The sequence below is a fragment of the Gobio gobio genome (genome assembly GCF_949357685.1).
Source record: "Gobio gobio genome assembly, chromosome: 14".
NCBI lineage: Eukaryota > Metazoa > Chordata > Actinopteri > Cypriniformes > Gobionidae > Gobio > Gobio gobio.
Window position 1 is genome coordinate 54465427 of NC_137107.1, and position 57275 is coordinate 54522701.

General features: G+C 41.8%; 1 protein-coding gene and 1 long non-coding RNA gene across 2 annotated transcripts in view; both read right to left on the minus strand.

The window, feature by feature from the left end:
- The window catches only part of klhl8 (kelch-like family member 8), a 22877-nt gene extending 8009 nt beyond the window's left edge, over positions 1–14868 (minus strand). The window contains exons 1-6 of the mRNA XM_079834848.1: positions 14783–14868; positions 6647–7398; positions 5431–5617; positions 5214–5357; positions 342–453; positions 18–186 (exon numbers count right to left, since the gene is read on the minus strand). Coding sequence (XP_079690974.1) covers positions 18–186; positions 342–453; positions 5214–5357; positions 5431–5617; positions 6647–7381 — 1347 coding nt within the window. The 5' untranslated portion in view covers positions 7382–7398; positions 14783–14868. The remainder of the gene's footprint in view (positions 1–17; positions 187–341; positions 454–5213; positions 5358–5430; positions 5618–6646; positions 7399–14782) is intronic.
- An 18998-nt stretch (positions 14869–33866) lies between these two features.
- On the minus strand, positions 33867–51924 carry LOC307137661. Its single transcript, XR_013817941.1, has 3 exons — positions 51781–51924; positions 35927–36208; positions 33867–35391 (listed from the first exon to the last, which is right to left on the minus strand). It is a non-coding gene; the product is annotated as an uncharacterized lncRNA (long non-coding RNA).
- Positions 51925–57275: the final 5351 nt, after the last annotated feature.

Genomic DNA, 57275 nt, shown 5'->3' on the forward strand with positions numbered 1-57275 from the left:
GGTGTGTGTGGACCTACCCCGAGCGCCACAGAGCCCACTCCTCCTCTGGGCGTGTTCATAGGGGCGACTGCGCTCCAGCGGTCCGACTCGATGTCATAGCGCTCCACATCACTGAAGCAGGAGTTATCATCCAGACCCCCGATGGCGTAGATCGGCCCGCCCAGAGCGGCCAGCGCAATCCCCCTCCTGATCAAACACAACACAACACAATCCCCCTCCTGATCAAACACAAAACCAGTCAGCCCTGACGCCATCTTAACTGGACGGGACCGGTCCCAGATTAACCAGAGCTATATGATGATGATGATGATTGGAGCACAGCATTGTGCGGCTCGTCCTACCGTTTAGTGTTCATGGACGCTTTCATCATCCACTTGTTGGTGTGCGGATCAAACATCTCCATGTTCCCGAGGTGCTCATTCCCATCATGGCCGCCCACAGCATACACTTTCCCTGTATGATGAAGAGGTCATGAGATTAGCAGGACCAACACTAGACATCTGAGTCTGGCCCATGGATCCGCTAACCCTCTTTAGTAGGGATGCACCGGTTGACCGGCCAAAAACCGGAACCGGCCGGTTTTAGCTTCTAGCGCGCGATCGGCAACCGGACGATTTTCTTTGTATTTTTCTGCCGATTTTTCCGGAAGTGCGCCCGCGTGCACATACGCCTATATTGCAATCATTCGCGTACATGTCACTTGTGTGTTACAAAAGGAAACTGGAGAATTGAGGGAAGAGACGAGATGCTGAAGGGAATGAAGAGCCGCTGAAGTTGAGCGAGCTGAAGTTGCGCGAGCTGAAGTTGCGCGAGCTTAAGTTGAGCGAGCTGAAGTTGAGCGAGCTGAAGTTGAGCGAGCTGAAGTTGAGCGAGCTGAAGTTGAGCGAGCTGAAGTTGGGCGAGCTGAAGTTGGGCGAGCTGAAGTTGCGCGAGCTGAAGCTGGGCGAGCTGAAGTTGGGCGAGCTGAAGTTGGGCGAGCTGAAGTTGAGCGAGCTGAAGTTGAGCGAGCTGAAGTTGGGCGAGCTGAAGTTGGGCGAGCTGAAGTTGGGCGAGCTGAAGTTGGGCGAGCTGAAGTTGGGCGAGCTGAAGTTGAGCGAGCTGAAGTTGAGCGAGCTGAAGTTGCGCGACCTGAAGTTGCGCGACCTGAAGTTGCGCGACCTGAAGTTGCGCGACATGAAGTTGCGCGACCTGAAGTTGAGCGAGCTGAAGTTGAGCGAGCTGAAGTTGGGCGAGCTGAAGTTGCGCGAGCTGAAGTTGCGCGAGCTGAAGTTGAGCGAGCTGAAGTTGAGCGAGCTGAAGTTGAGCGAGCTGAAGTTGAGCGAGCTGAAGTTGCGCGACCTGAAGTTGAGCGAGCTGAAGTTGGGCGAGCTGAAGTTGGGCGAGCTGAAGTTGAGCGAGCTGAAGTTGCGCGACCTGAAGTTGAGCGAGCTGAAGTTGAGCGAGCTGAAGTTGAGCGAGCTGAAGTTGCGCGAGCTGAAGTTGCGCGAGCTGAAGTTGCGCGAGCTGAAGTTGAGCGAGCTGAAGTTGAGCGAGCTGAAGTTGCGCGAGCTGAAGTTGGGCGAGCTGAAGTTGGGCGAGCTGAAGTTGGGCGAGCTGAAGTTGGGCGAGCTGAAGTTGCGCGAGCTGAAGTTGCGTGAGCTGAAGTTGAGCGAGCTGAAGTTGGGCGAGCTGAAGTTGCGCGAGCTGAAGTTGAGCGAGCTGAAGTTGCGTGAGCTGAAGTTGAGCGAGCTGAAGTTGAGCGAGCTGAAGTTGCGTGAGCTTAAGTTGGGCGAGCTGAAGTTGGGCGAGCTGAAGTTGCGCGAGCTGAAGTTGCGCGAGCTGAAGTTGCGTGAGCTGAAGTTGCGCGAGCTGAAGTTGCGTGAGCTGAAGTTGGGCGAGCTGAAGTTGGGCGAGCTGAAGTTGAGCGAGCTGAAGTTGAGCGAGCTGAAGTTGCGCGAGCTGAAGTTGGGCGAGCTGAAGTTGGGCGAGCTGAAGTTGGGCGAGCTGAAGTTGGGCGAGCTGAAGTTGCGCGAGCTGAAGTTGCGTGAGCTGAAGTTGCGCGAGCTGAAGTTGAGCGAGCTGAAGTTGGGCGAGCTGAAGTTGCGCGAGCTGAAGTTGCGCAAGCTGAAGTTGAGCGAGCTGAAGTTGCGCGAGCTGAAGTTGAGCGAGCTGAAGTTGCGTGAGCTGAAGTTGAGCGAGCTGAAGTTGAGCGAGCTGAAGTTGCGTGAGCTTAAGTTGGGCGAGCTGAAGTTGGGCGAGCTGAAGTTGCGCAAGCTGAAGTTGCGCGAGCTGAAGTTGCGTGAGCTGAAGTTGCGCGAGCTCACCTCTTCGCCTCCTGATGGTGAGTGTTTGTTCAGCTCAGCTTCTCACTTGTTGGATCGGATGAGAACGAAACAGACTAACTTGTGACAAAGCCGAAATACTTCTTTTTGTAGCCTAAAGAAGAACATGCTGCACTTTAGAAATGAAATACTGTCAGTTCTGTAGCCTATAGGATGATCATTTTTATTTTACCTTAAAATTTACTTAATTTGATTTAAAAAGCACCTGCTGTAGCATCTTAGTTTTTTTCATTGCACCAATCATTATTTGATTTAATATTTTGGAACAATTATATACTTTTGTTTTATTTAATTTCACTGGTAAAGACTTTTGTCTTTACACTGAATTTAAAAATAAATGCTGATTTAAGTAACATCTTTGTTTGGATTGCAGAATATGCAGTTGTTGCCTTTAATTTCACCTTTCAGTCTTTTAATTTCCAATTCAATTTCCCGTTAATTTTAAGGCCTGTACACACCGGGACGAATATCGCACGCGCTTATCGCCAGCGTTTTTCGTGACGTTTTTCGGCGCGTCTTGAGTGTTCACACCCAAGCGATTTCCACTGGCGATGCGCCGAGTGAACGTGCACATTCAGTAGATGCGCTCCCGGTACACAAGATGGTGCTGCGGCACTTTAAGCTTCTGACACTCGCTTGTCACACAGAAGAAAAGGAGAGACAGTATTTACGTGCTTGCCAAAACCACAGATATATTATGTCTATGGCAAAACCATTCACACACTTGTTGCTAACTGGCAAGCAGCATTAGCAGCCCATCTTCTTCTTTGTCTACTTACTACTTCTTCTTCGTATCAATGTGTGCTCGGCAAGACCGATTTTGTGCTTGAGCGCAACCAAGTCGTGTTTTACTGTCACTTCAGCAGCTCCAGGCACGTGAACAAAAGCGCTGATCTCATTGGTCGGCCAGTTTTTAACGCACCGCGTCAAAATAAAAAAACGAACCCGAGGCGTTTTTTTTTTAAATGACGCTTTTACGCCTGGCGTTTTACGTGTCGGTGTGCACACCCACATTGGCACCCATTGTTTAGTCACGAGGCGTTAAACGTCGGCGATAAACGCGCGCGAAAATCGTCCCGGTGTGAACAGGCCTTTAGATTGCGGACTTGTTTTCATTAGCCAAAAGCCAATTTAGCCTGTTAAATACCAAATAAACATCTTGTTCATGTATACTTTCATTCTTTTATTGTGTACATTTAAAAAAAAAAAATCAGAAATCGGTATCGGAATCGGCCATGTAAAATCATGATCGGTGCATCACTACTCTTTAGCGACCCGAGACGTCATTCACTCTCCTCCTCCTCCTCCATTTTTTACAGTTCGACATCAACCTTCTTAGTATTCCTCAATCAATCCATTTTAAACGATATAACAAGAAAAAAATTATAAAATTATAATTGAATGCCTGTTTTTCCACTAGTTTTTTTGTCAAAATTGTATAGGGTCAGTAACGACCCGAGGTGTGTAAGATTGTACGCATTTTTATCTGCACAATAATAAATGAATCTATAATGACGAAATGAGTGCAATTCACTTTTATTCCACAAGGTGGCAATGTATACACAATGATGAAGTGACGTTTCACTCATATTTACCTCAGACAGAAAACGAAACAATAATATATATATAATCTGCAAAACTTGAAATGGCTTGAATCAAATCAAATATTAGTGTCACTGTGACTGATGATGGATCTGGTGAAGGAAGCTGTCCGTGATCAAAATAATTATTTTGAAGATGTTGAAAATGAGTTTTGAGGATATGCGTGAGATGGCGAATATGAGGGAAATGAGTTCTGATGAGGACAGTGATGATGATGATATAAAACATCTGCTCAAACTGAACCCTTCCAAGCTCCAAAAGGGAACGAAATATGTTTTATCGTTATCGGCCGATAAATTATTATTTTTGATGTTATCGGTCCGATAAGAAAATTTGACCGATATAGTCAAGCCGATAGATAATGTATTATTTGCTTCAGCTGAGACTGACATTTGAATTGCTCTAAACTAGAGCTGTCAAAAGATTAATCGCGATTAATCGCATCCAAAATAAAAGTTTGTTTTTACATAATATATGTGTGTGTACTCTGTTAATTATTATTTATATATAAATACACACACAAGCATGCATATATTTAAGAAAAAAAAATGTTATTTTTATATATAAAACATTAATATTTATATGTATGTGTATTTATAATAATTCACAGAGTACACACACATATATTTTGTAAACACAAACTTTTATTTTGAATGCGATTAATCGTGATTAATCTTTTGACAGCTCTAATCTAAATATGATTGGAATCACTTCCAAAAGGAAAATACCGTTATGTGCAGCACAAGTCTAACATATAATATGCATAAAATGATAATGAGAATACGGCTGTAAAAGAACGTTGTGTTTCCGCATCGGAATCTTATATTAAGATAATATGAGTGACACACACCGGTCTATATCCTGAGGCCACACCTGTCCCTCCAGCCGCTGTTTAGGCTCCTCCCCCTCCCTCCAGCCGCTGTTTAGGCTCCTCCCCCTCCCCCCAGTCGCTGTTTAGGCTCCTCCCTCTCCCTCCAGCTGTTGAGGCTCCTCCCCCTCCCTCCAGCCACTGTTTAGGCCCCTCCCCCTCCCTCCAGCGGTTGAGGCTCCTCCCTCTCCCTCCAGCTGTTGAGGCTCCTCCCCCTCCCTCCAGCCACTGTTTAGGCCCCTCCCCCTCCCTCCAGCTGTTGAGGCTCCTCCCCCTCCCTCCAGCTGTTTAGGCTCCTCCCCCTCCCTCCAGATTTTTAGGCTCCTCCCCCTCCCTCCAGATTTTTAGGCTCCTCCCCCTCCCTCCAGCTGTTTAGGCTCCTCCCCCTCCCTCCAGCTGTGTAGGCTCCTCCCCCTCCTCACCTGCCACTGAGATCACGCCCACATGTCTCCGCCTGCTGTTCATCTCCGGGCCGAAGAACCAGCTGTTCTTGCTGATGGAGTAACACTCGATGCTCCGGAAGGGGTCGCCGGAGCCGCCCCGCCCCCCCACACAGAACAGCACACCTGTTACAGAGCAGCAGGGTCAGACAGGGTCAGGGGTCAAAGGTTAGCGCGAGCAGCGGGGGGGGGTCCTGACCTGCGGTGTGTTTGCGGGGGGTCGTGCGGAGCGAGTACTGGAAGTCAGGAACGCTCTGGTTGCTGAGGTGCAGATGATAGTTGAGCGCCTCGTCCAATAGATCTCTGCAGTTCAGATTGGCCTTGATCATGTCCTCCTTAGCAACGGTTGCCGTGAGGAACTCCACCGGGAGCAGAGGAAGACGCACCTGAGAGAGAAACACAACATCTTCATTAGATTGGGAACAGTCTGGCTGTGTCTGAACTCAATTTATTGTTTAAATTAACATTTTCTATTTTAATTTAAGAAATTGACAAGTTTAGAAAAAAACGTGTAAATGGTAAAAATGCCCCTGGACATTAATTTAAAGGGAAAAAGCTCGTCCTGTAATGGGAAAGTTATAATTGGAATGCGTGTTATTGATCAGAAAGTGCTCTTCAAGATGTCTCAGGATTGATTTAACCCTCTGGTGCTCTTCAGTCATTTCTGGCCGGAAAATGTTCTGTTTTGAAATGTTAAAAATCACAGCTTCATCAGAATGATATGAAACTTGGAGACTTTTCTAGCATTAGGGATGTAAACACACAAAAAAAATTGGGGTCATGATTTGAGCATGCTAATTGGTCGTAAAAAAATACTCCCACTTGTGCTTTTCGGTCAAAAATGACCACCATAGGAAATTAATGGGAAATCTGCAAAAACACAAATTCACAGAAAAAAAATCTATATTTCTAACAAACAAAAAAAATCTAAAACTTTATAATAAATAGTCTGAGATTTTGTTATATATATATTCAATACCATCCAAAAAAAAATCATTAAATGTGTTGAAAAGAGAACTAGTGAATTCTCAAGCCTCTCGACAGAGACCTCTAGTGGTTACACACATGGTTGCAGGATTTATTAAATAATTCCAAAAGAGGGCGCTAATCTGCCTTCAAAAAAATTTATTTGGAAGGCCTAGTCTCTATTTCAACCTGAAATACTACAATAATTATTTATTTTTATTTTTATTTAAATTACAAAAAAAACTAAGTGTATAATTTTCAATGGCAAAAATACACCCTAATTATTGCATAAATATTCAAAAATACCATCAAATCATCTAAAAATACAAAATTAAAAAGAAAAAATATTATTGAAGAAAATTGCATTGGTTTTACTGGGGTGGAGGAAGTTTGATTTTTAGGTGTCCGGGGAAGACAACCCTAAAGCAGTGAATCTGCTCCTCACTGACCTGAGCCATGAGCTGGTCCAGCCACAGCTCATGGTGTGTGGGGTTGGCCCTCAGCCACAGGACGGCGGCCCCATACACCTGCGCCTCGCTCTGGATGTGGAGGTCGCTGGAGGCCAGCAGGGTCTTCAGGTGCTGGGGAGAGACGCTGGTGAAGTCCTCGCACTCCACCACCTCCGCGAAGTGCTGGCAGGCGTAGCGGTCCGCCATGGCCATCAGGTCCAGCCGGTGGTGGCTCTCCGCGAAGCTGCGCACCGCCAGGCAGTTGGAGGGGTGGAAGTGGGCCTTCATGTACTCGCAGCAGGCCCGGGCCACCAGCTCCACCTGCAGGATGCATGCGGCGTAGAGCAGCGGCTGCACGTTCTCCACCGTCAGACGCAGCCGCGACGAGTAGGCGAAGCCCACCAGATCCTGCATGGCGTCCGCGTCGAAGTCCCGGATCTCAATCAGGTCCTGTGAGGCCTCCGCCATGTCTGAGAGGAACATGGCCCTGAAGTAGGGCACCACGCAGGCCAGAACCAGCCTGTGGCAGCGGATGAGGCGCTCGCCCACCCTCAGGGTGACGTCGCACAGCTCTCCGGCCTCATAGAAGCGGCTCAGGGAGATGTGGAAGTCCCTCCAGGCCTCCTGCGCCTCGAACACAAACACCCCATCCTCACCTCCACCCTCACACACACCCTCACCTCCACCTCCACCGCTCGACGGACGCTTCTGCTGCTTCCCCTGCTCAGGGGCCATGGCTCGCTCACACACACCTGCACACACACACACGTTTACTGTCTCTGGATAGACACACGTCAACAAAATCTGATCACATGAATAAAATACATCACACAAGTCGACTGTGAAATCCCATGATTGACATTCTGTTCGTATAAATGGCTCTTCACACACACACACACACACACACACACACACACACACACACACACACACACACACACACACACACACTAGGGCTGTAACGATTTGACCAAAAATAAAAACCTTGATTAATTGAACATCTGACCTCGATTACGATTAATGAACGATTATTTTGCTTTTTTTTTTTTGCCCTCATAAGGTTGAGTAAGTTCCTGATAAGGTTTGTACTGTAAATATTTTCTACTATAAGGTGGAATACTTGAAGGAAACGGTTGACTTTCAGCAGTTATTGTCTATGGGGCAGATTTCTGCTTGTTGTACATCAGATAAAGATACATTAGCACATAGGCCTGCATTAATGCATCAATGAGAGAGTGATTGTGTGTGTGAATTACTCTTACCGTCTCTATTCATTATGAAGCTGTGGTTTGTACTTCAAAGGTATTAAAATCTATGACTATAACGGTTGAGTTTCTAAGCTACTTTAGTGACTTAACTTTAGTCACAGGACAGCGTTTACACTGCGTTTCTGCGGTGCTCTGCGCGCGATCTTCACGTGATGCAGGTGAGAGATCTGCCTTCAGGGCGCGCGCGTGTTGTCAGAGACGCGGCTCTCTGTGTCACAGAAAGAAGCTGAGCCCTGAACGGATACGTATTGTTGTTTTTGAATAGTGAACAGTCGCTTTAAATGTTGAAACTAGGAAGCCTTAAACGCATACTTGACAAACTTTATGAGCACGAAAGTGAAAGCGGCTTCGGGGCTTGCGCGCGCCGTGTGTGTGTGTGTGTGTGTGTTGGTGGTAGCGCGTATAGGCTATAAGAACGGTGATTAACTGATCTGTATAAACTGTGTAAAACATGCAGCTACTATAGTGATTGTGGGCATCTATAAACACAGATTACCGCTCCTGCATCTGTGTGTGTGTGTGTGTGTGTGTGTGCTCCTGCATCTGTGTGTCTGCAAACTGCACTTGATGTGACTGACGGGGCGGAGTCACGTGAAAACCCAAATAACCCACATGGGAAAAATACGTCGGTTAGAGGTTCTGAATGTCGGTTTCGGTTATTTTTCGATTAATCGTACAGCCCTAACCAGGGTTTTTCCTACATTGAAATTTTTTTTGCGGCCGCCAAAACAAATTTGTGTCCCGCCAAAGCTTTATTTGATGAGTTATTGTGATTTATGAGTGATGTAGAATAGATGCTGCGCTTGCGTTAACTGAGTGACAGAGAGAACGATCTGAGCTCCTCCCCCGCTCGCACGCTCTCTGTCTTCAAAATAAGCACTGTCTTAGCTTTCTAATATTTCACATATTACGTTAATCAAAATAAAAAGGTCGGAAGACCGAATCCATGTTGCACGTGGCGCTATCAGACGATGTTTTCCTTTAATTACCGCTGGGTGTGAAATGCGCTCAAAAAACATTGACTGATTCTCTGACCAGCTGACATAAAGCATACTTTCAATAAACGGGAAACAAATCCTATCCGGTTATGAAGTGTTTTCTGTGTGTTGACAAATCTTTCGCGATGTTCTAACAGACGGGATTGGCACACAACGCATCTGCTAATGTCCGATTCGCAACCTAATGACTCCTTTGAACCGAATCATTTCAACGACTGGTTAGAACAACTGATCTGTCCAACACTGAACTCACGAATCAGTTTAATCATTTACTCAGAACATCTGAAATGAGAACAAAAGTGTGCTTACACAATTTAGCAAGAGTGGGTGTAAGAGTTAGTTTTAATTATCCACATTCTTTCAGCTTATTTATGTTCATAATGTGTAGTAACTCCGGCGCCGACACGACCCTGGGTGTTTCCACAGCGGAAGACGCGAGCCAGGACCAGAGCGAGGACCTCTCCGCCCCTCCCGGTCTTCGAGATCTCCACCCGGAACCGCTTCTCCCCTCTTCGCGAGACGGAACGCGACGCTGTGGTCATCGGTACTTCCATCGTCCGGCATGTCCACGCTACCTCAGGTAAAGGCAAGGTTATCACTCACTGCTTTCCTGGTGCTCGAGTTCTCGATGTCGCTGCGCAGGTTCCCGAGATCCTGAACGGTGACGAGCGCATCGGAGCTGTCGTGCTGCACGCGGGGACGAACGACACCAGGCTGCGGCAGACGGAGGTTCTGAAGAAGGACTACAGGAGCCTGATCGAGACGGTGCGCAGAACATCGCCTGAAGCAGCGATCATCGTGTCCGGACCGCTTCCCACGTACCGACTAGGACATGAAAAGTTCAGTAGATTATTTGCTCTAAATGAATGGTTAATGTCATGGTGTAATGAACAGAAGCTGCTCTTTGTAAATAATTGGAATCTGTTTTGGGAGCGACCTAGGCTCTTCCGTCCTGATGGCCTTCACCCCAGCAGAATCGGAGCGGCTCTTCTGTCGGACAACATCTCCAGAGCGCTGCACACCATCATATGACTAGTAAGTCAAAGTCCAAATCACAGTCTTTGCTGTCCTAACTTATTTGACATAAGTACCAATGTAGAACATTATATAGAAACTGTGTCTATTCCTCGTTTAGTGAGGTCAAACATTAAATCTACTGTAAGATCTAGGAAAAATCTAATTGTGATTAAACCAGAAAATCACAATATTAGTGAACAAAAACAATTTCTAAAACTAGGTCTTCTAAACATTAGATCGCTCACACCTAAGGCGGTTATTGTAAATGAAATGGTCACAGATAATAGTTTCGATGTACTTTGCCTTACTGAAACCTGGCTTAAGCCAAATGATTATTTCGGTCTAAATGAGTCTACTCCGCCAGGATACTGTTATAAGCATGAGCCCCGTCTGATTGGTCGTGGCGGCGGTGTTACAACAATATATAGAGATATTCTTAATGTTACCCAGAAAACAGGTCACAGGTTTAATTCGTTTGAAGTACTAGTGCTAAATGTTACGCTCTTAAATGTAAGAAAGAAATCCGTATTATCTCTAGCCTTGGCTACTGTATATAGACCTCCAGGGCCCTATGCTGATTTCCTAAAAGAGTTTGCAGACTTTCTCTCAGATCTATTGGTCAACGTCGATAAAGCATTAATTGTTGGAGATTTTAACATACACGTAGATAACACAAATGATGCGTTAGGGGCTGCGTTTACAGATCTATTAAATTCCTTTGGGGTCAAGCAAAACGTCACTGGTCCCACTCATCGTCTTAATCACACACTAGATTTAATTATATCACATGGAACCAACCCAACCGATATAGATATTATACCACAAAGTGATGATGTCACTGACCATTACATGGTAACTTGCATACTGCGTACTGCTGAAATCTGTCATGTTGCGCCACGTTATCGACCAGGCAGAACAATCCTTCCAACCACTATAGATAGATTCTCAAATAGCTTACCTGATCTGGCTCAGCTGCTAAGTGAACCCAAACAAACAGATGAACTAGAGCAAATGACTAGCAGTATGAGCACCATTTTCTCTAGTACATTAGAAATTGTAGCACCAATTAGATTAAAAAAGGTTAGAGAGAAAACTAAAGCACTATGGTACAACAGTGCTACACATGTTATCAAGAGAGAAACTCGTAACTTAGAGCGTAAATGGAAACAAACTAATTTAGAGGTCTTTAGAATCGCATGGAAAGAAAGTATGTCACGTTATAAAAAGGCCCTAAAAGCAGCCAGAGCTGAGCATCTCCGCAAAATAATAGAAAATAATCAAAATAACCCAAGGTTTTTATTTAACACTGTGGCTAGACTAACAAATAAACAAGCATCGCCTGAGCAAAATATTCCGTTACAGTTTAGTAGTAATGATTTTATGAACTTCTTCGCTGACAAAATAGAAAGCATCAGAAACAAAATTGTAAATGTACAATCTTTAATGATGTCTTATGATTCAACCGCAATTATCGCCCCTCAAGAACTACTACACCGCTTTACAACTATAGGACAGGAAGAGCTAAATAAACTTATCATTGCATCTAAACCAACAACATGTTTATTAGATCCAATACCCACTAAACTACTGAAAGAGTTGTTACCTGTAGTGGAAGAGCATCTTCTCAATATTATTAACTCGTCTTTATCTTTAGGTCATGTTCCAAGAATATTCAAGTTGGCAGTCATAAAACCTCTCATTAAGAAGCCACAATTAGATCATAATAACCTAGCAAATTACAGACCAATTTCAAATCTTCCATTCATGTCTAAAATACTAGAAAAAGTTGTGTCCGCTCAATTGTGCGCTTTCTTGCAAGAAAATGATATCTATGAAAAATTTCAATCAGGATTCAGGCCGCATCACAGCACAGAAACTGCACTCGTTAAAATCACAAATGATTTACTTCTAGCTTCTGACCAAGGCTGTATCTCAATACTAGTTCTACTCGATCTTAGTGCTGCGTTCGATACTATAGATCATAAACTACTCTTAGATCGACTTCAAAATTACACTGGTGTTCAGGGACAGGCATTAAACTGGTTTAGATCGTATTTATCAGACCGCTACCATTTTGTCTGTCTAAATGGGGAAAAATCAAAGATAACATCAGTAGACTATGGGGTGCCGCAAGGATCCGTGCTAGGCCCTCTGCTATTCTCAATATATATGCTGCCACTTGGTAATATTATAAGAAAACATGGAATTAATTTCCACTGTTATGCTGATGACACTCAATTATATATTTCATCACGACCAGATGAAAACGCTAAATTATCTAAACTGACAGCGTGTGTTGATGATATTAAACACTGGATGACGTGTAATTTTCTGCTATTAAATTCAGATAAAACAGAGGTATTACTTATTGGTCCAAAAAACTGCCCACAAAACCTCTCGCAATACAATTTTACCTTGGAAGGATGTCCTGTCGCTTTATCCAATACAGTAAAAGACCTGGGTGTTATATTAGACCGCAACCTGACATTCGAAAATCATATTTCATATGTTACAAGAACAGCATTTTTCCATCTTAGAAACATTGCTAAGCTACGTAACATGCTATCTATTTCAGATGCAGAAAAGTTAGTTCATGCATTCATGACCTCGAGATTAGATTACTCTAATGCTTTATTAGCTGGTTGTCCTGTATCATCAATAAACAAGCTACAGTTAGTCCAAAACGCAGCTGCTAGAGTTCTTACTAGGTCAAGAAAATATGATCATATAACACCAATTTTATCATCTCTACACTGGTTACCTGTGAAGTTCCGTATCAATTACAAATTATTGCTACTGACCTATAAAGCCCTAAATGGTTTAGCTCCAGTGTATCTAACGGATCTTTTATCGCCCTACAATCCATCGCGCTCTTTAAGATCACTAAACTCGAGGCTTCTGGTCATTCCTAGGATATCTAAGTCCACTAAAGGAGGGAGGGCATTTTCACATTTAGCTCCTAAACTCTGGAATAGTCTTCCTGATATTGTTCGAGGTTCAGACACGCTGTCCCAGTTTAAAACTACTTTAAAGACGCATCTCTTTAGCCAAGCATTCACATTATAATTAAGTTTTATACTACAGTTAAATCAGATCAAAAGCATTAATATAATATTCTGAACAGCAGCTACGCTAATCATTTCCCATCTGCTTTTCTGTTGTTATCTCGGGACACTAGTCCTGAGGTAAATAGTTCATCAGCTCCAGTTTGTATCCAGCCTCTGATGGAGACTTCAGATGCCCCTGTGATGAGACGACTCGACGCCTGTGAAGAGACGACTCAACGCCAGCGTTGTTATGGCCTAGATTAATACACGATTGATTAACTTTTTCGAACATTATTCTTTAACATTGTCTTTCTAACATTTTTACTGTACATCTATGAAATGCACTTTCTGTAAAGCTGCTTTAAAACAATGTGTATTGTGAAAAGCGCTATACAAATAAATTTGAATTGAATTGAATAGTAAAATAAATAGCCTATAAATCACTTAGTTTAGACTGGAGTGAGGTGAACCCAGAACAAAGTTGTTGTTAGCTAGCTGATCATTTTATGAAATTGTATATGGCAGAAAATTAGGCTATTTGTTCATTTTTTTAATACTACTTTTTAATATTGATATGATTATATACCAAAACAATTATCAGTAAATAGTGTAAAAATGAGGAACAAAAACAAACATCAAGATATCCCACATGAAAAAATACTATAGTATTTTTGAACCATACTATAGTAAATATACTACAGTAAATTGTAGTATATTTAGTATATTATAGTATTTACTACACTTTGTTAATTTACTGTAGTATATTTACTATAGTACGGTTCAAAAACACTATAGTATTTACTAGAGTAATTTTACTATAATATACTACAGTATTTTTTCATGTGGGATCAAAATAAGATAAGCAAAAGTTACAAACTTTCTTTGAATTTATTTAAAATGTATTGTCAGTATTGCGCTTGCAGATCACGTGGGTAGGGTACTTTTTTACTGTGCGTGCGTGCGTGTGTGTGTATGGATGACCATGTCTGTCAGCAACCACCGAAGACCATTTTTGACCCAGGAAAAACCCTGTTAACACACACACACACACACACACACGCACGCGCACGCACGCACGCACACTCACACAGCCCCTGCCCCTAACCCTACCCATCACACACACACACACACACACACACACACACACACACACACACAATCTTTGTGGACACTTTCCATAGGCGTAATGTTTTTTATACCGCGCATACTGTACATTCTGTCCCCCTACACTGCCCCTCACACACACACACACACACACACACACACACACACTCACAAACTCAATCACACGCACACACACACACACACACACACTCACTCACTCACTCACTCACTCACTCACTCACTCACTCACTCAATCACTCACTCAATCACACACACACACACACACACACACACACACACACACACACACTTTCCATAGGCGTAATGGTTTTTATACCGTACATACTGTCCCCTTACACTGCCCCTGCCCATCACACACACACACACACACACACACACACACACACACACACACACACACACACACACACACACACACACACACACACACACACACACACACATTATTGAATGCCGTCTTTTCATCAGTTGTGACATTAATGAAGCAACACTACACACTAACTCGAGCGTCAAACACGGCGAATGTTATCAATAATACACACTTTAATGAATTCTCCGGAATATTCTGTGTTCATTTGAGCAAGTTTGTTTTCTGTAGTCACAACAAACGAGACGAGATTTCCGACGCTCGACATTACAGAGCATTAGATGTGAATTATAATGTTTTAATCGATGTTTTACCACATTCTCCTCAGCAGCAGCAGCTCACGACGACGCGGCGCAGCTTCCGTGTTCCGGCGCGCGAGGAACTCTGGGAAATGAAGTCCAAGAGGACACGTCAATCAAATCAGTCCATTTGAGAAACCACCTGACCGCTCGCTGGATGACCAGCAGGGGTCGCTATAACACATGATTCAGTGATTCAGAGCGACCCCTGCTGGTCAAAACAGTGGCAACAGCTTTTACTAACACACTGCAAAGGTTTTATTGAAAGTAAAATCTATCAAATGCAATAAACCAATCATCTAAAAGATTAAACCTCAAATGTCTGTGTAACATCTGTTCTTTATCACAGTCAGGGCTTGTTTTATCTCATGGATGGCTCAGATAAACAAGCCAATAAGAGACTATTAACTATTATTCCTTCATATTACACTAATGCCTCATTAAAACATGTACAAATGTATAAACTGACCAGAGATCAGTCAAACCTCATGCTGTCCCCAGACATAGCACACAAGAATGACATTTCTCATCAATTTATACGATTTTATAAGAATGAAATACCTTTTTTGTAGAATAGAAACATGAAGTTTTTCAACAAATCAACAAAAACTTTTCTCAAAGTTAACTTTGCTTAATTGAACCCTTATTGGGTCAACTCCCCCTGAAGTGTTGTTCATGTTCATGTTCAAACATCATGTTCATATTTTTGTTTGGATGAAATATCAGTAGTTTCCAACACCTGCAGTGTAAACCCTCAGTTTTTATGTCCGTTATTTAACAATAAATCATGCCATACATGACCATAAAAAGGTAAACATCCCCAGCTAAGTTTTCAGAACGTTTTGTTAACATTCCCTTTAAGTTATGAAAACGTTATTTGGGAATGTTTTATACGTGTTGAAAACGTCCAGTTTTTTAATGTATTAAACGTTTTTTCTTGGTTTATGTGAACGTTATAGAAACATTCCATTCCATCATCTTGAAAACGTTATTTCTGAATGTTTTTTAAAGATTCAAAACGTCCAGATTTGTCATGTATTAATGTGTTTTTCTAGGGTTATGTAAATGTTAAACTTCTGTCATCTTGAGAATGAAAAACATTCAAACATCATACAAATATTGCCTTGGGAACATTTTTTATAAACAAATATCAATTCAAACAGTAACATTTGATAAAACATTACTACTTATATTTGTCAACACCAAAAACATTTTTCATATTTTAATATATTTTAAATGTTATTTGTCATCCTTTTGCCAAGGATAAGTGCATTACTGTAACATACAGCACATCTAAATGAAAACTGATGTCTTATTTACTTACACACTCCTCAAACTCAAACATTCCCAATGGTAAAGCGAGATCCTCTGTGTGTGTAAGAACTAATGAAGTGTGTGTCCTCTCCTCCAGAAGTCTCTTTATCTCTGTGTGGAGCAAACTTCACACACACACACACACGCACACGCACACACACACGCACACACACACACACACACACACACACACACACACACACACACACACAAACACACACACACACACACACACACACACACACACACACACACACACACACACACACACACACACACACACACACACACACACACACACACACACTCACTTAATCAATCACACATACACACAGACAGACAGACAGACACACACACACACACACTCACTTAATCAATCACACAGATAGACAGACACACACACACACACACACACACAAAAGCCTACAAAAGCGTTCCCTTATCTCTGTGTGGAGCAAACTTCAGTGTTTCTGATATGAAGTCCTCAATCACTTGTTCCAGCTCCTCGGTGTGTGTTCGACGACAGGCATCTTAAATCCAGCAAAGATACAATAAATTATTATTAACAATAAATGAAGCCCAAGCATACAGTAAGTACAGTACACTGCATCTTCTCAATAGCTCATATGCAGTCTTTGGACTAGAACGATTCTGCATCTGTTGACTCTTGATCGTTTTGCTCTTTTCCAGCTTTTGTTATAGGCCTGATTTTTTCTTTGCATAATTGTATTTGTACATATATTTGAGTTGCTTTATTAAAAGAGAAACTGGGGTCCAAAAATATACGCTATGAGAAAGAGTACTGACATACAGCTGATTCATTTTCTAATTAAACTTGCAACTAACAGTTACAGAAGCATAAAGCAATTAATAACTTTAATAATAATTATTGTTAAATAAATTAAATACCTGATTTTATTCAAATGAGTGATGAAATGTACATACAAATATGCCATCATGTGATCATGCGATTGTGGGTTCGCTGATAAAGATTATATGCACTATAGATCACTCAGGGTAGGTTATGAGGAAAGTGTAGTCGTTAATAAAATAAAATAAAATAAAACATTCTTAATGTTCACGTAAAGTCCACACATTGCGTGAGTCGTTTTGCACATTGCAAAAATGCTCCGTGCATTCGGTAAAGTTATTAGTTGACTTGAAACATAACATGAATAAATAATATATTATTTATGATTTAGTGTTAATATTGTTACTGAGTTTTATATCTCACTAGCAAAGCAGAGAAAAGCTATATGGTCACGTCTCACTTACTATTAGCTTGCATATATAGCCTATATATATCTATATATTTTACATGATGTCAAATACCAAAATACCTTTTCTCTGCTTTGCTAGTGAGAAATGTGTTGTATAAGTTTAGCATAATTCAAACGTATGTCATTTGTTAAAAAGAAATTGCAAAATGTACACATTTCATTCATGTTTTATTTAAGCTAAATGTTTTTTGTTTAAACTATTTTACATATATACACTTTCTAATAAAATTACAAAACAAATTATAAATATAATTACAATGAACAACAATCAAAATAGTATTATAAACAAAACGATAAATATATGGTAAAAAAAATCTTTAAAACAAACTATATATGCTCCTTATCTTCATCCAGACAGCGTAGGCAAACCCGGCATTGCGATGTTCATTTTCAAGATTTTTCAAGATTTCAAGAGTTTTATTTGTCACATACACAGTTATATACACAATATACAACTGGCAGTGAAATGTAAACAGGTCCGCTCCATGGACAGTGCAAATAACAGTTACAAGAAATTAAATAGAAATAGAATAAATTTAGAATAAAAAGTATTAACATAAGTAGAATTATAAATAAATCAAGTAAAAGATAAAAATAGGAAATAAGATAAAAATAAAAATATAAAAAATATGTGGATATGATAAGTGAGATAAACTGTAGACTTAAAAATAAGTGGTTAACATAAAATATATAATATGTATATATAAAGAAGTATAATGTGCAAGGTTTATTACAGGTTGTTACGCAGTAACAATAGGGACGTAAAGTGCAGTGCAATTGCAGTATGTGGATGTTAATGTTAAAAGACTGTATGTTTATGTGTGTGCGGTGGTGAAGTGAGTCACGTGACTGAGTTCAGGAGTCTGATGGCCTGGGGGAAGAAACTCCTCCTGAGTCTTTCAGTCTTTGCCATCAGGCTACGGAAGCGCTTACCAGATGGCAGCAGGGTGAAGTGAGAGTTTGCAGGGTGATTAATGTCTCTGATGATTTTAGTAGCTCTACCTCTGCAGCGTTTGGTGTAGATGTCCTGCAGAGACGGGAGAGCTGAGCCTGAGATGCGCTCGGATAAGCGCACCACTCTTTGCAGGGCTTTGCAGTCGTGACTGGTGCTGTTCCCGTACCACGCTGTGATGCACTGAGTCAGGACACTTTCTATCGCCCCTCGATAGAAAGTTTTCAGGATGGCTGGTGAAACCCTGAATTTCCTCAGCTGGCGCAGGTGGTACAGTCTTTGCCTGGCTTTTTTCACCTGTGTCTGGATGTGTGTAGTCCAGGTCAGATCCTCGGAGATGTTCACACCCAGGTATTTGAAGCTGCTCACTCTCTCTACCGGTGTCCCGCTGATCATGAGAGGGGAGTATGACCGATGCTGTCTCTTCCTGAAGTCCACAATCAGTTCTTTGGTCTTGTTAACATTCAGAGAGAGACAGTTGTCCTGGCACCATGATGTCAGTTGCTCCACTTCGTCCAAGTATGCCGTCTCATTGTTGTTGGAGATGAGACCCAGGACAACAGTATCATCAGCAAACTTGATGATCGAGGTGGAGCTGTGTGTGGACAAACAGTCATGGGTGTAGAGAGAGTAGAGCAGGGGACTCAGCACACAGCCCTGTGGAGCTCCAACACTCAGGGTGATGGAGGTGGAGGTGAACTGGCCTACTCTCACCGCCTGGGGTCTGCCAGTGAGGAAATCTTCAATCCAGAGGCAGAGAGAAGAATTCAGGCCTAGATCCAGGAGTTTGTGTGTTAGCTTAATGGGAACTATGGTGTTAAAGGCTGAGCTATAGTCAATAAATAGCAGCCTGACATAGTTCCCACTTTTGCTGTCGATGTGAGTGAGGCAGGAGTGAAGGACGTGAGAAATGGCATCTTCAGTCGATCTATTGGGACGATAGGCAAACTGAAGAGGGTCCAAAGTGTCAGGAATGGAGGAGCAAATGTTGTTTTTAATGAGTCTCTCAAAGACCTTCATGACTAAAGATGTGAGAGCCACTGGACGATAGTCATTTAGGCAAGAGGGTTTACTGATCTTAGGTACAGGGATGATGGAGGATCGTTTGAAGGAGGTGGGGACAACAGATGTAGCAAGGGACTCGTTGAATATGGATGTAAAGAGCCCTGCGAGCTGATCAGCACAGGACCGCAGAACACGACCTGAAATACCATCCGGCCCAGCAGCTTTCCTGACATCCACACGTTTGAGTGCCCTCCGAACCTCGTCCTCCGAGACAGAGATCACGTGACCGTTGCTGCTCTGAGGGACTCTCTCTGACGCGTCACTCGCCGGAGTCGCGCTGCAGCGATTACCATCAAAGCGAGCGTAGAAAGAGTTTAACTCGTTCACCAGCAACGGATCAGCTCTCACCTCTGCAGAGGATTTAGTTCCAAAAGCACAGATGGTTCTCAGTCCCTGCCACATCCGCCGGGAGTCGTTGAGTTGGAAATGAGATTCCACTCGGTCTTTATAGCGGAGTTTTGCGGCTTTAACGGCGCGCCGGAGGGCGTAACAAGAAGCTTTGTACTCCCTCATATCCCCCGTTTGGAGACCGGCATTGTAAGCGGTGGTGCGCGAGTTTACTGCAGTGCGAATTGAACTGTCCACCCACGGTTTCTGATTAGGGAAGGACGTTATAGTTATTGTTTGTGTGGCTTGCTCTGTCAGTGTGTTAATAAAGCAGAGCGCCACTTCTGTGAACTCGCTGACGTCTTCAGAACTCGCGCGGAACATGTCCCAGTCGACGTCATCAAGAGCTGCCTGTAGCGTGATCTCTGAATGGGATGACCAGCGTTTGACTTCCCTCCTCACCGGGGGCTCTTGAACGAGCCTTTGTTTATATTCCGGTGTGAGGAAAATGGCGGCATGGTCCGATTTGCCAAAAGCTGGCTGTGAACGAGCTTTGTAGGCGTTCTTAAACGGAGAGTAGCAATGATCCAGTGTGTTTGCTCCTCGTGTGGGACAGGAGACATGCTGGTGAAAGTTTGGCAATACTTTCTTTAGGTTTGCTTTGTTAAAATCACCCGCGACGATGAAAGCAGCGTCGGGGTGTTTGTTTATGAAGCCGCTGGTCACATCATGGAGGGCAGATAAAGCCAGCCCCGTGTCTGCTTGTGGTGGAATATAAACGGCAGTAGCGATGACCGAGGAAAACTCCCTCGGCAGGTAGAAAGGCCGGCACATGAGAGTTAAATGTTCCAAGTGAGGCGAGCAGGATCGCGAAAGAATGGAGATGTTCCTAGGATCGCACCATTTCTTGTTTATCATGAAACACACTCCACCGCCTTTAGATTTCCCGGCCTCGGCTGTTCTGTCCATCCGAAAAACAGAGAAGTTCTCGGACGGCGTCACGGCTGTATCCGGGACCGCTGGCGTGAGCCATGTTTCGGACAGACAATAGATGTTGCAGTCTCTCATGTCCCGTTGAAAACTTATCCTGGCTCTAAGATCGTCCATCTTATTCTCCAAGGATTGGACATTTGCGAGCAAAATGCTCGGGAGAGGAGGACTGAATGCTCTTTTTCTCAGTCTGTTGCGGATCCCAGCGCGTTTCCCGCAGTGTTTTTTGAATCTTCGCCGTCGACTCGAGTGGCCATTGTTCAACTCGGCGTCCCGGCGAATCTCAGATGGAAGATTGGAGAAAGTGTCCTGAAACAGGTCAGTGTAGCGGTAACCAATTTCCAGAAGTGTTTTGCTGTCGTAACAGATCAAAGCAGATGATCCGTTGGAAAAAATAGAGAGTAAAAGAGAGTAGAATAATAAATAAAAGCAAAGTCTTAGCGGAGCGACCTGAACGGCGACCGAGCACGGCGGCGCCATCTTTGCAACACGTGCTGAATAATATCCTGTACAGCCATAAAACTGTATTTTGAATTTGACGCGAGTAGTTTAAAACAATGGCCAGTAACATGCATAATGTGTGCCGATCTGAGTGTGGTATAACTTATTAGCAAATAATAAAAATTGCATTAGAAGAATAGAGTTATAATTGAATTAATTTAAGGACTGACACAATTTGTTCAGTAAACCACTTGAATAAAAAAAAAGCTATTTTAAATTGAGTTTTCTCTCCCATGCTGTACCGAACTGTGACTTCAAAACCGAGCCGTCAGTTTTGTTTACCATCACACCCATAGTATATTGTATTTATTTAAAGCATTCACAGGCAAATTTGATTTATGTATAAATGTCAGGAAACGTTCTTGTCAATATCCATTGAACACCGGATCTTTGGTAAGTTGTAAGGACCACTATATCGAGTCTAACCTTTAGTTTAAACTGAAACTTGTTTCACGTTGTTTTGGCAGTTTCCCCTATTAACTCCAGTCACACATACCCTTTATAACACTTACGTTTACATTCATTGAAAATGTAATCACTTTTTACCTTGTTTATATTCTTTGATTTATTACTGTACTTGAGTAGTTTTTCTGCGTACTTCTACTTTTTTAAGTAAATTTAAAAATATGTAATTTTACTTTTACTTAAGTATTTTTGTTTGAAGTATTGTACTTCGCTACATTTTAAACCACATCCGTTACTGAGCAAAAATAAATAATACAAAGGGGGGAAAACGCGATCCGGAAACGACTGGATTGAATTGAAGGGCGGGAGAATGAACACGCAAAAATCACAAAAAGATGGAGACGGACGGACAAGACAGACGTAAGACCAGCTGAAAGCGAAACGCCATCGCCAATCCCGGGATAGTATGGAAAAACTTTGGATATAGACAAAAAATAGCCGGGTGTTGTCCTGGAGGATATCTAATTAGCAAAAAAAATGTTGATGCAAAGGAGGAAACACATAGAACATGTTCGGGAACACCATCCCTCTGTGATGCAGAGGGAATCCCGGAATTACAATATAATGCAGATGTCACGTAAAACACGCAAACTGATGGATGAATGAATACATCGACAGTAGAGCTGTACAATAAATCAAATCACGACATGGTCTGAGAATATTAAAGCTCAAAACACTGCTATATGAATATATGATCTGTGTGAATGAGCAGCGCCGTTTCGTCTACTAGCCTACATACTTAAGTAGCCTACGCGATGCTCGTGGTGTTTAACGTCTCAAAAAACATATTTGGGCATGATCATACAGTATGAACATTTCCAGAGCTGATCTGAGACCTCCTAATGAACATTTTCCTCATTTTATTTGATTAAAAGCCATTATCAAATACACTCTGAAACAGATCTTCACTGAAATATGTCCTCACTAAAACCCGTCAAAATAAACGGTTTAACTAGATGAAATTGTGACAGAAATATATTACTATTGTAGGCCTATAGAATACTTGTCAAAATAATAATAACAACAATAATATTACATAATTTAAACATTGTTTAAGAATATATTTTTAAATCCATGGTTTAATTTAGTAAAACAGCAGCGCTTTGCCCCAAAAAATTAAAGGATAAGTATTTGATTATCACCGTTTTGGTAATGTATTTGTATTAAATCATAAAAAGAAAAATTTCTTAGGACTCTATTATTCTTAAAGTTGTTGATCTAATTCATAATAGTTCAATTTAGTTCATTAGACATGTTTTATTGAAATTTTAATAAATACTATATAGCTTGCCTTTAGCTTTTTACTTCTGGCGACTGCATTTAGGCTTCACAATAAATAAATGTTCTGTTCATCTCTGATAAAAGATGTCTCCCTTTACTATCACTAAAACGCTGTTGCTTTGTCAGTTCATCTCACAAAGTTCTGTTATAATCAATGAAGCTGCCTACAATGCTCAATAAATCTCTTACTTACATCCTGTCTACACTTTGTTTGTCAATGAGAGGTTTCGTGAGCCTGCTGCATAAAAACTCTGGTGTTTTGAGCATTGGGTGGATTCTGATTGGCCATTGCATTCAAGAGATCAACAACTATGTCTGTGATTGGCTACATTCCTAATCACTGGCGACTCTGGGTCAGTTTTGGCAAAGATGTGGGACAGTAATCACTGGCGACTCTGGGTCAGTTTTGGCAAAGATGTGGGACAGTAATCTCTGGCGACTCTGGGTCAGTTTTGGCAAAGATGTGGGACAGTAATCACTGGTGACTCTGGGTCAGTTTTGGCAAAGATGTGGGACAGTAATCACTGGCGACTCTGGGTCAGTTTTGGCAAAGATGTGGGACAGTAATCTCTGGCGACTCTGGGTCAGTTTTGGCAAAGATGTGGGACAGTAATCTCTGGCGACTCTGGGTCAGTTTTGGCAAAGATGTGGGACAGTAATCTCTGGCGACTCTGGGTCAGTTTTGGCAAAGATGTGGGACAGTAATCACTGGCGACTCTGGGTCAGTTTTGGCAAAGATGTGGGACAGTAATCTCTGGCGACTCTGGGTCAGTTTTGGCAAAGATGTGGGACAGTAATCTCTGGCGACTCTGGGTCAGTTTTGGCAAAGATGTGGGACAGTAATCACTGGCGACTCTGGGTCAGTTTTGGCAAAGATGTGGGACAGTAATCTCTGGCGACTCTGGGTCAGTTTTGGCAAAGATGTGGGACAGTAATCTCTGGCGACTCTGGGTCAGTTTTGGCAAAGATGTGGGACAGTAATCACTGGCGACTCTGGGTCAGTTTTGGCAAAGATGTGGGACAGTAATCACTGGCGACTCTGGGTCAGTTTTGGCAAAGATGTGGGACAGTAATCACTGGCGACTCTGGGTCAGTTTTGGCAAAGATGTGGGACAGTAATTACTGGCGACTCTGAATGTGAACCTCATGTGGCCAACACATGGCATAGCAAATATGGCCGAGTACATTACACCAAAATGTAGGTGGGTGTCTAAAGTGAGCCACATTTGATATGGCAAATATGACCTACATAATTAATAATAATTTGGGTCACTTTTGGCAAATATATGGTACAGTTGAGCTGTTAGGGCAAATATGCCCAAATATCATAAAACAGACGTGGCCATAATTCTGGTTTGTATTCAGCAATAATGAAGGATACAAATGAACTTCAACTCTTTGTTGTCAGGATAGAAAACTCAGGATTCAAATGCAAGTACCAATCCTTTATTTAAAAGGAATAACTCAGAACGTTCAACAGTGAAAATGGCAGAAGATAGCGTGGTGCAGTTAGTCCTTGACAGTAAGGAATAACTCAGAATGTTCAACAATGAAAGTAACAGAAGAGGTCGTGGTGCAGCTGGTCCTTGGCAACACAGGGACTACAATGGGCCGATCTCCAGACAGCAGTCCAAACGAGAGATCCACGGTGCAATAATCCTCTGGATCCAGACAGAAACCCGGAAATCCACAACAGGCAAACTCCAGTCCAGGAACTCAGGAGACGGAGGGCAGAAACTGCAATGGACAGAGCGTGAGCACCACACAGAACGATCCGACAATGAACGAACAAACACAGAGACCATATATACACTCACGCTGACGAGTCGCAGCTGCATTCGATCACTGATTAGTGATCGTTAGTTGCCCAGCAACACACGTGACTGCCACCGACACCACACACACACACACACACACACACACACACACACACACACACACACACACACACACACACACACACAACACATCAGAACAGAAATTCCACAGACCTGCAAACGTGACAGCCTCCTGGCGCTCCCATGACTCGTTACCTGTCGATTGTAATCATCGATAAGGGAGTGATCCAATATGTCTCTCGAAGGCACCCAACTTCTCTCCTCCGGACCGTAACCCTCCCAGTCCACCAAGTACTGGAATCCGCGTCCCCTCCGTCTCGAGTCCAGAATACATTTAACCCAATAGACAGGTTCCCCATCTACGAGACGCGGCGGGGGAGGAACCGCGGGCCGGCGGATTAATGGGAGAACGAAAAACAGGCTTAATTTTGGAAACATGGAATACCAGATGAATTGTCCTGTACGCAGGAGGTAGTTTGAGGCGAACTGCCACTGGACTAAGGATCTTAGTGACAGCAAACGGGCCAATAAATTTTGGAGCAAGCTTATTACAAACGGTGCGGAGAGGAATGTTTTGAGCTGAAAGCCACACTTTTTGACCCACGACGTATACGGGAGCCTTTGACCGGTGGCGAATGGCCAGGGCTTTAGTGCGCTCCGGCACGAGAGCGGTTCTAGCTTTCCTCCAAGTGCGACAGCACCTCTGGACAAAGGCGTGGGCGGAGGGGACCGCGACTTCGGATTCCAGGCTCGGAAAAATAGGTGGCTGGTACCCTAAACTACCTTCAAACGGAGTTAGGCCTGTGGACGATACTGGTAACGAGTTATGTGCGTACTCAACCCAAGAGAGCTGCTGGCTCCAGGAGGAAGGATTCTGAGAAACCAAACATCGCAACACTCGTTCCAAATCTTGGTTGGCCCTCTCAGTCTGCCCGTTGCTCTGAGGATGATAACCAGAGGAAAGACTAACATTCACCCCCAGTAATCGACAAAACTCCCTCCAAAATTTGGACACGAATTGGGGTCCTCTGTCAGAAACCACATCCTTGGGGAGGCCAAAAAAACATGATCAATGACAGTGGCCGCTGTCTCCCTGGCAGAGGGTAATTTGGGCAGGGGAATAAAATGAGCCGCCTTCGAGAACCGGTCCACCACGGTTAAAACCACTGTGTTGCCCTGGGAGGGTGGGAGGGCAGTAATAAAATCTAGCGCAATATGGGACTAGGGTCTCAAAGGGACAGACAGCGGCTGTAGAAATCCTGGGGGTCGATTGGAAGTCTAACCAACCGCGCACACTGAGCAGGCCAAAACAAAACTACGAATGTCTTGAGCCATAGATGGCCGCCAGAACCGTTGCTTTACCAAATAACTGGTACGATTTACCCCAGGATGACAAGCGATCTTGGAACAATGACCCCACCGGATTACGTCTGGCCGCAAGTTCTCAGGCACAAAAAGACGACTCGGTGGACACCCGGACGGAGGCGTTACCCCTTGTAAGGCACTACGGACCTTCGACTCGATCTCCCAGACGACCGCAGAAATTACCAGTTTCTCCGGTACGATGGATTCGGGAGAAAACGGATGCTCGGAACGATCAAAAATACGAGACAAGGCATCGGGCTTGATGTTTTTAGAGCCCGGACGGTACGAGATGGAAAAATCAAAACGGCCGAAAAAAAGAGCACACCGAGCCTGCCTAGAGTTCAGACGTTTAGTGGATCTAATGTACTCTAGGTTCTTGTGATCGGTCCAGACGATAAAAGGAACCCCCGAACCCTCCAACCAATGACGCCATTCTTCCAAGGCCAGATTGACTGCCAACAACTCTCTGTTACCAATATCGTAATTACGTTCGGCGGATGACAAGCGATGGGAAAAATACGCGCAAGGGTGCATCTTACCGTCCGTGGAAGAACGCTGGGATAGAACCGCACCAGCCCCAACCTCTGATGCGTCGACCTCCACCACAAACTGACGTGAGGAATCAGGGGTCACCAGAATCGGAGCCGAAACAAAGCGGCTTTTTATGTTAGTGAATGCAGACGCAGCTGCAATAGACCACCTGAACGCCACCCTGGTGGAGGTCCAGGCAGTCAGAGGAGCGGCTAGCTGGCTGTAATTGCGAATAAAACGCCGGTAAAAATTGGCAAACCCCAGAAACCTCTGCAGGGCCTTGCGGGAATCTGGTGTTGGCCAATTCACCACAGCCTGAATCTTATCGGGATCCATGCAAACTCCCTCGGACGATACGATAAAACCCCAAGAAAGGAACTGACTGTGCATGAAAAACGCATTTCTCCGCCTTGACAAAAAGCCCATTCTCGAGCAGCCTCTGAAGCACTCGTCTGACCTGCTGAATATGTTCCTGGAGAGACGAAGAAAAAATCAATATGTCATCCAGGTAAACATATATGAACTGATCGACCATGTCTCTCAGCACGTCATTGATGAGTGCTTGGAAGACCGCGGGGGCATTGGACAACCCAAAAGGCATTACCAAGTATTCAAAGTGCCCCCGGGGGGTATTAAACGCAGTCTTTCATTCATCCCCCTCCCTAATGCGGACCAAATGATAAGCGTTGCGGAGGTCTTCGTAAAAAAGGAAGCTCCCTGCAGCCGCTCGAAAGCTGAAGACATCAGCGGCAAAGGATATGTATTCTTTGCCGTGATGTTATTCAGCCCCCGATAGTCGATGCAAGGCCGCAGAGAACCATCCTTCTTACCTACGAAGAAGAACCCCGCACTCGCAGGAGAAGAGGAAGGGCGGATGATCTTGGCTGCCAAAGAATCAGAAATATATTTCTCCATGGCCTCCCTTTCCGGAACAGAAAGCGAGTATAACCTTCCCTTAGGCGGAGATGAACCTGGCAATAAATCTATAGCACAGTCATAGGGACGATGCGGAGGAAGAGAAGCAGCTCGAGAGTTACTGAACACCTCCTTCAGGTCCAGGTACTCCTTGGGCACGTTTGACAGGTCCATGGACTCCTCCTGAAACACAGAACACAACAAGGAAGAACATGCAGACACCAAACAAGACGCATGACAAAAAGTGCTCCAAGCCCAAACAGTGTTCTGTTGCCAGTCTATGTGGGGATTGTGACAGGACAACCAGGGATGACCCAACACCACAGAGACCAGAGGAGAGTCAATTAAAAACAGACTGATCTCCTCTGTGTGGTTACCCGAAGTGACGAGCTTGATGGGAACCGTACTCCGGGTAATAGAAGGCATGACTTGACCATTTAGCGCCTGTACTGAGATGGGTTGAGGAAAATCGACCACAGGAATGTTAAGTCTTGCAGCCAAAGCTGCATCGATAAAACTTCCCTCCGCTCCTCAGTCCACTAAAGCCTGGCAAGCGTGGGATAACGTGGCCCATTGTAGTCTGACAGGAAGGAGAGTAGTAGAAGAGGATTTCTTGAATGAAGCACCACCCGTCAATAACCTCAAGTCTACTGACGGGCTCTGGCTTTTACCGGACAGTTAGAGGCAAAGTGTCCACTTGCCCCACAGTATAAACACAGCCCGTTGCTCCGACGCCGATCCCTGTCCTCCCTGGTCAGCCAGGTTCTGCCCACCTGCATGGGTTCAAGATCTTGAATGGGACTGACCGTGTCTCTGGCGAACTCGACATCCGAGTAGGAACCATGACGTCTCTGCTGATCATGTCGTTGCAGGCGACTATCCACTCTGATCGCCAGCTCAATCAGTCCATCCAGACTTGTGGGCAAGTCCAACCCGACAATCTCCCGCTGGACATGGTCAGCCAACCCATGCAGGAAATTGTCCCACTGTGCCTCCTCGTTCCAGTTCGTCTCGGCCGTGAGAGTGCGGAAGTCTATGGAAAAGTCAGTAACCGACCGATTCCCTTGTTGCAAATCCGTCAGCTTTTGCGCCGCTTCGCGACCTGAAACCGATCGATCGAACACTCTCTTTAATTCCTCTGTGAAAGTCTGGAACGAGGCACAGCATGGAAGTTGGCTTTCCCACACCGCTGTTCCCCACAGTGCAGCGCGTCCAGACAGAAGCGTGATCATCAACGCCACCTTAGACAGCTCCGTAGGAAACGAAGTGGGCTGAAGAGTAAAGAACAGTGAGCAATTAGTCACAAAAGCTCGACACAAATGTGGCTCACCAGCATACTGGGCGGGAGGTGGAAGACGAGGCTCAGCGCGATGATTCGCCTCCGCCACGGGTGGGGGAACAGACGGTGAGGTAGGCACAGTGGGCGCTCCGTTGATGTCCACTCTTAGATGTTGGAGCTGGGCAGAAACCTCCGACATCTGTGCCACCAAGGCTTGCACCGCACAACCTGTAGCCAATATCTGTTCCTCCTGTTGATCCATACGAAGACTGTAATTAGTCATGACATTTCTTTCCTGCTTTCCTGTAGCTCAAACAGTAGAGCATGGCGCTAGCAACGCCAAGGTCATGGGTTCGATTCCCAGGGAAAGCAAGAACTGACTAAAATGTGTACCTTGAATGCAATGTAAGTCGCTTTGGATAAAAGCGTCTGCCAAATGCATAAATGTAAAAATGTAAATGTAAATTTCTCCACTCACCACTTGCTGAATCCATCTTGGTCGGATCGTTATGTCAGGATAGAAAACTCAGGATTCAAATGCAAGTACCAATCCTTTATTTAAAGGAATAACTCAGAACGTTCAACAGTGAAAATGGCAGAAGATAGCTTGGTGCAGTTAGTCCTTGACAGTTAGGAATAACTCAGAACGTTCAACAATGAAAGTAACAGAAGGTCCCTCGAATATTCTGATCTATTATGACATCCGAGCTGTAAAACTGCCAGAATAATAATAATAATACGCTGTTTGTTAATTGGCCAGAGGAGAACTGGCACCCCGACTGAGCCTGGTTTCTCCCAAGGTTTATTTTTCTCCATTAGGTCACCTAATGGGGTTTTGGTTTCCTTGCCACTGTTGCCTCTGGCTTGGCGTGCTCAGTTGGGGACACTAAATTTTTCAACTAAACATCGAAATACATCTAAATAATAAACTAAATTAACCATTTAAACTAAATTACTGATCAAATTATTGATCTAAAGCCCACACTGTCACTGTATGATACTTGAAATTTTTCCAGAATGGCTATACAGCTGAATAAAATTATGCTGCATTATTTTCCTGTTTAACACTGTAAAGCTGCTTTGAAACAATCTACATTGTTAAAAGCGCTATATAAATAAAGTTGACTTGACTTGACTAGAAGAGGTCGTGGTGCAGCTGGTCCTTGGCAGCACAGGGACTACAATGGGCCGATCTCCAGACAGCAGTCCAAACGAGAGATCCACGGTGCAATAATCCTCTGGATCCAGACAGAAACCCGGAACTCCACAACAGGCAAACTCCAGTCCAGGAACAACAGGAACTCAGGAGACGGAGGGCAGAAACTGCAATGGACAGAGCGTGAGCACCACACAGAACAATCCGACAATGAACAAACAAACACAGAGGCCATATATACACCCACGCTGACGAGTCGCAGCTGCATTCGATCACTGATTAGTGATCGTTAGTTCGTTAGATCCTCTCCTTGAACTGTCACCTTATCGTGGTGGAGAGGTTTGAGTACCCGAATGATCCTGGGAGCTATGTTGTCTGGGGCTATATGCTCCTGTTAGGGTCTCCCAAGGCAAACAGGTCCTTGGTGACGGGCCAGACCAAGAACAGTTCACAAACCCTTATGTTCACAACCACAACAAGGACCGTGACGTCGCCCGGCATGGCGCAGCCAGGGCCCCACCCTGGAGCCAGGCCCGGGGTTGGGGCTCGTATGCGAGCGCCTGGTGGCCGGGCCTCTCCCCATGGGGTCCAGCCGGGCTCAGCCCGAAGGAGTGACGTGGGGCCAACCTCCTGTGGGCTCACCACCTGCAGGAGGGAGCGTAAGGGGCCGGTGCATAGTGAATCGGGCAGCGAGGCCCCCGACGACCCGATCTCTGGACACGGAATCTGGCTTTAGGGACGTGGAATGTCACCTCGTTGGCGGGGAAGGAGCCTGAGCTTGTGCGGGAGGTCAAGAGGTACCGACTAGAAATAGTCGGGTTCACCTCCACGCACAGCTTGGGCTCTGGAACCACCCTTCTTGAGAGAGGCTGGACTCTCTACCACTCTGGAGTTGCCCATGGTGAGAGGCGGAGGGCTGGAGTGGGTTTGCTTATAGCACCCCAGCTCAGCCGCCATGTGTTGGAGTTCACCCCGGTGAACAAGAGGGTCGCTTCCCTGCGCCTTCGAGTCGGGGATAGTTCTCTCACTGTCGTTTGTGCCTACGGCCCAAATGGCAGTGCGGAGTACCCGGCCCTCTTGGAGTCTCTGGGAGGGGTGCTGGAAAGTGCTCCAGACAGTGACAGTGACACCTGGAGGGGCGTGATTGGGAGGAACGGCCCCCCTGATCCGAACCGGAGCGGTGTTCTGTTATTGGATTTCTGTGCTAGCCACGGTTTGTCCATAACGAACACCATGTTCAAGCATAAGGGTGTCCATCAGTGCACGTGGCACCAGGACACCCTAGGCCGGAGGTCGATGATCGACTTTGTGGTCGTGTCATCAGACCTTCGGCCATATGTCTTGGACACTCGGGTGAAGAGAGGGGCGGAGCTGTCAACTGATCACCACCTGGTGGTGAGTTGGATCCGATGGCAGGGGAGGAAGCTGGACAGACCCGGCAGACCCAAACGTACTGTGAGGGTCTGTTGGGAACGTTTGGCCGAGCCCCCTGTCAGAGAGATCTTCAACTCCCACCTCCGGCAGAGTTTCGACCGGATCCCGAGGGAGTCTGGATATATTGAGTCAGAGTGGACCATGTTCTCCACCTCCATTGTCGCTGCGGCCGCTCAGAGCTGTGGCCGTAAGGTCTCCGGTGCCTGTCGAGGCGGCAATCCCCGAACCTGGACACCGGAAGTAAGGGATACCGTCAAGCTGAAGAAGGAGTCCTATCGGGCCTGGATGGCTTGTGGGACTCCGGAGGCAGCTGACCGGTACCGGCAGGCCAAGCGGACTGCAGTCCAGGTAGTCGTGGAGGCAAAATATCGGGCCTGGGAGGAGTTTGGTGAGGCCATGGAGAAAGACTATCGGATCAAAGAGACTATCAAAGAGATTTGCCTCAGGAGGGGGAAGCAGTGCCCTACCAACACTGTTTACAGTGGAGATGGGCACCTGTTGACCTCAACTGGGGATATGGCCAGGGGATATGGCCAGGATCTCCTCAATCCCACCGACATTTCTTCCGTTGAGGAAGCAGTGGCTGGGGACTCAGAGGTGGACTCGTCCATCACCCGGGCTGAAGTCATCGAGGTGGTTAAAAAGCTCCTCTGTGGCACCGGGGGTGGATGAGATCCGGCCTGAGTACCTCAAGTCTCTGGATGTTGTGGGGCTGTTCTTGGCTGACACGCCTCTGCATCATCGCATGGCGGTCGGGGACAGTGCCTCTGGGATGGCAGACCGGGGTCATGGTCCCTCTTTTCAAGAAGGGGGACCGGAGAGTGTGTTCCAACTATAGGGGGATCACACTTTTCAGCCTCCCCGGGAAAGTCTATGCCAGGGTACTGGAGAGGAGAATTCGGCCGATAGTGGAACTTCGGATTCAGGGGGAACAGTGTGGTTTTCGTTCCGGTCGTGGAACACTGGACCAGCTCTATACCCTTTCCAGGGTGCTGGGGGGTTCATGGGAGTTTGCCCAATCAGTCCACATGTGTTTTGTGGATTTGGAGAAGGCATTCGACTGTGTTCCTCGTGGCATCCTGTGGAGGGTGCTCTGGGAGTATGGGGTCGGCGGCCCCCTGCTTAGGGCTGTTTGGTCCCTGTACGACCAGAGCAGGAGCTTGGTCCGCATTGCCGGCAGTAAGTCAGACTTGTTCCCGGTGCATGTTGGACTCTGGCAGGGCTGCCCTTTGTCACCGGTTCTGTTCATAATTTTTATGGACAGAATTTTTTGGACCACGCGATTTCGTCACTGCTTTTTGCGGATAATGTTGTCGTGTTGGCCTCCTCGAGCCAGGACCTTCAGCATGCACTGGGACGGTTTGCGGCCGATTGTGAAGCGGCTGGGATGAGAATCAGCACCTCCAAGTCCGAGGCCATGGTTCTCCGTCGGAAAAGGGTGGCTTGCCCACTTCAGATTGGTAAAGAGTTCCTGCCTCAAGTGGAGGAGTTCAGGTATCTTAGAGTCTTTTTCACGAGTGAGGGGAGGATGGAACGGGAGATTGACAGACGGATCGGTGCAGCTTCTGCAGTAATGCGGTCGATGTACCGGTCTGTCGTGGTAAAGAAGGAGCTGAGCTGTAAGGCAAAGCTCTCGATTTACCGGTCAATCTACGTTCCTACTCTCACCTATGGTCATGAGCTGTGGGTCATGACCGAAAGGACAAGATCCCGGATACAGGCGGCCGAAATGAGCTTTCTCTGAGGGTGGCTGGGCGCTTCCTTAGAGATAGGGTGAGGAGCTCAGTCACTCGGGAGGACCTCAGAGTAGAGCCGCTGCTCCTCCACATCGAGAGGAGCCAGCTGAGGTGGCTCGGGCATCTATTTCGGATGCCTCCTGGACGCCTTTCCAGGGAAGTGTTCCAGTCACGTCCCACCGGGAGGAGGCCCCGGGGAAGACCTAGGACACGCTGGAGGGACTATGTCTCCCGGCTGCCCTGGGAACGCCTCGGGGTTCCCCCGGAACAGCTGGAGGAAGTGGCTAGGGAGAGGGAAGTCTGGGCGTCTCTGCTTAGACTGTTGCCCCCGCGACCCGGCCCCGGATAAGCGGAAGATGATGGATGGATGGATAGTTGCCCAGCAACACACGTGACTGCCACCGACACCACACACACACACACACACAACACATCAGAACAGAAATTCCACAGACCTGCAAACGTGACATTTCTGTGATACAGAAATCTGATAATTTGGTTTCACAATAATACTGTACATCCCAAACATATTTATTACAGTATTAAGAAAGAGTGATGAGTGACGTGAGGAACTAATACACACATGATGATAAACTAGATGACGAACAGCTGTGATGATTAGTGTTCATTAAATACATCAATCAAGACAATATGTTGTTTCTGTTTTATTGCTCATAACTGCATGTGTCAAAAGTCAATTTAGTACATAATTAAATTACATGAATATATCTAATTCTAGAAAGAACTATTTAGACACAATCCAAACTGACTTTATTTACACTGTGAGAGTTGTTGACTGTTGAGTGGAAAAACTTGTGTCGCAATTCAATTAATATTTATTTGTACAGCGCTTTTCATAATCCATATCGGTTCAGTGCAGCTTTACAGAAACTGCATTTGTCTACATTACAATTTAGAGTGATCTGTTATCAGAGGAGACTGTGTCCAAGTTATGTATTTCAGAAATATACATATACAAATCACGCAGTTAGCTTACAATGAATTAATTTAAGCCAGAAACAGTGAACTCATTGAAGTATTTATTACAAGTTGTCAACATAATGATTACAATATATAGAAAATATGAGCACTATGAGGGTTTTTCTCCAGTGTGAATTCTTTGGTGCTGTTTCAGATGACTAGATGTAGTAAAGATCTTCCCACAGTCACAACACATGATCTCTCACACCTGTGTGTGTGTTTTCTGGTGCAGTTTAAAACTCTTCAGCCATTAGAAACTCTTTCCACAGAGAGAACACACATGAGGCTCCTCATCTGAATGAACCATCAGGTGTTGATTTAGACTTTGATGGCGATTTAAAATCTTTACCACACTCATCACAGTTAAATGGCTTTTTCTCCAGAGTGACAGATCAGATGATTTTTTAAACCTGATGGATCTCTGAAACTCTTCTCACACTGAGTACAGTATTACGGCTTCTCTCCAGTGTGAACTCGCTCATGTGTTTTCAGGTTTCCAGACTGAGCGAATCTCTTGTCACAGTATGAGCACTTGTAAGGTTTTTCTCCAGTGTGAATTCTTTGGTGCTGTTTCAGATGACCAGCTCTACTAAAGCTCATCCCACAGTCAAAACACAAATGATCTCTCACTTCATCATGTGTTTTCTGGTGCTGTTTAAAACTGCTCAGTCGTGAGAAACTCTTTCCACAGAGAGAACACAAATGAGGCTCCTCATCTGAATGAACTATCAGGTGTTTTTTTAGTTCTGATGATGAAATAAAATCTTTCCCACACTGATCACAGCTGAATGTTTTTTTCCCAGAATGACGGAGCAGATGATCACTGAGACCTGATGCTCGAGAAAAATTGTTTCCACACTGAGTGCATGTATACGGCTTCTCTCCAGTGTGAATTCTTTGGTGCTCTTTCAGAAGATTAGATGTAGTAAAGCTCTTCCCACAGTCACAACACACATGATCTCTCACTCCTGTGTGTGTTTTCTGGTGCTGTTTAAAACTCTTCAGCCATGAAAAACTCTTTCCACAGAGAGAACACACATGAGGTCTCTCATCTGAATGAACTATCAGGTGTTCTTTTAGATCTGATGATAAAATAAATCCTTTGCCACAATGATCAGAGTGCCGCTTTTTGTCTTTTGTTTCTTGAGTTTTGAAGTCACAGAGTTTCTTAATGTCATTTAGTCTGTGTTTTTGCTCCTTCACTTCCGTATGGTCTAAAATAAACATATAAAGTAGTCAGAATCAGTTCAATGAGGTTAAATGTGAAAATTAAAAACACTGAGCAGAAAACAAGACACAGCCTGTGTGAGTATAAAGTATCGGTAACACAATAAGGTTTCATTAGTTAACATGAACTAATAATGAACTGCACTTCTACAGCATTTATTAATATTAGTTCATGATAATTTCAACATTTACAAAAGTTGTATTTGTTAACATTTGTTAAGTAACGTAAACCAACAATGAACAGCTGGATTTTTATTAACATTAACAAAGATTAATAAATATTGTAACAAATGTATTGTTGATTGTTAGTTAATACATTATTAATGTTAACAAATGAGACCTTATTGTAAAGTGTTAAAGTATCTTTAATGTGCAAAGGTCAGTTCTGTCATTCACTACGATTAAACCTGATTGAATACGATCATTTAGATGTATTTCTCTATCATTTATCATCCATATACTGGTTATTATTTCACAGCTACTAAAGCAGTCAATAATGAAGAATCAAGAATGGACACCAACCTATTTGTTCCTCAGTCTCATGTTTTATTCTGGATGGTTCTGGATAACTCATGTCTTCAATCTCCTCTTTAATAAACTCCATCTTTAACAGTCACACAGATTTCAGCTGCTACACCTGGAGTTTGTCCTTCTCTTGTAGGATGATGGGAATATTCCCAGTATTTACTGGTGAATTGTTGTGGGAGGGGCTTCACTGGTGGGAGGGGCTTCAGTGGTGGGAGGGGCTTCACTGCAGGTGTGAACTGTGATCACTGAGAGATACTGACGCCCACAGGACCAGATCTGGACAATTCAAAGAGAAGTTACTGAATTTATACTGAATTACCAGAGTTGACCAGACCTGGCTAAAAATATATATTTTGTTAAAAAAAATTCTGAAGAAAAACAAACATAAATATAGCTGCAAGCAGCAATACCGGGGCCAAGCGCAAAGAAGAAGACAAGACATGCCAAAATGGCTGGCAGTGTCAGATCAACTGGAGCAATGAGCAATCAATCACGTTTTAAGATGATTTTAGGCAAAAGGCTGAAAAATGCATTGTAGTCTGAGAGTGTCAGACCAACTGCAACAATTAACAATTATACAGTTTAAGAAGATTAGGCAAAATGGCTGAAACATCATATATAGAGTCACTGATAATATAAGTTAATGGTTTATCACTTTTGACCAATAGGTGGCACAGTTACGAAATTGATGTGCTGTGGTCAGAATAAGGGAACAATGACACATGCAAAGTTTGATGCCAATATGTCAAAGCATTGCAGAGATACAGCCTCAAGAGTAATTTTGGCATCATGGCTCAATTTCGTCGCTGCGGTTTACAAAAACGGTTTCATCTATTGATGCAAAATCCCTAACTTTTTGTTGACACAGTCTGAAGATGATACGATTCGATTTTGGTGGAAATTGGATAAACGGTCTAGGATGAGTTTGAAAAAGTAGGTTTTGATCAAATAAGAACATTGAGGACAGGATGTTTGACCAAATATGGCAAAATTAGTATCCATGTTCTCGGCATGAGCCAATAAATGTATTATGACCAGTTTCATTAAACTAGGCTAATTTAATCAAAAGTTATTAGCATGTCTATTAATTTTGTTATAACCTCTGACCACAAGGTGGCACTGCCCCAAAACTTTTTGAGTACCTTCAAAGCATGGTGCGGAAGACCCATACCAAGTTTCGTAACGATAGACTAATGCGTTTGTAAAATATAGTATTTTAGCACATAATTCAAAATGGCCGAGAGCCAAAATGGCCGATATGGTAAAATTGAATATCAGACAACTCTGAATACCGTCCTGAATCTAACGAGACAACTTTTATGATTTTTGGACAAACAGTTCAAAAGTTATAAGCAAAAACAGCCATTTTTTGTATCTCCGGACCAGTAGGTGGCGCTGCGCCGAAACACTGCTTGTTGCCTCAAGTCATGCTTGTGATGACATGTACCAAGTTTGGATTGAACACGATAAAGCATTGTGGAGATATAGCCTTATGAGTGTTTTTGCAACCGCTACGTAAAATTTGTATGCACTTTTATCAAAAACGATTTGACGAATCAACTTGATTTGCAAGATTTTTTGTCAGCATGGTCTGAAGATGATCTGGTTCAATTTTCGTGCAAATCGGACAAACCGTCTAGGACGAGTTCGCAAAAGTAGGTTTTTTGGAAAATTAAATATGGCGGGGAAATTATCATAACCGAAAATGACGTCATAGGATGCAATTGAATCGGCATGAGCCAATGAATGTATTATGACCAGTTTCATTATACTAAGCTAATTAAATCAAAAGTTATTAGCATTTTTGTCAAGTTTGTTATAACTTTTGACCACAAGGTGGCACTGCCCCAAAACTTTTTGAGTAATAATTCAAAATGGCCGACAGCCAAAATGGCCGATATGGTAAAATTGAATATCAGACGACTCGGCATGCCGTCCTGAATCTAACGAGACCACTTTTATGATTTTTGGACAAACGGTTCAAAAGTTATAAGCAAAAACAGCCATTTTTTGTATCTCCGGACCAGTAGGTGGCGCTGCGCCGAAACACTGCATGTTGCCTCAAGTCATGCTTGTGATGACATGTACCAAGTTTGGTTTGAATACGATAAAGCGTTGCGGAGATATTGCCTTAAGAGTGCTTTTGCAACCGCTACGTAAAATTTGTTTGCGCGTTTATCGCAAATGATTTGACGAATCAACTTGATTTGCAAGATTTTTTGTCAGCATGGTCTGAAGATGATCTGGTTCAATTTTCGTGCAAATCGGACAAACCGTCTAGGACGAGTTCGCAAAAGTAGGTTTTTTGGAAAATTAAATATGGCGGGGAAATTATCATAACCGAAAATGACGTCATAGGATGCAATTGAATCGGCATGAGCCAATGAATGTATTATGACCAGTTTCATTATACTAAGCTAATTAAATCAAAAGTTATTAGCATTTTTGTCAAGTTTGTTATAACTTTTGACCACAAGGTGGCACTGCCCCAAAACTTTTTGAGTACCTTCAGGGCATGGAGTGGAAGTCACATACCGAGTTTAGTAACAATACACTAATGCATTTGTAAAATATAGCATTTTAGCACATAATTCAAAATGGCCGACAGCCAAAATGGCCGATATGGTAAAATTGAATATCAGACGACTCGGCATGCCGTCCTGAATCTAACGAGACCACTTTTATGATTTTTGGACAAACGGTTCAAAAGTTATAAGCAAAAACAGCCATTTTTTGTATCTCCGGACCAGTAGGTGGCGCTGCGCCGAAACACTGCATGTTGCCTCAAGTCATGCTTGTGATGACATATACCAAGTTTGGTTTGAATACGATAAAGCGTTGCGGAGATATTGCCTTAAGAGTGCTTTTGCAACCGCTACGTAAAATTTGTTTGCGCGTTTATCGCAAATGATTTGACGAATCAACTTGATTTGCAAGATTTTTTGTCAGCATGGTCTGAAGATGATCTGGTTCAATTTTCGTGCAAATCGGATGAATCGTCTAGGACGAGTTCGCAAAAGTAGGTTTTTCGGTTAATTAAAAATGGCGGGAAAATTATTATGACGGAAAATGACGTCATAGGGTGCAATCGAATTGTCTTGAGCCAAGGAATCAGAGGAAAAAAGAATTTTGTTTCTAGCCCTTATGGTTCAAAAGTTATTAGCATAAACATGAGTCTAATTTTGGACTGATGGTGGCGCTAGAGGGATTGAGTTAGAGACTCAAAATTTGCTATGGTGACATTTCAGACTGTCCTCTATTAGTGTGCCAAATTTCATAACTTTTTACCATACGGTTCTATGGGCTGCCATAGACTTCGTGGCGGAAGAAGAAGAAGAAGAAGATGAAATATAGCTGCAAGCAGCAATACCGGGGCCAAGCGCAAAGAAGAAGACAAGACATGCCAAAATGGCTGGCAGTGTCAGATCAACTGGAGCAATGAACAATTATACAGTTTAAGAAGATTAGGGCAAAATGGCTGAAATATCATATATAGAGTCACTGATAATATAAGTTAATGGTTAATCACTTTTGACCAATAGGTGGCACAGTTACGAAATTTATGTGGTGTGGTCAGAATAAGGGAACAATGACACATGCAAAGTTTGATACCAATATGTCAAAGCATTGCAGAGATACAGCCTCAAGAGTCATTTTGGCATCATGCCTCAAATTTGTCGCTGCGGTTTACAAAAACAGTTTCATCTATTGATGCAAAATCCCTAACTTTTTGTTGACACAGTCTGAAGATGATACGATTCGATTTTGGTGGAAATTGGACAAACAGTCTAGGATGAGTTTGAAAAAGTAGATTTTGATCAAATAAGAACATTGAGGACAGTATGTTTGACCAAATATGGCAAAATTTGTATCTATGTTCTTGGCATGAGCCAATAAATGTATTTTGACCTGTTTCATTAAACTAGGCTAATTTAATCAAAAGTTATTAGCATTTTTGTAAATTTTGTTATAACCTTTGACCACAAGGTGGCACTGCCCCAAAACTTTTTGAGTACCTTCAAAGCATGGTGCGGAAGACCCATACCAAGTTTCGCAACGATAGACTAATGCGTTTGTAAAATATAGTATTTTAGCACATAATTCAAAATAGCCGAGAGCCAAAATGGCCGATATGGTAAAATTGAAAATCAGACAACTCTGAATACCGTCCTGAATCTAACGAGACAACTTTTATTATTTTTGGACAAACGGTTCAAAAGTTATAAGCAAAAATAGCCATTTTTTTGTATCTCCGGACCAGTAGGTGGCGCTGCGCCGAAATGCTGCAAGTTGCCTCAAGTCATGCTTGTGATGACATATACCAAGTTTGGATTGAACACGATAAAGCGTTGCGGAGATATTGCCTTATGAGTGTTTTTGCAACCGCTACGTAAAATTTGTGTGCACGTTTATCAAAAACGATTTGACGAATCAACTTGATTTGCAAGATTTTTTGTCAGCATGGTCTGAAGATGATCTGGTTCAATTTTCGTGCAAATCGGACAAACCGTCTAGGACGAGTTCGCAAAAGTAGGTTTTTTGGAAAATTAAATATGGCGGGGAAATTATCATGACCGAAAATGACGTCATAGGGTGCAATTGAATCGGCATGAGCCAATGAATGTATTATGACCAGTGTCATTATACTAAGCTAATTAAATCAAAAGTTATTAGCATTTTTGTCAAGTTTGTTATAACTTTTGACCACAAGGTGGCACTGCCCCAAAACTTGTTGAGTACCTTCAGGGCATGGAGTGGAAGTCACATACCAAGTTTAGTAACAATACACTAATGCATTTGTAAAATATAGCATTTTAGCACATAATTCAAAATGGCCGACAGCCAAAATGGCCGATATGGTAAAATTGAATATCAGACAACTCGGCATGCCGTCCTGAATCTAACGAGACCACTTTTATGATTTTTGGACAAACGGTTCAGAAGTTATAAGCAAAAACAGCCATTTTTTGTATCTCCGGACCAGTAGGTGGCGCTGCGCCGAAACGCTGTATGTTGCCTCAAGTCATGCTTGTGATAACATGTACCAAGTTTGGTTTGAATACGATAAAGCATTTCGGAGATATAGCCTTAAGTGGGTTTTTGCAACCGCTACGTAAAATTTGTGTGCGCGTTTATCAAAAACGATTTGACGAATCAACTTGATTTGCAAGATTTTTTGTCAGCATGGTCTGAAGATAATCTGGTTCAATTTTTGTACAAATCGGATGAACCGTCTAGGACGAGTTCGCAAAAGTAGGTTTTTCGGTTAATTAAAAATGGCGGGAAAATTATCATGGCGGAAAATGACGTCATAGGGTGCAATCGAATTGTCTTGAGCCAAGGAATCAGAGGAAAAAAGAATTTTGTTTCTAGCCCTTATGGTTCAAAAGTTATTAACATAAACATGAGTCCAATTTTGGACTGATGGTGGCGCTAGAGGGATTAAATTAGAGACTCCAAATTTGCTATGGAGACACTACAGACTGTCCTCTATAAGTGTGCCAAATTTCATAACTTTTTACCATACGGTTCTATGGGCTGCCATAGACTTCGTGGCGGAAGAAGAAGAAGAAGAAGATGAATAATAATAATAATAGGAACGGGAACGGTTTCAATAGGTGCCTTCGCACCTTCGGTGCTTGGCCCCTAAATATTAATGAAAGTCAAAATATTAAATGTCATTGATGTATATTTACTGAGTAATCCACAATTCTTTAGAGATTCGGAGCCAAATTACAGGAGGGTAAAAACGACTTTAAAAAAGATGGCAGCTTTATTTTACTTTTAAACAGAGATTGGTAAGACTATTAGTAAAATCTGTCGACTTTAGCCATCTTTGTTCACAATTGTTCACATTTTCAGTGGTCAAAAACCAAACGTGGGTCACTTTACACACAGCTGATACTTATGTCTTTTACAGAGGAATATCTGAACAACAAATAATGTTGAAACTAGAAATGGATCTTGTTTTTTCTATCAACACAATTTCATAGAATATACCTGAGTGCCATAAATATTATTTTTCCAAAGTTTATGTGCCTGTCACTCTAAAAATATTAAAGATATCTTGATATCCTTCTATTCTTCATTTTTTTTCAATGGATAAAATGGTTGATTTGACATGGAATGACCATTTAATAACATTTAAATGAAGTGAACACGTTTTCTGTCAGGAATATGGAGCATTTTGATACAAGATAGATATTAATTGCATTTAAAACAAGGTTTGTTGAACTCCTGTCCAAAGTCTGAGAGAAACAACAGGACCATCATGTTTATCTGAGCTGCTGAAAAGCCTCTTTGTCTCCTAAAGTTCCCTGTTTTCCCCTCATTCATTATGCTGATGTCTGAGATCTTCTGTAAAGTGGCACATTAACAGGCCCAGATTAACACAACGTAGTGCCCTAGAGTGACCACATTTGAAGTGGACCCTAGGGTGACGCATCTGAAGGCATGCAAATTCATAACCCATTAGAAAACTGCTTTTAAATAAATGAGCAAGAAATAGTAACAATATAGTCAAGCCGTACCTTACAAAACGTTGTTATTTAATTTGAAAAGCAATCAATTAATCCGAAGGGAAGCTGCGGTGTTACACAGCAGCATTACGTTGCGCAAAGGAAAACTGGGAGCGAGGACTCAATTGCAGAGAAAGGTGGATTTATTGACAAAATAATAAACACAAAACAAAACAAAAACCCACGAGGGGGAAAATCAAACTTGAAATACCAAACCAACGGGAACAGAACATGAAGCACAACGGGGAAACCAGGGGCCTGTACCATGATGGTAGTTTAACAAACTCAGGGTTACAGGATTAGTTTAAAATTGACAAAACCAAACCAATCTATTCAGGCTTTGTTGGTCCCATGATGCTGATCATCAGCTTTCTCTGTTAACTCAGGCTTTGATCCTGAGTTTAGGAGTTTAGCTGTGACATCAGCAGTGAACAGCCAATCACACGCTGTGGATCAGTGACACTAAGATTCACTTCTCGCGAGAGAAGCAGCGAGATTAATTTCTCTCTTCTGCAGAATATTACATGATTGAAAAATATTAAGAATTTAAACAAATTTACACAGCAAGAAGAAAAGAGCTGTCTATAAAACAGTACAACTTAAAGAAAATATTCACTACGTCAATGCAAGTAAACGTTATGAAGTTAGTTTAGTTGATATATAGAGAATTGAGTAATGTAGTAATTTTTATAGCTTTATTTATTGATTTTAAAACTTATTTGTATGACCTTTGTATAGGCTATTAATATTAGTTTCAACTAAGTGCCTATTAATGATTGATTAACTAAAATGATACATGTGTAATTGCTTAAGGGTATGATAATTACATAAATTATATAGTAAGTCATTCAAAATTATTATTATATTAAATAAGCATTGTTAAAAGCCAGACGCTTTAGTCTTTAAAAAACATTTGCTATGTAGTGACCTTTAATTTGGAGTAGAAACAGGGACTTTATTGCATCAGAGGTGTGTCACTTTGCTCACAGCTGATTGGTCCAATTTCTGTTTGATCTCTTATCCAGAACATAACCTCCCATGGAGCATTAGCGTTACTGGAAATGAACACTGCTAAAAGCCAAATCACTTTAATGGTACCTAAAACTCAGGATTAGCACAAACTAAGCTTAAACATATCTGGCTAGCCAGCTAAACCGGCTTCATGGTATAGGCCCCAGGAGACAAACGACCAACGATCTGACACAAAACTGCAAACATGAGGAGACTATAAAGGGCACAAATCAGGCGGGAAACAGGTGGGGCCAATTAAACAATAATTAGTTAATAAGAAGGGGGCGGTCCAGACGGAAGACAAGGACACATGGCAAACATGAGGGCTTAAATACACATGAACTAATGACAAGACAAGGGACACGATGATCAGACAATGAACCAATGACATGACACAAGATCACATGAGGGCATGGGAGTCACATGACAAACCAGGAAGCAAGACAGTGAACATGACAAACTAAAAACATGAACCAACACCAAAACACCCTGTGACATCAATACACTGTTAATTATAACAACTAGCTGGAAAAAAAATATTGCTAAAAATAGAACAAAGACTTGATTTGACTTGACTTGGACCCTAAAGACTTGAGACTTGACTTGGACCTCAAAGACTTGAAACTTGACTTGGACTTGGACCCTAAAGACTTGAGACTTGGCTTGACTCAACTTGACTTGGACCTCACAGACTTGAAACTTGACTTGGACTTGGACCTGAAAAACTTGAGACTTGACTCGACTCGACTTGACTTGGACCTCACAGACTTGAAACTTGACTTGGACTTGGACCTGAAAAACTTGAGACTTGACTTGACTTGGACCTCACAGACTTGAAACTTGACTTGGACTTGGACCTGAAAAACTTGAGACTTGGCTTGACTCAACTTGACTTGGACCTCAAAGACTTGAAACTTGACTTGGACTTGGACCTGAAAAACTTGAGACTTGACTTGACTTGGACCTCACAGACTTGAAACTTGACTTGGACTTGGACCTGAAAAACTTGAGACTTGGCTTGACTCAACTTGACTTGGACCTCAAAGACTTGAAACTTGACTTGGACTTGGACCTGAAAAACTTGAGACTTGACTCGACTCGACTTGACTTGGACCTCACAGACTTGAAACTTGACTTGGACTTGGACCTGAAAAACTTGAGACTTGACTTGACTTGGACCTCACAGACTTGAAACTTGACTTGGACTTGGACCTGAAAAACTTGAGACTTGGCTTGACTCAACTTGACTTGGACCTCAAAGACTTGAAACTTGACTTGGACTTGGACCTGAAAAACTTGAGACTTGACTCGACTTGGACCTCACAGACTTGAAACTTGACTTGGACCTGAAAGACTTGAGACTTGACTTGACTTGGACCTCAGAGACTTGAAACTTGACTTGGACCTGAAAGACTTGAAACTTGACTTGGACTTGGACCTGAAAAACTTGAGACTTGACTCGACTTGACTTGACTTGGACCTGAAAGATTTGAGACTTGACTTGGACCTCACAGACTTGAAACTTGACTTGGACCTGAAAGACTTGAGAGTTGACTTGGACCACAGGGACTTGAAACTTGACTTGGACCTGAAAGACTTGAGACTTGACTTGGACCTCACAGACTTGAAACTTGACTTGGACCTGAAAGACTTGAGACTTGACTTGGACCACAGGGACTTGAAACTTGACTTGGACCTGAAAGACTTGAGACTTGACTTGGACCACAGGGACTTGAAACTTGACTTGGACCTGAAAGACTTGAGACTTGACTTGGACCTCAGAGACTTGAAACTTGACTTGGACTTGAAAGATTTGAGACTTGACTTGGACCTCAGGGACTTGTGAACATGTCTGCAAGCAACCATATCAACAGCTGAATTCAGCACCACAGAGATGCACAGCAGCAAACACATGCCAAACTTCACAAGCATCTCTAAAAACCTTCAAATTCAACAACAGTCACATATTTGCCCACAAATAATTATAAATGCCTTACCTTTAGCAGAGCATCTTTTTTCTAGACTTTGAGCAAGCAAAATTAAATCCTCAAAGTCCCTTCCCTTGACTAGTTTCGGATTCAACAGCCAGCAGGGAGAGTGTAGACGGCCGCTTCTGTCTCATGGTTGTCCTGAGTTTATTCTTCACTCTTTTAAGTTGAGAGAAGGATCTCGCAGTTGGTAACAGGCAGGGTTAAGAACAGCCTGAGTGTGACGAATACACTTGGGAAGGTAGTCTATACTTAATGTAAATGGCATCTACTCCAGTAAAATTTTTCTGGGAGAGGACCCACTCACATTTATTTATTCTGACGCCCATGTGTGCGAGTATAAAGTATCGGTAACACTTTACAATAAGGTTTCATTAGTTAACATGAACTAATAATGAACTGCACTTCTACAGCATTTATTAATCTTAGTCAGGATGCACCGATAAGATTTTTTGGGGCAGATACCGATTTTAACAGACAATTATTGGCCGATACGGATATTTGTCTTTGCCCTCTTATTCAAAATTTTGTCATTAAAATAAAGTGTTTTAAATCAGCAGAGTTAAAAAGAAAAACATACATTAACTTCTAGCCTACTAGCTACTTTATTGCTGCATTATCAAAAAATAATTTCTAGTGAACATAGACTGGATCCATTTAACATTCAGCAGGCCAACATAAATACAACAGAACAAAGATACATATGAAATAAACAGTGCTTTTTAGGTAGGGTTAACAGTTTCCAGGTACAGAAATAAAGTAAACAAATGTTAAATAACACTACATATCCTTCACTTTTTAAATTAAATACATATATTATTATTACATTGAGTCGTAGCTAAATTCTACTGTACAATAGTAATGGGCAATATAAATGATATGCGATATAAACGTTACAAAATTGGCCTACAATAGAGATTTTAAGTCTATTGCGATAATGCACGTTGATGACAGAATCTACCCGCGAAATTCAGAGCCACGAGCTGCAACTGCAGCAATGCATCATCGTATTGGTCATCTTGAGTAAACATCGCTGAAAGCGAAACAGAGGAGCTGGTAAAAAAGACCGGTGCAACATCCATTGTTTGGACTTGGTTCGGCCGTCGGACGCACAGATGAGCGCACACACACACACACACACACACACACTCGCTCACTGTCTTTGTAGTCTCTGCAGTGTTTCCCAACCGGGACCATTTTTTTTTCTTTCAAATTTTTCAAATAATTCTCTCTTTTGTAAACTTTGTTCAATGCATGCGAGTGCTGCCGTATGTTGGAATATGACCAGTCGTTTTCTCCGTCATCACCCGGGTGTAGAGCCAGAAGACGCCAATGAGAAGTCGGGCGCGCTGGGAGAAAATGTGCCTGTGCACTCATCCGAGAGCGCGCACACATCTCACAGCGCGCAAATATTGAGTTCTCTTTCAAATCTCGCTCTTGAACGGACAAACTCACACAAAAAGTATGTCAACATGTCCATCTTGATGAGTATTCTAGCAGACATAGTCTGTATATGCCTTAAGTATACTTTATACAGTCAGAAAGGCGACGCATATCCATGCATTTGGTCTTAAAGGGACAGTAGCATTAGGTCTTAAAGGGGCAGTAGCATTAGGTCTTAAAGGGACAGTAGCATTAGGTCTTAAAGGGACAGTAGCATTAGGTCTTAAAGGGACAGGAGCATTAGGTCTTAAAGGGACAGGAGCATTAGGTCTTAAAGGGACAGGAGCATTAGGTCTTAAAGGGACAGTAGCATTTGGTCTTAAAGGGGCAGTAGCCTTTACTGCTGTCTGTTTAATGTCAAACAACAAAAGACAAGGACATCACTCACTGCTCTTGATTGAAATGCTTTTGTAAGTTTAATAGGATTAATCTTTAATTTATACACTCAAATATGCAATGTTATTTTACATTTGATCAATTTCTGTACCTGAAAACTAATGTTAGACATACCTGAAAAGCATAGTTTATTTTATTAGTATCTTTGCTCAATAGTATTTATTTGTGCTGCTGCTTGTATTTAAATTATTTGTAATTATTATTATCTTTATTTTTATTTGACAGTAATCCTTTTTTCCCTGAACATAGCAAATACTGAACCGTACCGAAACCGTGATACAAACCGAACCATGAGCAATCTGTACTGTTACACCCCTAGCATAAAGTATGCGAACATTTTCAAAGGGTGCCATGACTGAAAAAAGGAAAACACTGGGTTAGAACAACTGATCTGTCCAACACTGAACTAACGAATCAGTTTATTAATTTACTCAGAACGCATCTGAAATGAGAACACAATTATCAACAGCATTTCAGCTTATTTATGTTGACAATGTGTAGTGAAATAAATAGCCTACAATTATTTAGACTGGAGTGAGGTGAAACCAGAACAAAGTTGTTATTAGTCAGCTGATGATATGATTATATACCAAAACAATTATCTGTAAATAGTGTAAAAAATGAGGAACAAAATAAACAAACATCGATGTAAGAGATCATACATAATATGAGATATCAAAATAAGATGATCAAAAGTACTAGCATTTTTTAAATGTATTGTCAGTATTGCGCTCGCAGATCACGTGGGTAGGGTGTGTGTGTGTGTGAACCACCACCGAAGACCATTTTTGACCCAGGAAAAACCCTGACATAGCGAATACTATTATTATTTACTTATAATGATTATCATCATAAATAATAAACTTATTGAATTGCATTTAATTTTTTAAAATACTTAAATAAATAAAAATTGTGGTACCGAAATAGGTACAGATCTGGCACGCATCTCCCTGTAGCATTGCGTGATACTTTTGTATAATTTTTGTAAAGTTTTAGCCTGGTTGTTATTCACTGCCATTATATGGATAAGCGCGTACAGGACGTTTTTAAAACATTCTGCTTTTTTTTTGTTTAAGTCTCTGCAGATAGTGTACTTGAATTTAATTTATCTGCAACAATATGTTATAATTACAGTTTTGCACAATAAATGTTCTCAAAACTACATACAACGTTTCTTTCTTTAAAAAAAAATACATTTAGCAGTGTGGCTTTCCTTAGGGTCTAACCCGTTCTGAAATGGTTCTATTATAATATTTATATCGCAATATATATCGTTATCGCAAGAGGCTGCAATGTATATCGCAATATGGATTTTAGGCCATATCGCCCATCCCTACTGTACAACATTTATATAATTCAGTCACAATTACTTTGTTAAACTGAACTTTTATTTTGACGGGTTGCCGTGAAGACCTTTGAGTTTGTGTGCGTGTGTGAGGTAAATTAATTCATGTTATGCGTTATGCAGTAAATTCCATTTTTATGACTAGATTCCGTCTGCCAACCGGAATAGTCCCGTATTCAAGGCATCAATGACGCATTCCATATGAAAGCCATACGAAACGAAGTTTGTCCCGTATATTCAGGCATACGATCTAAACTGAGAAATAATCATTCCTTTGTGAAAAATCACTGTTTGATTTGCGAACATAGCCGTTCGCGGAAGGCTTTAAGACCCAGCAGAATCCTATGCCGGTGCTGGCTGGGCTCCCGCTTCACAGCAAGTGGCTCGCGCTAACGGCAAATCTCCTTCACTGTTCGCATTTTGATTTCAGCAAATCAGTCTGGCCGGATTTAAACAGTGCAAGTCCAACATTCTTGCAATCGTAATGCTATGGACTACTATGGCCTACATTAAACCTTTAAATAAAAGGGTTATTTAGCTGTTTACACTGCCATATAACCTACAGTAAAAGAGCCTGCACAGCGACAGGAAATAGAAAAATTAAAAATGAATGCAAAAAACCTGCCTACCCAACCAGAACATGTGAGCGAAGAGGAGCTCCACTCATGAATCGCTCACCGGTTAAACCATGTGCGCTCCGACATTACATTTCTCTGTACTGTAGCCTACTATATTTGTTGTAGCCATTAAACACATATTTCGTTTCATATGTTTAAATATTATAATGTAATTTTTTTAATTTAATTTACGTTGATTAAGAAAAGTGAACAGGACAAAGATGCGCAATATGTCAGAAGACATGGGGGTTATTTTGTTATATATATTAATAATTTTGACTGCTTCATTAAGTTTCGTTGTGTTGAAAGCCTTTCTTTAAAGTGAATTTCGTTTTATATAAATTGTATCTTATATTTTAATCAATGTTTTATCAACCAATTACCAGGATTTAATAAATAATAAGCAAATATAGCAGACAATGACATGGAGGCGCCAGGGCAGCGTGAACAACGGCTACACTAGAAAAAACACTTTAGTTGGGGCGGCCCTACTTATTTCAGATGGGCCTATATTCGACCCAGCTTGTCCCAAAGGGCGTTCTGTTGAGTGAGCGGCGCTCATGAACAGAAACTCGTTAGAAAGGCGCTCTCCACTCCTCTCCTGCCTATTACCGCTCTACTATTCTATATACACCGTACACACACACCACAGCGCTCACAGTATGACCTTGTGTATGTTTCAACAACATAATTCAACATATAATACTTTTTATTGGCCAGTGTTTATTACAAATAAATTACTAAATGCAAAAAATTAAGAAATGAACAAAAATTTGAATTGCATTTGCAATCCTGTGACACTAGGGGGTTCTTTGGCTTGCTGTCTTCTGATGAGTTGGCAACCCTAGTTTTCTGCATCGAGGAAATTACTCTTATGAAAGTTATTTAGTCAAGAGTAGTGAGCGAATTTTTTTTGTTGGTCTTTTGTTGTTTGATTAACATTAAAACGCAGACAGCAGCAGCAGGAATATTACATTATGATCTTGGATTATGCAGCAGACATTTTACAGCTCAGTGCCTTCACACAGTTCATTAATAAACCATTCATCCTATAGCCGATATGCAGATGGTTGGAAATCGATCAAAAATCATACATCGGTGCATCTCTAAATCTTACTTATTGTAAATTTAAACATTTACAAAAGTTGTATTTGTTAACATTTGTTAAGTAACGTGAACCAACAATGAACAGCTGGATTTATATTAACTAACATTAACAAAGATTGATAAATATTGTAACAAATGTATTGTTGATTGTTAGTTAATACATTAATTAATGTTAACAAATGAGACCTTATTGTAAAGTGTTAAAGTATCTTTATTGTGCAAAGGTCAGTTCTGTCATTCACTACGATTAAAACTGATAAAATATGATAATTTAGATGCATTTCTCTATCATTTATCATCTATATACTGCTTATTATTTCACAGCTACTAAAGCAGACAATAATGAAGAATGAAGAGACTGACGCCCACAGGACCAGATCTGGACAAATCAAAGACAAGCTACTGAATTTATTCTGAGTTGACCAGACCTGGCTTAATTTTTATTTTGTTAATATTTTTTATGAAGAAAGAAAAACATAAATATTAATGAAAGCCAAAATATTAAATGTCATGGATGTATATTTACTGAGTAATCTACAATTCTTTAGAGGGGGGTCAATATGACAATTTTCACCTGAGATTCGGAGCCAAATTACAGGAGGTTAAAACGACTTTAAAAAAGATGGCAGCTTTATTTTACTTTTAAACAGAGATTGGTAGGACTATTAGTAAAATCTGTCGACTTTAGCCATCTTTGTTGCATTATATGCCAACAGTGACTGTTTTTTGCCCCAAGTTTGCATGCCTGTAACTCAAGAAGTATTAATGATATCCTAAAATCCTCTTATATTCTGGTTCTTATCAAGCATTTCTTTTGGTTTCTTCCTTTTAAAGTCAGAGATATGGAGATCTTAATGTGGTTTCATGAGTAAATTGGTCAATTGTTCACATTTTCAGTGGCCAAAAACCAAACATGTGTCACTTTACACACAGCTGATACTTTTGTCTTTTACAGAGGAATATCTGAACAACAAATAATGTTGAAACTAGAAATGGATCTTGTTTTTTCTATAAACACAATTGCATAGAATATACTGGAGTGCCATAAAATTTCTGTCAGGAATATGGAGTATTTTGATACAAGTTATATATTAATTTAATTTAAAACAAGGTTTGTTGAACTCCTGTCCAAAGTCTGAGAGAAACAACAGGACCATCATGTTTATCTGAGCTGCTGAAAAGCCTCTTTGTCTCCTAAAGTTCCCTGTTTTCCCCTCATTCATTATGCTGATGTCTGAGATCTTCTGTAAAGTGGCACATTAAGCACATTTTATTGGTGTAATAGAGTCAGAGTCTGTGAAAAACTCTCTGCCAACATATTATTACACTCATAATAAACCACATTTCATGACATTGGTCCTTAAACATGTAAACTCTGGAGCTGATTAATGTTAAACTCTGTAATCTGAGGAACATCTCTCACCTGCAGACTGGAAATATAAGGCATCCGGAGAAAATATTACACTTTTGTCCTTCATTCACGATCGTTAACAGCGTCGCTTTCAGCTTCAACTGATCTCAGCTCGTCTCTCGCGCTTCTCTCTTCTGCGCATGCTCAGTGCGCGTCATTTTTCTTAAAGGGGCCGCATTTTATTAAACAGGCCCGGTTCCAGCATCAAATCACGCGTCCGAAAACCCCAATAGGTTGTTTGCACGTGACGTCACTGCTGTATCGGGGAGCGTTTTTCTATATAGGAATCACTAACACAAACTCAAAATGCCTATGTTTTGTGTGGTTTATTGTTGCTCAAATGGATCAAACCGAGAAAAAACAAAGCTTTTGCTGTTTACGTAACTTTTATCACTTTTTTTACTTTAAAATGTGCCGCCTTTAATGGCGTTTTGCATCTGCTGATACTGGACTTAATACGGATATTGGCTTACCTTTGTTTTTGACGTGGTTAAATATTCACTTTCTTCTTGGTATTGTAAGGTGGGGCCGTTCAGTCTGAACAGAGAAACCATGGTTTCCCGGAAACAAAGGACTTTTCCACAGATTACCATTTGAACACTTCCCCGCATACACAACAGCCCCACCCACTTAGTTAACCCTTAATCGTCCCTCAGGGTTTACGTTTCAGTCCCTTGGGATCAGATAGACCCCAAACTTTTACAGAGCGATTGCATAAGGAAATATAATTTTTTTTACATGGAAAACTATATATCATTTTTTATTTACTTCTCAAATATACATTTATGCTGTGTTTTTGTGGGTATTTGGTAGTTTTTTCACCTATTTACTGCACAAGTACTTAACTATGTCATAAATTGGCTCATTCAATTTTTTTTTTAATGAAAAAATCACTTGAATGATGATCTTAAATAAATATAAATAGTTTTTGGACATTGCTCTATGTGTTAGGGATAGAATACCTCCATCTGTAGGTTTGTGGAAAAACTTTAGAAATTTGGGGAATTTAGGGAACTTTAGGAATTATAGTTAAAGAGAAAGAGTGCAATGACCACATTATCCACTAGAGGTCCTTAGGGAAGTTATGCAAAAGTTAAGCTGCCTTTCATCTTTCTTTTATTTGCCCTTTTCCCTCTCTTTCTCATGATTGTTCCATGTTGCATTTGTGCTCTAGTATTTGTCCTTCATTTATGTATGGATTGTTTTCAGATTTATGCCAATTTTGTTGATTTTATTTGCCAGTTTTAATAAAAATACTCTCTGTTGCAGTCACACACATGTGTGAGTTTGTGTGTGTGTGTGTGTGTGTGTGTGTGTGTGTGTGTGTGTGTGTGTGTGTGTGTGTGTGTGTGTGTGTGTGTGTGTGTGTGTGTGTGTGTGTGTGTGTGTGTGTGTGTGTGTGTGTGTGTGTGTGTGTGTGTGTTTGCGTGTGTTTGTGTGTGTGTGTGTGTGTGTGTGTGTGTGTGTGTGTGTGTGTGTGTGTGTGTGAGTGAACATGCTTGTTCCATATTGCATTTGTGCTCTAGTATTAGTCCTTCATTTATGTATGAAAATCTTTCAGATTTATGCCAATTTTGTTGATTTTATTTGCCAATTTTAATAAAAATATTCTCTGTTGCAGTCACACACATGTGTGTGTTTGTGTGTGTGTGTGTGTGTGTGTGTGTGTGTGTGTGTGTGTGAGTGAACATGCTTGTTCCATATTGCATTTGTGCTCTAGTAGGGGTGTAACGATTCATCTACTACATCGATGTATCGATTTATTTTCCTATGATCTAACTACATCGATCTGTGCTCGGCAAGTTGGCCTTCCGGACGACATATATCGATCTAACATCGTTTTAAAAGGTAATCAATCGATTGTATCGATCATGGGAAATAACGCATTGGATTTAAGCACGTCAGACTTTATATGGATATTTTTTCTTAGCACTTTTAATGATAAAGCCGTTAAACGTTACTCGATTAAGTCTGCCTATCTGTGATATCATCGCAACGCACGCAGCAGCAGCGCTAAGAAAACAAAACATAGCATGGCGGATGACAGAGAAGCCAACGTGCGAGAAATTATCAAGCCACCAGGAGAAAGAGCTAAGTTAGTAACGTTTTACCTGTACTTTCAACCCTTGCTATATGAATTCTGTGAATTCCTGACACCAGTGCGCCTGCAGAGCGAGTTTTTGTACTGCTGGCGACATAGTGAACGCACAGAGAAGTGTTCTGCGGTCAGATCATGTTGATATTTTTGAAAAAGAAATCTGTAGAGTCATTGAAGAGTAGTTGGTTACATTTTATCTTTGTTAAATATTGTTTGTTTATTAAACTGAGAGTAGTAGCAGGTTCAGCCAGTTTATTCAACCTGAAGAAATGTTGGTTGCACTTTATTTTTGATATTAATATTGTATTTGTATTATTTTAATGTTGTAAAACAACAGCAAAAGTAGCAGGTAAACCTACTATTAATTAAACCTGAAGAGTAGTTAGTTGCACTTTATTTTTTATACTAATATTGTAATATTTTTATGTTGGAAAACAAAAGCAGAAGTAGCAGGTTAACCTACTGTTGAAATGTTGGTTGCACTTACTGTGCTTTTATTGAAAATGTATTGAAAATTGAAAATGAGAGCAGAAAAGGTTAACTTCCTGTTAATTCAACCTAAACTGTTGGTTGCACTTTATTCAAATAAAATTTGAATGCATTTGCCATTAATTGTTTTTTACTTGTTTGTTTATATCCATAATTAATTGATACCTGATTCCCTTACAAGAAACAACAGGAATCTAGGAAACTTCACCTGCACTGACCAGTATCCAGATATTTATTTCAGTCACACAATTTTTGGCTAAAAAGTTACTGAATCGATTTCAAGTCACTGAATCGTTTCGGATCGTATCGTTCTAAATGAACCAATATCGTCCTTGAATCGTATCGACAACCTCAAATCGTGATACGAATCGAATCGTTGTTAAAACGAATCGTTACACCCCTATGCTCTAGTATTAGTCCTTCATTTATGTATGAAAATCTTTGATTTATGCCAATTTTGTTGATTTTATATGCCAATTTTAATAAAAATACTCTCTGTTGCAGTCACACACATGTGTGAGTTTGTGTGTGTGTGTACGTGTGTGTGTATGAGATAGAAAGTTCGTTCTACTTTGTGTTTATGCTCTAGGACCAGACCTTGATATAAATGTAGACATTTTCAGATTTATACTGGATTTAGTAATTTTTTTTTTGACAAAAAATGTGAAAAACATTTTTTTTACACTTTCCCATTCATTTTCAATGTGGGGTCAATCTGACCCAGAGGGACTTAAACTGTAATTTTTTGTACACGCCTTTAGAACAACCAAATAAAGCCCAGATTTGTTGTGCATGTTTAGATAGAAGAGAGAAGTCACAGAGTCTCATGGCCCTGAGATGAAGGGAACACTTTTTAAAAATGGAGGATAAGTCCAGTGGGGTCAGCTGGAGCCCAAGGGCAGATTAAGGGTTAAAGAGGACAGAGGACTCGTTGTGATCACAAGACAAAGAAACAAACCAGATCTCTGTCTTTTCAATGACCGGTAAATGAACTCCACGTGACACAGCTAAAACTCCAAGCAAACTCACAGAAACTGTTACATATGGAGTGCATCAAATCACTGATTATTGGACTTTTATTCAAATAGCCTTCGACATAGCTTGTTAGTGTGTTTACAACTGATACACGTGACTATTATGCATGTATATCACTCCTGATTCATGCAATTATGTAACTATTGAATGAGTGGATGAAAAGGCACTGTGTTTGATATTGTTGTGTTGGTATGGGTATAATCCAACAGATGAGCTGAATGAAATCTTTATAGAATTGATCATGTCCTTATAGTAAGAAATTAGGTCTAAATTTACTCCCTGCTTAAGAGCAGGAAACTAAATTACTATACTGCCCTACAAAGGCAAAAGACCTTAACTCACCAGAGTGTGAAACTGAGAAAAATTACTTTAAAGTTTTTTTGTTGTCCAGCCAATTGTATGACAGGTAGGACGCTGAAAATTTGCCAAGTAGTTGTCATAATTAATATATTTATCTACATTTTTAAAAAAGTTGCTCAAACTTGACCTTTGACCCTTATTCGGAAGTGACTGTATTCTGTCTTTGCATTATCTGCAAAACAATAATGGGTCATACAAAGGCAAAATACCTTAACTACTAATCTATTGATCATTTTGACTTTATCAATCTATACAAACATTTCTATGATAACAATGAAAGCCTTAAAATAACATTTAGTGAGTTCTGTCTAGTAAGGCTTAATATTACATCAATAGAATATTACAAAATAAAAAATAATGAGAAGGCTACAACTGTACTGGATCATTTTAAAACTTTTTCATTGTCCTTAATTTAAGTAAAATAACACTTTAAGAGGTTAATAAAGTAACCTTCCACAGATATTTCTTACATTTGAAAGGTTTGATTTGGCTATGCCAGTAATATGTAGACGTCCTTTCTCAAATACCATTCACCCTTTTCTGACAAAATGTATAGGAATATGCTTATATCTGATGACATTGTGTGTATGTTTTCCAGAATTAATGAAAAAACTCTGTATTAATACATTTTCCTGGACAGAATGGAAAATGTATTTAGTACCACATGCATGTACAGACTACAGTTCTCACTCACAAATTTGATGGGATTAGGATTGATTGTCTTGATATAGTCAGTTTAGGACAGTTTACAAAGAAGGGAGTCTAACAACAAACTGATTTTAAGAAATGTATTAAATTAACAAGAAAATGAAACAAAAGAATGTTAAGAGGTGAATAAAATAAAAAATGTTGATGTATTTTGGCTGTGTGCGTGTGTGTGCGTGTGTCTGCCTGCACAGATGTGTGTGTGTGTATGTGTGTGTGTGTGTGTGTGTGTGTGTGTGTGTGAGAGAGAGAGATAGAGAATTACAAGAGTCCGGAAATCAGTCCACAGAGGGGCTTAATTTATCCCTATATTCTTCAACCTCATTGAGGTTTCTGACCACCAAGGAGCTCCAGAAAAACCTATTATATTTTTTTTCCACTTTATTTAAGTTAATGGGTGTGGCAAAAGTGCTTCAATTACATATAGGCATTACACCGTAACTTCAGCGCGCCAAAAATCTTAAAGTCGGCATGAAACGGAAGTTGAGATCGTCTTTTTCTCCTTATTGTGACGTATATCCGAGTGAAACGGCTTCTGAAATTAGAAAAAATGTAGGGCGAGGCTTGATTTCGTCCTTCGGGAATTGATTGGATCGTTGGAAGTTGGGCGTTTCTAACAAAATGGAGGCAGATTTGAAGTTTGCACTCAGTTGTGGAGAAAAACTCGATCTATCTCTTAAATCAATGTATTTTCTCTCTAAATCTTTTCTACATATGTTACTGAGCATATTTCCTCACTTTTCGCTGGTTTATGCTACAGATTTTACTTATTTTAAGCCTTTTATGGCTTTATTTCTGTAAAACTTTTTTCTCAGCTCTT